At 39.9% G+C, this 71,631-nt stretch overlaps 4 protein-coding genes across 4 annotated transcripts in view; all 4 read left to right on the forward strand.

Annotated features, from left to right (window-relative positions):
• The first annotated feature begins 9,496 nt into the window (after nt 1-9,496).
• Nucleotides 9,497-13,116, forward strand: LOC104563139 (serine protease inhibitor 2.1-like). Its single transcript, XM_010209496.2, has 4 exons — nt 9,497-10,142; nt 11,082-11,352; nt 11,996-12,143; nt 12,922-13,116. The coding sequence occupies exons 1-4, from the start codon at nt 9,497-9,499 to the stop codon at nt 13,114-13,116; spliced, it is 1,260 nt and encodes a 419-aa protein (XP_010207798.2).
• Nucleotides 13,117-34,081: 20,965 nt separating this feature from the next.
• LOC104555400 (alpha-1-antitrypsin) lies at nt 34,082-38,051 on the forward strand. Its single transcript, XM_010198821.2, has 4 exons — nt 34,082-34,802; nt 35,293-35,563; nt 36,234-36,381; nt 37,845-38,051. The coding sequence occupies exons 1-4, from the start codon at nt 34,082-34,084 to the stop codon at nt 38,049-38,051; spliced, it is 1,347 nt and encodes a 448-aa protein (XP_010197123.2).
• Nucleotides 38,052-50,982: 12,931 nt separating this feature from the next.
• On the forward strand, nt 50,983-58,744 carry LOC104561410 (alpha-1-antitrypsin-like). Its single transcript, XM_061998823.1, has 5 exons — nt 50,983-51,018; nt 54,395-55,043; nt 56,515-56,785; nt 57,421-57,568; nt 58,553-58,744. Exons 1-5 carry the CDS (start codon nt 50,983-50,985, stop codon nt 58,742-58,744), a joined length of 1,296 nt encoding a protein of 431 aa, XP_061854807.1.
• Nucleotides 58,745-69,484: 10,740 nt separating this feature from the next.
• Nucleotides 69,485-71,631, forward strand: part of LOC104559448 (alpha-1-antitrypsin) — a 4,177-nt gene continuing 2,030 nt past the window's right edge. Inside the window, exons 1-3 of the mRNA XM_010204428.2 lie at nt 69,485-70,139; nt 70,831-71,101; nt 71,616-71,631. The exon at nt 71,616-71,631 is cut by the window's right edge and continues 132 nt beyond it. Coding sequence (XP_010202730.1) covers nt 69,491-70,139; nt 70,831-71,101; nt 71,616-71,631 — 936 coding nt within the window. The 5' untranslated portion in view covers nt 69,485-69,490. The remainder of the gene's footprint in view (nt 70,140-70,830; nt 71,102-71,615) is intronic.

Raw genomic sequence — 71,631 nt, forward strand, 5'->3', positions numbered from 1 at the left:
AAAAAAATAAGTTAATTTTTTGGGTTAGTTTACAAAGGGCTTTTTATCACTTTTTCGAATGATGAAAAATCCTTATTTGCAGTTTTGATCATTTTACAACCACTGGTCATTTTTACATGTCATTTTTACAATGACATGATTGCCTTCCTATTTGCTAGTGCACTTTTTCTTCATAAAGACTAACCAGATCTATCATATCTTGTATTTAATGCATCTGTGTCTTGTTCTTTTATTTGTCTATCAAATATATATATTTAAATGGGATATCTCATTATAAGTCTGCTTTTCCCATCAGATTCACAGCAAACTTTTCTGATTATATGTGTTTTTTTAATGGGAATTAGTTCACAGTATATCAGTTCTAAACTACTTTTCCTCTACATCTATGACCTTATGATATATGATAAATCTATTTTTAGTCCATGAAAAAAAGCAAATGAGAATAAAACTTTGAGTGGCAAAATAACAAGTTCTTGTTCAGGTCCCTTACAACTGATGCAGAAATATTTTCCATTCTGACTTGAAGAAATAAGTGCCTGATCTGAACTTTATTGTAAACAATTATTTTCTTTCCAGTCAGTCTTTTTCTACAGTAGCCTTTAGAAAATGTCTATGGTTCCATTTTGGTATTATATTCACATCGAATCTCCCAAGAGAAATGTCAAGATTTTGAATTTCCCAAAGTTATGACACAAAAATTAAAATTTGAGTAATCTTCCTGAAAATGTTTTCAAAATTTACTTCTATTTTATGGATAAATAGTACAAAACTTTGTCACTGGATAGCATCTTAGAAAAGTTAGTGTGGAACATTTTCAAAATTTCTGTTTGAAAATGTTCTAACTTCTCTGACTCTGATTTCTTACTTGTAAATTGCTCCCTCAGACAGATTCCAAGAAGTTTTTCTGAGAAAGTATTTTTAAGGGGGACAGTAAGTTCAATTGTAAGCCTACTACCATCAAAGATGAAGCAAGGATCCCAGTTTAAAGGATATATGGACTTCCTAGTTTTGGTGATGCAGAAAGTGCCCATGGAACAGTAGTAGTTTTATAGTGAACTATGAAGGCCATGTGCTGGTAAACTGTGTTTAAAACATACTGGCAAAAAAATGCCTCTGTTGTAGACAGTGAATCCTCTTCGGGTGAATCCTGGCTTACAGGTTTCTGTTACCTGTGAGGAGATCCTAGCCACTCTGCTTCACAAATTACCTCAGGATGGTTTTCAATAATTCAGAGATCTCCAAAGAGCAGGGGATGCTAAGTGTCATCTGTGCTGTAATATTTGGGTGTTGGGTTTGGAGTTATAGTAATTATGAGTGTGGAGGCGAATTAGAAAAACAAACGTGTTTGTTAAGAGATTAATTCAATCATCATTACTATGAAAGCTGGAGCATTCACAAAGGCCAGAGACCAGTTCAAACTCGTTTTCATAATCCCCACCCACTAAAGTTCTAGCAAAGGCATTAATTTAAAGAAAATTGCATCATCAAGGGAAAAAAAAATACTCTCACTGGCTGATCAATGAACTTGAGAGGAGGACATCATCACCTAGAAGTCCTTGTGACCTGATTAACCTTTTTGCTCTGTACATCTGAGCTATATTCTTGCTGACCTCAGTCCTAGGAGTATCATAATGCTCTGCTGCTCTATGGAAGAACACATACACTTTCTGTAAAAATCAGTCTGGGCTTTCACTGATCCCCAAAGGTTGAATTCTGATAACGGATCTTGTTATGACAACTTTGGAATTGTCTTCCTCCATGATTCTTGAACAGGCTCTGTTGGCCATTGTGAGCCAGGCTGATGGAGGGAACAAGACATACAGACATGGCATGCCCCAGAGGCAAGAGTGCTTTACATGTGACTCTGGCTAATGCAAAGAAAGGCAGGCAAAGAAAGTCAGAGCAGATATCAATATGTAGGAGACTACTAGACAGGATATTGACCACCTTGTTGTAGAGAAGTTTAGATCTGTACTGAAATAGCCACAATTCTAACAGTTTTCATTTAAAACTAATAAATTTTATATGCTTGTCTCATTGCTGATTACTTAGAAAGAGGCCTTTTTTTTTGTCTGAGTGTTAATCTAGAGTAAGATTTTTAAATGCTATGTTGTGTTGACCTAAATTTTCTTCCAATATAGTTAAAGCAGTGGCCAGAACAAAGCTTAATCTACTCTATATCTGTTCAAAATAAAATTGTAATCTACCTCTCTTCTGCTTTTTTTCCCTGGTGTGCTTTTGTATTTGTAGCCTCATTTTTAAAAGAGCTATTCTGAATGAGTAGAGAGACTGACAAAGAGTAATAAACAAGGTAAATTGCTTCTGTGGCTTGCAATAACACTTTCTGGGTTCTTTTTTTGAGCATGCCAAAATCCACACTGTGTACTTGGGCAGCTGAGCTTCTGAGTCACAGAGTAATGTCATTACTGTTTACTTCAGTTCACTTTGATCAGCCTTGCTTGACCAGCTACATGATTAAAGGTATTAAAGGTACTCGATTTGGTATCACTCAGGAGTACAGAGGAGGTAAAGGAAGCGATTCAGATGAGATGGTCCCAGATAGTAGAGTCAGTGGATCAAATGGAAAGGTGAAGAAAAACTTTTTAATGAAGGCTTTCAAAATAAAGTTAGTTGCTTAAGTCTTGAATTACTCATTGGGATGGTTCTTGTTAAGTATATTTTCATGTTGTATAGACATACATTTATTACAATTTTAAGTACTATATTGCTGTTGGAAACCCATAATTAATTGATTAATTTATTTCTTTCTTTAACGCAAGAACATTATTGGGAAAGAAGGATGGGCCAGTAGTTACAAAGCATTGGGCTGGGACTTGGGAGTTTCTGCTTCCCTTCCCAGCTCAGTCACAGGTTCACTTTGTATAAATTTAACTCCCTATCTGCTTACAGATATCAGATGAGGATGATCATCATTCCTTTCTTTGTTTAACCATCAGAGCAGGATTCAGGTGCCTTACAAAAGTAAATATCACGATTTTAAAAGCACAACATTGGACTAGTAGTAGAGGCAGAACTTCAGGTGAAACAATCCCTGTTGGCATGATGTTTGGGTCAAACTGGAATGTGAAAAACTAATCTTTTTAGTGAGCATAGTGATCTTATCCTTTATTTTCCTGTACAAGATTCTTGTGCTGTAGGTATTGGCAACAAATAGTTGCATTTTCTTGTCATGAAAAGAAAAATTTTGATAAAAGGCTTGGCTTGGATAGTGTTTTCGGGTGCATATAGATTACTAATGCTTGTGTGCTTAATCACCTCTCCATGTGCTGTAAGGTACACAGGTGGCTCTTGGATGTACGTGCTAAGCACATCAAAGAATAGATGCTTTCTATGAAGTCCAGAGAAGTTTTTATGGAAGCTTGCAAATTAGGAAAATTTCCAATTTAACTTTGCAACTGTATAAAGCTACATCCTGCAGGCTGCAGACTTTCAAATTGTGTATCACTGTTACCACAAAACCTCTGTTGGAAATCATTCTGACTTTAAAATCTCATAAGGTTATTGTGTTACTACTATGAGTATTACAGAAACTCAAGTCTCAAAATAAACTCTATGGTGAAGCTGTTATATGCAGAAATAGATCTTCTTTTGAAAGATTTTAGAGTCTAAACGAAAATGTGTAATGTTAGAGCAGCCTGCCTACTCTCCTGCCTGTTTCTCAGGAAGGGTCAAGTCTGCTATAGATTCTGTGTCACATCTGCCAACCTGCACACTTCAGAAACAGCAGTAGAAGGTTTAGTTGATATTAATGCACCATATATTTAAGACACTTGCTACATTTTAGTAGGTAATTTGTAACTGGCAGTGGCTTTTCAACCAAAAAATGGTGAGGAGTGTTAGTTATTGGTCGTTGTCATTGGTATAGCATATTTTCAAAAAAAATTCTAGTCTCTGCTCTCTACTCAGTTCATACATATTAGTGATGCTAATCCAAATGAAAACCAGTTCTGTGAGCAGAACTTCCCCCTCACGAATGTTCTCGTCACTATATACAGGCTGTATTTCATTCCCATTTCATAAAATCACAGAATGGTAGGAGTTGGAAGGGTTCTCTAGAGATCATCCGGTCCAGTTCCCTGCTAAAGCAGGTTCACCTAGATCAGGTCACACAGGAATACTTCCAGGTGGGTTCGGAAACCTCCAGAGAAGGAGATTCAACACCCTCCCTGCGCAGCCTGTGCCAGGGCTCCCTCGCCCTCACAGAAAGAAGTTTCTTCTTATATTTACATTGCCTTTCTAAACTAATGGGTTTTTCCTTCCTGACAGAACAATGGAGGAGACTTTCTAAGAAGTATGGAAAGCATGACATGACCACTGTGTGTAAATTCAGCCTTTTTTCTTCATTGTGTACCTCATCCAGACTAGAACAACTGTGGTTCAGTAGACATCTACACATCTTCAATCTTAAAGATGTCTGCCTGATCCTTCCCAAAGACTATTAAATAACTTGAAACTATCAGCGGGGAAGGGACAGTAAGACAATGTCAATTTCCTTCCACACAGTTTCCTTCATATTGCTGCTATGTCAATATACTTGTGGTCTATGTACTTTAAGTTCACACATCTTAATGTTACTTATAGTAGATTTGTAGGGATGAAGATTTTGATATTTTAGGTGACCTATGTGTCTGTGAGCCATAATTCCAGAACAGCTATTATTATTGATAATAATTCCTGACCTAAGGTATAGAAGCATCAGAAAAACACTGGACAAGTTAAATGATTCCGTTGTCATCAAATATATCAGTCATTGGTTAATTAATATATCTTTAAACCTGCTTGTGCATGATTTGTTCAAGTAAAAAAAAGACTAACAGGAAGCTGTTTGAATGATATTACATGGATCTTTTTCTCCTGAAGAAGTCAAAAAGTGAGTTGGAGTGTGGTATAGATAGTGACCTGCATGAAGTTCACACCAATAACATTCACTTGAGTAATATACACTTTGTTGTGGTTTCAATTATCAGAGGAAAAAACTCCACATCTGTTTGGTTATTTCAGTATTCTGGACTTTTATTCCTATTAAAAATAAGTATTAGAGAAGCAAGATACAGTACAGTAGATGAATGATCAGTATTAATATGGTTAACGTGGTTTCATGACAAAGTTTTAGAGTTGAAATTGTAGTCTACGGAGAGGTGAGACTGTAAATGGCTCATGGCAGTGCATAGTACAGCTGGCACACGTGCTCTGTTCATCATTTTAGGTTAAAGCTAGTGCAGCACCTTATTGCTGCTGCTGTAATGAAATGCTAGGGAAATGCCTTGTTAAAGTGTAGTTTAACACTACCGAAAAAACACCAGTAATTACAAGGCCTCAAATGAAAAAGAAAACAAGAGGCTTATAAAAATTTTGTAACTTGTTTCATCCTTGACCACCATGGCCTGTCATTCACCTAGGATCTGATGAGTAAAATAATCTCTGTGTTTGTGACCTTTTAGACACAGAATTAGAAGGATAAAGAGAGATGAGAAGAGAAATGAAGAAAAAAAACCCCACAGAGCATAGCAAAGCTTAGTTAAGCAAAGTGAAGCAAACCAGGCAAGGCAAGGCAAGGCAGGGCAGTGCTTTCCCCGAGAGGCTTGGCTGATGTGGCCGAATGAGGACCCCATGGAGTCTCCCATCATGACACGGCCCAGGTGGCCAAAGACAATGCCAGCTAGATGAGAAGACTGAAATGAACCCTGGGGTGCTTGGCCAGTGAGGGAGGATCTGGGGTCTGAAGGAACAAATCAAAAGGAAAAGAGAAAAGGAAACCAACAGGAAAAGAAAGAAGGGGAGTGTCAAGACAAGATTGATCTGTATTCTATCTGTATGTTTACTTATGTTTGTAATGACAAAATTACACATGAGTAAACAAGTACAAAGTAGAAAATGTCATCACAAATGGGGAAACATATTGCATGTCAGTACTCTAACCATAGTCTTTGTTACCTGGAAAAATTCAGTCAGCTTGACCCACTAGCATTTTAGCCTTATTAGAAAAGCTTAATAGAAACAAGAAGTACTTTTTTTAATTCCAAAAATTTAAATTTGTGGGAGAGGGACAGTGTGAAGGAGAAATGGGTGTGCACATGCAATGTATGCATGTGTGGGAGTAGTGAAAAAGGCTTGCTATTTGTATTCCCACCACCTGGCAGTAACCCAGATGCACACAGAACTGAGATATATGAAGGGATTAAATCTGTCAAAGTAGGAAACCCATCAGGAAAATACATCTATCACTTTTCCTTGCAATGGTATGCAACTACAGTCAGATGGAGAAGGTACAGGCAATGAGTTCAGAATCTGTTTTCAGGCTGAGGATCAGGAGGAAGATTTGGCTCTGATCAGGCTTTGGAAGAGTGCCGAGCTGCTGTGATGTGTGACTGCTAGCTCCTTATGTGCTTCATCATTGCACAGAAAGTCTGACTTCTGTCACCAAGACTTAGTATCTGTTTCCAGTGGTTTCAGATAAAACCTTCTGGCCCTCAGGAGCGTCCTAACTACACAGGCCTTGTGCTAAACTACTACACATGGCCAGAGGCAACAGACAGAATGTCACAACTAGTATTCAAATGGTTGAAAATCAACAGCTCCATTGGCTAAATTGCAGAGATGATCCTTGGAAATGCTACTGCATCAATATTTGCACTGTTTCCTCCTGTTTTTGATTGGTTCTAATTTTTACCAGGTCTGTTTAACATTTAACAGTGAAAATTAAACAGAAGATGATATGGCAGTATAAATAAAGTGTGGAAAACAGCATGGTCAGCTGAATGCAGCAGAGCTTCTGATTGTGTAAGTACTACACATACTTTTTTCTTAGAGACTTGCAAACGATGCTTTCTGCAGTCAAGGGAATTTTCATGTTATGTTAATTTCATTTATCTGCTTGTGACTTGGTTGCATGCAGGTGTTGCAATGAAAAATTAATCAAGCAAGGGACCAATGAGACCTGATGTTCTGGAGTAATATGCTTAGCTAGAAATTAGAATAAAATAACCTTTGAAGTCATAGGGACTTATTAAATAGTTTTTAAAGGAAAATATGGGTGGAATAACCTTTTAGGTTGGAAATAGCTTTCACAGTAACTCAAATTCAACATCATGCCACTAGTGACTGAATGACCAGGTCCAATCTACAACTTCTTCTGTTAACAATGTATAAAACAATCACTGAATTGCGAAGGTGAGACTCTCTAATTAGGACGGTGGTGAGTGTAGGGGGTCGGTGGAAGGCCACAATTTAAATTTAATTTTCCCTTTTATTCTCATAGACAAGCTCATTTGTGGTTTGGCAGAGAATTATTTTCTGAATGTCAAATTTGCAACTAAAAAATACAGCCCAGATTTAATAAAGTCTTTTCAGTTTCTTCCAGTTTGAAATGATAAGAAAAAATATTTTTTGATGAAATTTTCTAGTATCAAAATGTTGAAATGAATGTGATTAACATGTCTAAGGAGAAAAGTATGTTGGGAAAATGTGGTGATAATACTCAGTGTTTTCCATCTTCTGGTAGAAGTACTTATTTGCTATTTCCATAGAGACCTGTGAAACTAAGAGAAGTTTTTTTTAATTGGTCTTTTATAGTATAAGTTTAAAAAACATGCCTAACACAAGTTTGCTGCAGAAAAACCATACTCTGCTTCAAAAATTCTTTGAAGATTAGACTAAACTCTGATGTTTGGACACAGGAAGTGGTCCTTTTCACTTGAGTGTGCAATAAGTCAATAACTAGAGAAAAACAGCCTACAAAATGTTAAATATCAAGTACTTTTCAAGTACTTTTGAAATGCTCTCTGTACTACGTTTGTCTGCAGTACATAAGGGTGATTATTTTGGTAGGAAGAGAGAGTTCTGCTTAAAAAAGATTAAAATAGTTGAAGTATAATACCATTTAGGGTGATATTCCATCTTTTGATATAAAGAAATTGGTATTTCTTATTGCAGGTCACTGCAGTGATCATTTTCTGCTCTCATACATACTTGGATCCTAGTAAATATGAAAACACACAGCTAGTGTGTACTTTTGCTATAAAATCAAAGACCACTGTACCAATAAAAAAAATAAAGCAACTCATTAATCACCAAGAATTCTGGAATTTGGACTACCGTCAGAAATTTTGTCTAAATCTCTTTTAGATAGTAGATAATGTCATCTTTCATGTCTGGAAATAAACGTGGGACCAAGAGGACTTCATCTTGGTAGAACACAGGAAAATGTATTCCTGGCAGAGAAGGATACAAGCAGGTTGAGTTGTCTGGAAACCAGAAGAAGACAAGTCATAACAGTAGAAAAGTTCTGGAAATGTTTTCATGTAGAAGCTGCAAGGGCAAAAAGCTTATTTTCATTGATATCTTGTTATGTTTCTGAAGAGGGTTTATATGATATGTCTTCCCAGAACACCAGAGAACTGAAATCAGTAAACTAGAGACTTGTTCCAGCTCCAGAGGGCAGGAGGCTCATGTGAAGCACATCATTAGGAGAGCAAGTATAACAGCATAACAGAGAAACTTGTCATCTTCAAGGGTATTAATCTGAGTGTCCTTTGATTCTCCAATGGATTTGTGCTCCTCTTTTCCTCTTGGCCCCAGGTCCTTCCTCTGTCTCTAGAGGGAGCCACACATCCCCTACTGATGAACTCATGGTGAAGGGCAAACCACCATCTAACGAACTAACAACACTTGGTGCAGTTCCCCTGAAAAGAGAATCTTCATCCCAAACATACACCTCATTATCTGGTGCAAACCTACTGCTTCCTGTGTGTCTTAATGCACACTTCTAAGTGCCCTGCTGCCATGGCATAGGACGCTCCAAGTTTTTGCCTTGAATTTTGTGTAGATGACTTTTGTCTTATCCCTTAGCTGTGTCCAATGGCTGACCATAGGAGTAAGTAACCATGAAGTAAATAGGTGAATTTAACAAGCACCTGGTAGTCCATGATAGCTGTCTGTCCTTGTGCTGCTGCCCTGATGAAGGTGAAAGAATTTTTATCACTTCCAGTGAGACATGAGCTGCCTCACATTGCCTTACATTTACTGTACTGAATTTGGGCAGGGACTGTGGAGTATGTGGTGTCTTTGAGATGCACACCCTGTCTTACCTCATAGGTAACCCATTTGTTTAGATATACGCTATAGGAGAAAGTGATCCAGGGAAGTTAATGTCATTGTTAATAGAGATTCTTATGGACTTGACTCTATACTTTCATTGACAAGGAAGAAGGGAATTGTCTTTTCAGGACAGTTAGCATGGAGTATTATGATTTTTTTATGCCTGGCATTTTAGTTTAGATTTTGGTTGATTTATTAATGAATTTTAATGTTGTGTCCATGGACACTTTAAATATCGTATGTACAGTAAATCTCTACAGTTGCACTATATAATATTTATGCTAACAAACTGTTCATTATTTCTTACTACTAAGTTTAACATTACCAACTGCTCATCTAATGACTGTTTATTTTGTAAACAGAATAATTTGAAAAGAAGATGAAGTATCTCCTGTACCCGTGTTTACTCCTTGCTGTTCTTTGTGCTGTAACCCATTGCCACCATGAAGAAACTTGCCATGAAGTTGATAATACTAATTTACATGATCCAACAGAAAATTTATTAACATATAACTGTGACAACCAAGCCTCTAACTACACAGATTTTGTATTTAGATTTTATAAGCATGCTGTATCAAAAGAAGCTGATAAAAATGTCTTCTTTTCTCCCCTGAGCATTTCCACTGCCTTTGCAATACTGGCTGTTGGTGCTAAGTCAACCACCCTGTCTCAAATTTTTGAAGGACTGGGCTTTGATGGTCTGACTGAGACTCACATACATGATATACATGAAAGTTTTCATAAAGTTTTAGCAGTATTGAACTGCACTGATGTTAATATCACGTTAAATATAGGGAATGCCTTTTTTACAGCTATTGGGCATAAACCACAGGAGACATTTTTACAAAACACCAAACAATTTTATGATGTAGATTTTTTTTCTAGTGATTTCCATAAACCAGAAGAAGCTAAGAAGCATATCAATAAATATGTAGGGGAGAAAACCAAGGGGAAAATTCCTGAATTAATTACTCATCTTGATCCAAGTACTATATTGGTTCTTGTTAACTACATTTATTTTAAAGGTAAGATACTTAAAGAGAATTTTCCAATAAATGATTTTGTTGAAAATCAAAAATTCCAGGAAACTCTTGATCATTTATCAGCAGAGTGATTATTTTTGAAAGAACTAAACTGTGCAAGACCTTCAAAGATAAGATTAGATCGGGCCAAAAGCAGGGTATCTGATTGTTGAGAAATATTGTTTGCTTGATTTTGGGCAGTTTTCCTGAGAGCTGTGGACAGACAAGTTCCATTGACAAAAGTTTCTTCACTGGCAGAAGTTCCACTGACAATCCCTAGTGGATTGCCTCATAGACAGAAAACTACTGCATGCAGTCTTGTTGGTTTGAGGGCATAATAACTAAAGATAATTACAAGATCTCTATGCTAGTTGTATGTGCCAGTCAAACTTAGTGGACTGACATCCATAACCTTCCAGTGTCCTCAGTATTATAGTAGATCTACTAGGTACACTGCATGAGAACTGGAGACAAAGTAATTTGAGGACCTGTGCTTCTGGAGCCCTGCTTGAATGTTGGATCCTATATTTTGCTGATGAATTCCTTATCAGACTGAGTGCAGTCAGTTTGAATCAGGTATGCCTAACAGGAAAGGCATAACATGATCCTGTGGCTGAATGTTGAAGTGCTTGAATTTAAATGGCATAAAAAGCACAAGTGATGGGAACATATGGCTATAATAGAAGCAGAATTCTGTCAAATACCTCTTATCAACATTTGTTGTTTTTCAGCAAGACAGGACTTATAATAACTATGCTGAGCTTACTGCACAGCTAAAATGCTTTATTTTGTGTTATGTAGGAGGTTGAAATGATTTAGCGATCCTCTTCTCCCACAAAGAGCCCTCCAGCATCCTAACATTTAAGTTGGTCTGATTTACATCCATCATTTTTTATGATATTCACATGTTTGACTGTAACATCTTCTCTTTTCCCCCATTAGCTGCCTGGGAAAAGTCTTTTGATCCTTTGAATACATACGAGGATGACTTTTTTGTTAACACAAATACATCTGTTAGAGTCAACATGATGCAACGTGTCAGTAACTATGACAGTTACTACGATGAGGATCTCTCTTGTGAGGTAGTTGAGCTGCCTTACAAGGGCACTGCACGAGCATTGCTCATTCTGCCTGACGATGGGAAGATGAAGCAAGTGGAAGATGCTCTCTCAAAGGAAACTGTTTGCAGTTGGGATAGCAAACTTGAGACCAGGTAACTCCAGGTAGATAGATTACTATGTTTGAGGACACATCAATATTTTTGAGAGAAATCATTAATTTCAGATTGCCTCCTCCTGGATATAATGTCCTTACTTCATAAAGTGGGGCTTTAAGTGATTCCCAAGATAAATCAGAGTAGAGCATAATCAACAAGAAATTGCAAGCTCTCTGATCTGCAAAGTGGGACACAACATTTAACAACTGCCTCAACTTGCTTGGCTGCCTTTTGCCTACTAGAAGTCTCCTTTCATGGTGTTAACATGATTCATTTTCTTCCTGTGTCTTACATTTTATCATTCTTTTCCCTTCTTTCAGCCTTTTCACAGCTGGTCTGCTTACTCTCTGCTTACTCTCTGTAGTCTTCTAGACACAAAACTCTGCCAGATGTGTATGTGACTCTGGGATGAACAAGTCTCAATGAAGAAATTAGATTCTTTATCCAAAATCAAAGACCAGTAGGTACAAAATAATGGCACATCTCTCTGTCAAAAGTGCCCAGGGAATACAAATGCTACTGCCAAGCAAATTAGCAAACGAGATTGCCTTCAAGTGATACTGAATAGCATACTATGCTACCTGTTACCTGAAACAAGGCTGAAATGCTTCACTGCTGTTTTGTTTTCTTTGTTCAACAGGAGATTAGATCTGAAGTTACCAAAGTTTTCTATTAGTGGTGTTTATGATGTTAAAGATATCTTCAAGGAAATGGGCATTACTGAAGTATTCTCTGGAAATGCTGATCTCTCTGGAATTAGTGGCAGTCGTAATCTTCAAGTTTCACAAGTAAGTGGACAGAGCTGGTGATGGGGCAGTGATGGGTTGCTCTGATCAATTATATCTGGATTTTTAAAGATTTGCTTTCCCTCTGTCCTACTGAAGTTATAAGTAAAACTCCCAATGCCACATAGGGGCTTGCCTAGTAATTGTGGTTTTCTACAGACAGCATCTGCTGTCCCACCTTTCTATTCTTTTAACATCACTATTACAGGGCTGCATTTTAAGTACATGGAAACATTGGACAAAATTTTAAATGAATATGATGGTTCACATGAGATAGTATCAAGTAAATTATAAATTAGGAGTATATTATGAAATTTGTGGTGATTTTTTAATATTCTTGACGTTTCCAGTAAACTTCCAGTTTGCAGTAGCAGAATTCCACCATGACAATTTAAGCCATGATTTAATGTGGCAAAGATGCCAAGTGCTGCCCCTGTATTATCATTTAAATAAGTCTCTCACTAACATTGGAAAAACAGAAAAATTGTTGCTAGAGAAAATAAACCAGATAGTGTATGGTCTGTTACTATCCCCCTCTACTCAGCACTGGTGTGGCTCCATGTACAGTTTGTCCATTATTACTTTTGGTTCTCCCTATCCAGCCCTGATATGGAAAACTCTCATATTGCTGGCTGTTGGAGATTTTCCATATAAACAAATTTGGTCCACTGGATTTTATCATTCCTTTCTTCTCCTAAATATTTAATAAGAAGAGAGTTTATCTTCCTCTCTTGCTTGCTGTCCCATATATAAACCACAGTATTTTCTCCTTTTCCCTCAGGCAATTCACAAGGCCCTCCTGGAGGTTGATGAGGCTGGAACTGTGGCTGCAGGAGCCACAGCAATAATCTTTACCAGAGTTCACCATCCTCCCGTTCCCATCAAATTCAACAGGCCCTTCATTATCCTCATTGCTGACAAAGCAACCAGGACTGCACTTTTCATGGGGAAAATCGTTGATCCTGCTAAGAAGTGATCACCAAGTTATCAGGCATACTTGGCATTCAACATGAGTTGTAACCCTTACAATATTCACACATCTGGGCTAGTTAGTGCTGATAACATTCAGAAGTAAATGATGAATTTCCTTATCAAATTAAAAAGAAAAAGATTGAAAAAAAGAGAAACAGCCCAACCGAACAACTGACAGCTTTTACATGTAATGTTTTCCTCAATTGAGTAATTCAAATTATTTGGAAGATAGTTTTTTTCTAAAGTCTGCTGTTATTTTTACAAGTGAATTCACTCTGCTAAGCAGTTTTGTCTAGATTGCTTTTAGTTCTGGGTTACTCACCAAAAGCTTCATCCCAACAAGCCCTTGTAATTTTGTTACATCTTCTCCAGGTCTTGCTGATGAGTATTCAACTGAGCGGATTCCCACAAAGTCTCTTCTTCCTTAGTCAGCTCTTTGCTGCCTAGGCCATTGTTGTTTACCCTCAAACATCCTATTCTTTCTCACGTGTTCTAACTCTTTGCTTAGAGCGTATTTAAAATAAAACATTGACACACACAGAAAATCCCTGAGACAACAGACTTATTCTGCTGTAGCACTCACTGTGTCTTTTTGCAGTCCACAGGGTCAGCAAAATACTTTGAGGGGCATTAGGTAGCCATAAACTGTCAAAGAATTGTCCTATGACAATATAATTTATGAATTACTGCTATGGCTGATAAGAATTGTCATTTAAATCCACCAGGACCGATCCACTCTCTTACTATCATTCTATACATCTTTTAAAATCAGTAAAAACTTTGAGTCACTTCTATTAACATAGCAGGGTGTTTGTAAAACATGTTTTAAAGGCTGTTCAACATTTATCACATGGAAATGGTGATTCTTTGCATTCTCTCGTTATGTGCCTACTTGGGTAAAACCTGTTTTCAAGGAATACAAAAATGCTGTCTTGCTGTTTTGAGTCTTCAGATCACCAGCTTTTGCTGCAGTATAGCACTGGGGTCCAGTGCTCAGACTTGCTAAATGGTAAGCAGCTGCTGCCACAAGGACTGACTCCTGCTTTGAAATCTGCTCTCTCATGGCACTGCATTGACTCCTGCCATTACATATTGACTCCTGCCATTACATATTGACCCTCTCCTTTTCAAGAAGAGTCTAGTCCCTGTCTCTAAGAAGATAATGCTCCTGAATGGACATTGCTCATTTCCACAGAGGTCGTGGCAATGTACTGTGAGCACTGCAAAGGTAATACAAGCTGCAAATCAACCAACAAGCATCTCTCTTGGTATCTCTGATATCTCTCTGTCCTTCTTACCTCTTATCACAAACTTGGTACACCCTGCACAGGAGTGTTTTATTGAGACCCATCAGTGCTTGTAGCATGGCTTTGGCAAATGGGGTATGCTTCTAACTCAGAGGGACTTGGAGACTGCTGACTTGTATGAGTCCCTTTGCTCCAAGCATCAAAAACTCAGTGGAAGCCCTGAGCTATTGCTTCTGCTGGGGTGAGATACCATCACTCAGTGAACTGGGTGATACCATGCCTCTGTGCAATGCAGAGGCTTTTACAGAATTGAGATCAATGATAGCTTGCTGTGGTGTGAGGCAGCCTGCTCTGCAGTAGCTGTACAAACTTAACAAGAGCTGGGAGCAGCTCCAATGAGATCACACTCTGATAAATCTGTACACCCAAACTGATTAGAAGATAGGATGGTGAGATTTTTATCGGAGTGGAGTGGTAGAAAAACAGGTTCTTGGCTTATTGCTAGAAGGAAAGAGGTTAAGGAAAATATCATGGTTGTGAGGAAAGAGAATAAGCTTTGGGAAATAACACATGGAATAAAATTCTGCCCCATCTATGTCTGAGGCCTTTGCTTTTGCAAGGCAAGGAGCAGCAGGAGGAGAGCTGCACTGGGAGTTTACACTCTGGAGTGTGAGAGGTGGCTGTTCCTGGAAAAAGTATCAAACAGGATACATGGAGTGTTGAATGCATTTGAGAGGTATCTCCCAAGATACTGAAACCAGGAGAAGTGGGAAAAAAGATTGTCTCAAATCTCTCTGGAAGGGGATGATGTGAGTAGGGCAGAAAACAGGTTAGTCTTTTGCTGTAAATAAGTGGAATACACAAAGGTGCCTTGCAGGGTTTCTTTTCCTTTGTGCAGGGGTTCTTCTTCTTCTTTGTTGCATGAAAGGGGAGTGACCAGATACCAATATGATGTGCATCAGCTCCAATTTATTGTCACATAATCATCACTTATATACCTTTTTCAAATGCTGTGTACGTGCTACAGTTCATGGCAAAAAGTTAATACTAAGCATCACGCGCTATGCATAAAGCCTCAAAGTTTCATTTTTGTAACAACTTAAACATCAACCTCATTGTGTAAAAACGCCATCCCTATTGTGCTTAAAACATCAGCCTTATTGTGTCTAAAATATCACCCCATCTGTTCAGCCTTCAGTTAGTTTTCTCTCACACTATGGTTATGCTTACCTTACATTTAGTTAACTTTATATTATTGTAAGTTACATATGTTACAATTTATTAGTCAAGTACAATCAATCACATAATGCTAAATTGAATGCTCTATTCAGTCTTCTAACAATGCTTAGTTTAATGTCCTGTCCTATCTTCTTGCTTTGACCTTGTTTCTGTCACAATCTGCTGTTTCGGTTTTCCCCTTGCTCAAGCTTGCTATCACATAAGCAATCCCTTCTGTCTTTTTTTCTGTAGAAGGCAATTCAAAGACAAACTGCAGACTTTCTCCGTTTCTGACTGACTCCATAACATTCATTATAGCTCAGGCCCCAACAGTGCCTGCAGTTCACAGTATGGAGCTCCACAAGGTACGGGGACTGAAGACACCTGGCTAATATTGCTCTCAGCATAGTCATAGAATCATAGAATCATAGAATCACAGAATCATAGAATCATAGAATGGTAGGGGTTGGAAGGGAACTTTAGGGACCATCTAGTCCAACCTCCCTGCAGAAGCAGGTTCACCCAGAACAGGTCGCGTAGGAACATGTCCAGGTGGGTCTTGAAGACCTCCAAGGAAGGAGACTCCACAACCCCTCTGGGCAGCCTGTGCCAGGGCTCCCTCACCTGAACAGTGAAATAGTTTTTTTCTTATATTTAAGTGGAACTTCTTGTGTTCCAGCTTCATCCCACTGCTAGCTACTATAGAAAAAGAGGATGTGCCAGCATCCTGACACCCACCATTTAGATATTAGTAAATGTTAATAAGATCTCCTCTCAGTCTCCTCTTCTCCAGACTAAACAGTCCCAGTTCCCGCAGCCTTTCCTCATATGAAAGATGTTCCATTCCCCTGATCATCTTGGTGGCCCTGCGCTGGACTCTCTCCAGTAGTTCACTGTCCCTCTTGAGCAGAGGAGCCAAGAACTGGACACAGTGCTGCAGATGAGACATCACAAGGGCAGAGTAGAGGGGGAGAAGAACTTCCCTTGACCTGATGGCCACACACTTTCTTGATCCATCCCAGGATGCCATTGGCCTTCTTGGCCACAAGGACACATTACTGGCTCATATTTAGTTTATTATCAATCAGGACTCCCAGGTCTCTCTGCAGAGCTGCTCTTCAGCAGTTCAACCCCCAGCCTGTCCTGGTGCATGGGATTGTTCCTTGTGAGATGCAGGACTCTGCACTTGTCCTTGTTGAACCTCATGAGGTTCCTCTCTGCCCAACTCTCAAGCCAGTTGAGATCCCGCTGAATGGCAGCACAGCCTTCTGGGGAATCAGCCAGTCCTCCCAGTTTGGTGTCATCAGGGAACTTGCTGAGGGTACACTCTGTCCCCTCATCAAGGTTGTTGATGAAGATGTTGAACCATACTGGCCTCAGAACCGATCCCTGTGGAATTCCACTGGCCACAGGCCTCCAACTCGATTCTGTGCCATTGATCACCACTCTCTGGGCTCTGTCATTCAGCCAGCTCTCGATCCACCTCACGATCCACTCATCCAAGCCACACTGCCTGAGCTTTCTGATGAGGATGTTATGGGAGACAGTGTCAAAAGCCTTGCTGAAGTCAAAGTAGATGACATCCACTGCTCTCCCCTCACCTAGCCAGCTGGTTATACATTCATAGAAGGATATCAGGTTGGTTAAACAGGATTTCCCCTTGGTGAAGCCATGTTGACTCCCCCTGATAACCATCTTCTTCCTTCATATGTCTAGTGACAACATTCAAGGTGAGTTGTTCCACCACCTTTCTGGGGATGGAGGTGAGGTTGACCAGCCTGTAGTTTCCTGGGTTCTTCTTCCTGCCCTTTTTGAAGACTGGCGTGACATTGGCCTTTCTCCAGTCCTCAGGTACCTTGCCTATCCTCCATGATTGTTCAAAAATGATGGAGAGAGGCTTAGCAATCACATCAGCCAGCTCTCTCAGCACTCTAGGGTGCATCCCATCACGACCCATTGACTTATGAGCCTTAAGCTTGGTCAACAAGTCTTTAATCTCTTCCTCTTCCACCCAGGGCAAGTCCTCTGCTGTCCTGGCCATCCTGTTATCCTTGCCGGACTGGGCTTCCCGAGGGTCAGCCTTGGCCGTAAAGACTGAAGCAAAGGCGGCATTCAGTACTTCAGCCTTCTCTGCATCCTCAGACACCAGGGCACCCTCAGCGTCTAGCAGGGGGCCCACATTACTCCTCACCATCCTTCTGCTGCTGATGTACTTGAATAATGCCTTACTGCTGTCCTTAACATCCCTGGCTACATTTAATTCTCAAAGGGCTCTAGCCTTCCTAGTTGCACCCCTGCATGCCCTGGCAATGTTCCTATACTCTTCCCAAGAAGCCATCCTGTTTCCACCTTTCATAGGTAGCTGCTTTCTGCCTGAGTTGTCCCAGCAGATCCTTACTCATCCATGGAGGTATCCTACCTCCTTTTCCTCATTTCTTACATTTTGGGACACACTGATCCTGGGCTTGGAGGAAGTGGTGCTTGAAGATTGACCAGCTCTCATTGGCACTTCTTTCTTCTAGAATCATATCCCATGAGATCTGTTCAAGTAAATCTTTGAAGAGGCCAAAGTCAGCTCGCCTGAAATCCAGGGTCATGCTCCTGCTTTGTGTTCTGCCTCTTCCACACAGGATCTTGAACTCTTATGGTTGCTGCAGCCGAGGTTGCCTCCAACCTTCACATTCCCAACCAGTCCTGATATTCTTCTGGAGCTGGACAATTCTACAAAGCTTTTGTGAAGAGAGAGAGATTTTTGTTCTAACTCCAATAAAATCTACTTGTTTTGATCTCCCACCGTTTGTCCTTGTTGCTTTTGTAGTGTGTGTTAGGGAAAGTTCCTTTTCATGTTATCTAGTTGTATTAATGGTAGAGAAAGAAAGGAAGGATTCTGATAGACATAACCTAGAATTTTCATTTAGAGACTATTTATTCATTCTATCTGTGATAAATACATTTATTTTATGGTGTTGTTCATTTATTTGTAGGTGATTTTATTAATATCTTTTCATCTTCCACTATAACAAAACAACTCCTGATTAGGACACCTTAATCCCACACATGGATTCTCTCATTCCATGAGATCCCTTGGTTGAAACTGAGCCCTGAAAGAGAACTAAAGCTTCTTTATAATCCTACTAATTTGTCATTGGGCTGACTTCAGTGACAGAAGAAGAGGATAATACAGCTTACAGTGGCATATGCAACTCCCTATCTTAAACATCCAAGATAAATGATCTATTGTGGGTCTGCTAGTCCTGGCTTGACACGCTTACAGGAAGCTCTGAGTAAAAAGACTTACCTAAAGAGAGTGTATCTATCTCAGCTGATAACCTGTGTGAGGGAAGGTGAACCCACTCAGCTGGGTCCCTGAGAGGTAGCCTAGCTGCGGCCCAACAGACCAGAGTGCCAGACTTCTCCTGGTAGCCTCTAAGCCATGTAGGAGAAAGTAAATTTGTTCTTTCTGACCTTGGTAATGGTTTACTGAGACTCTGTTTGCTGATGCAATAGCTTCTGTCAGTAAAGCTCTGTTTGCTTTGCCCCATGGCAGAGTCCATGTAGTTCAGTGTCACAAATCATGAAGCAGTGGGATTGCAGGGGTAATGTGGTATGTGTCCAGTGCATTTTACCTTTCATCAGTAAGGAAAGGACCTGACTCAATGCCAAAGGGCACAAAAGATTCAGATAATTAATAATAGAAGCACCAGCTGTTCACATAAACCCTACTATTCAGATGCTACTGATACTTTGGACTTTCTTTTCTTATTCCCAGATGTGAACCTCAACCCTGGTGTCTGGAGAACTTGCCCTTGAATGGGCACACCAGCCCTCTCCCCACAGCTATGTCACCTGTTCAGACCTTGATCACTGCTACTATTTCATGGAAATGTGAATTCACCCTTATGTAAGCCAACCCTATTATATTTGTTTCAGCAAATTCTTTACAACAAAGGCAGTAGGCTTTTGCTTTGTATTTACAAATCTTTCAGAGAATTGCTAAGCTCTTAAATAAAACCCCAGATTATTATGATAATTCCTGTGGATTCTGAGAAACATGGGTACCTGTATGGCAGCTACAAGGCAGTCTCAGTGCCTCACAACTCAGCTCATCCTTGACACAAAGAGGCAGATTCTATAAGCAGCTGAGAGGACTCACAGTTGTTAGCCCTTGTTATCCTGGGCAACTTCAACTCACCAGATGTCTACAGAAATACAATACAGCAGAGAGGAAACAGTAATAGGAGGTCCCTGGAGTGTGTGGAAGAGAGCTTGTTCACACAGCTGGTGAAGGATCCAACCAGGGAAGGTGCTACACCAGAGCTGTGTCCATGAACAGGGAAGGGCTTATTGGTAATGTGATGGTTGGAGGCTGTCTTGAGCATCATGATCATGAGATGATAGTTTTTGACTCTTGTAGAAGTCGGGAGGAGGGTCAGCAGAACAGCTACCTTAGAATTCCACAGGGCAGACTTTAGACTATTTAGGATCCTGGGTGTTAGGAGGATGGAGCCAGGTTGTTCTCAATGATGTCCAATGATAGGACAAGGGGCAATGTGTACAAACTAGAACATAAGATGTTCCAAAGAGGCATAAGGAAAAAATTTCTTCATTGTGAGGGTGATGGAGCACTGGAACAGGCTGCCCAGATGGATTGTGGAGTCTGCTTCTCTGGAGACATTCAAAACTCGGACAGGTTCCTGTGTGACCTACTCTAGGTGTTCCTGCTCTGGCAGGGGAGTTGGACTAGATGATCTTTCGAGGTGCCTTCCAGCCCTTGAGATTCTATGATTCTGTGATGAGCAAAGGAATCCAGGAAGAATGGACATTCTTTAAGAAGGAAATCTTAGAGGTGCAGAAGTAGGTTGTCCCTATGTGCTGAAAGACAAAGTGGCAGTGAAAAAGATTGACATGGCTCAACATGGAGCTTTGGCTTGAACTCAGGAAAAAACAAGAGGATTTATGACCTTTGGCAGAATGGGCAGACAAGTAAGTAGGGCTACAAGGAGGTTGTGACATTATACAGGGAGAAAATTAGAAGGAACAAAGCTCAGCTAGAACTTATCTGGCCATTGCCCTAAAAGACAATGAAAAAGTTTCTATAAATACCACAGTAACAAAAGAGAGTCAAGGAGAAACTCCATACTTTATTGGTTGCATGGGGGAACATAATAACAAAGGATGAAGAAAGGGCTGATGAACTTAATGAATCCTTTGCCTCAGTCTTTAACGGGAAGACTGGTTGTTCTGTGGGTACCCAGCCCTTTGAGCTGGAAGACAGGGATGGGGGTCAGAATGAAGCCTCCATAATCCAAGGGGAAATGGTATGTGACCCGCTGCTCTACTTAGACAGACATAAGTCTATGGGACCAGATGGGATCCATCAAAGGGTACTGAGAGAGCTGGTAGAAATGCTCTCCAAGACACTTACCATCATTTATCGTCTCTCCTGGCTAACTGGGAAGGCCTCAGTTGACTGCAGCTTAGCAAATGTTGACACCGATCTACAAGAAGGGCTGAAAGGAGGATCTTAGGAGCTAGACCTGTCAGTCTCACCTTGATGACAAGGAAGGTCATGGACTAGATCATCTCGAGTTCCATCACATGGCATGTACAGGACAACCAGGTGACCAGGCCCAGTCAACATGGGTTTATGAGAGGCAGGTCCTACTTGACTAACCTGATCTCCTTCTATGACAAGGTGACCTGCTTAGGGGATGAGGGAAAGGCTGTGAATGTTGTCTACCTGGACACCATCAAGGTAAAGTCTTTGACACCATTTCCCACAGCATCCTCTTGAGAAACTGGCTGCCCATGGCTTGGATGGATGTACACTTTGCTGGGTAGAAAGCTGTCTAGATGGCTGGGCCTAGGGAGTGGTGGGGAATGGAGTTATATCCAGTTTGTAGCCAGAAACCAGTAGTGTTCTCTAGGGCTCTATGTCAGGGCTAGTTTTAATATCAGTGGTCTGGATGAGAGGATCCAGTGGATCCTCAGTAAGTTTGCAGAAAACATAAAAGTTGAGTGAGAGTGTTGATCTTCTTGAAGGCAGGAAGGTTTTTCACAGAGACCTGGACAGGTTGGTCAATGGGCTGAGGTCAGTTATATGTGATTCAACAAGGCCAAGTGTCAGGTCCTGCACTTGGGCCACAGCAAGCCCAGGCAACACTACAGGCTTGGAGCAGAGTGGCTGGAAAGATTCCTGGTGTAAAAGGACCTGGGGATGTTGATAGACAGCCAGGTGAACATGAGCCAACAGTGTGCCCAGGTGGCCAAGAAGGCCAATGGCATCCTGGTTTGTATCAGAAAGAGTGTGACCAGCAGGACCAGGGAAGTGATTATGCCACTGTACTTGGCGCTGGTGAGACTGTGCTTCAAATACTGTGTTCAGTTTTGGGCCCCTCACTACAAGAGGGACATTGAGGTTCTGGAGTGTGTCCAAATGTGAACAACAAAGCTGTTGAAGGGCCTGGAGCACAAGTCTTATGAGGAGTGGCTGAGGGAACTGTCATTGTTTAGCCTGGAGAAAAGGAGACTCAGAGTTCTTATTGCTTTCTACAGCTACCTGAAAGGAGGTTGTAGCCAGGTGGGTGTCTATCTCTTATCCCAAATAACAAGGGATAGGGTGGGAGGAAATGGCCTCAAGTTGCATTAGGGGAGTTTTAGGTTGGATATTGAGAAAAATTTCTTCCCTGGAAGGGCTGTGAAGCATTGGAACAGGCTGCCCAGGGCAGTGGTTGAGTCACCATACCTCGAGGTATTTCAAAGATGTGCAGATGTGATGCTTAGGGACATGGTTCAATGGTGGATGTGGCAGTGCTGAGTTAAGAGTTGGAAATGATGATTTTAAAGGTCTTTTCTATGATTCCATGACATGAGTCTAGATAGCTTTTGGAGGTATAAACAAGTGTTACTCCCTTATCCAGAATCCAAGTCTGATCTAAGCACAGAGGTACTAGTGTTTCAGAAGAAAAAAAAGTGCAGGAGAAACACAAACATTTGAAAATGCAAGTTTTACTGAAACCTCTAGATGTTCACTGCAGTGGGAGTTAGACTGAGTACAATATATACTTTTGAGTCCTGTGGTACACCTCCAAATCTTACCCATTCATCCAACATTCTGCATTGGATCCTGCACCTCCTGCCCACATGGGGATGCTGTCAATAGATTTAATCTGAACATATATATGTTGTCATTCATTCACTGTAAACCGTTAGTCAGCAAAGACTGATCTGGCAACATCCTTTAAGTTCCCAATTCCAAGTATAATAGATAATCCGTTTCAGAAGAACTTGGTAATTGTGTTTTTGTCAGAAAATTATATTTCATTCATTTCATGTAGTTGTCCTTGAGTATCATGAGTACCTTGGTTCTGTAAATTGTGCTCAGCACTGAATGTTCTGCAAATGACTCTGCTGGCCTCTTGCAAAAGAGAATTTCCATGATAGAAGTAGTTTTTCAGTTCAATCCTACCACTGGAGATGAAGTCATTAGAAGTGAATTAGCCTGTTTTATACAAATGAGTCTTTATTTCTCTTATTTTTTATTGCATTGAGTTTCTTTTCTATAAGCCACCTGGAAAAAAGTATTTATGATTTATTACTTTACAAAGCAGGAATGTTCCCTTTGTGGCTGGAAAACTTCTGTTAACAGCTACGTGATGCTATGGAAGGTCTGAAGAAGGCTTTGCCTCACCTACATAGGAAATGGTGCTATATTGTTTAATGTGTATCTTTCAAGACACACAGACTACATGGAAGACGCTCTGCTGAAGGAAAATGTTTAAAAGGAAAAAAGTCAACATAGAATAAGATAACTCATTAAGTGTTGTAGTTGTCATAAGAACTTTGGTTGCAGCCAGGAAAGAATCTCAGAGCAAGAGAAAACATCTGTGGTCAAAGGAGATCAAAGATATCATGAAAAGTGGGTCCTAAAATGCCGATGAATGCAATAGGGAGTAAATGCCTAGACCTCCTTAAAGTATGCTGCTTACACAGATGCAGGTGCATTAGCTATCAGAAAAGCCATACCATATTTTTCATATTCAAAGAATTGATACTGGAATGTACAATTTGAATTTATTTTCTGTTCTTGTATCTTCTATCTTTCAAGCCTGAGCTTTATCTCTCTAGTAAATCTTATGGATGAAATTTTAAGACATTTTGGGCCTCACTTGCCTCATCCAGAGATTATTTTCTTGTCCATGCCTGTCATTGTGCTGTGTGGTCTTGATGTATTCACAGTTGCATCAAGCATGACAGAAAAGAGGCATCGTATAGAGGCAAATACGCTTCAGTCACTTCTAAGTTGGCAGAATGGGAAAGATGGTGCATCAGTCATGATAGAAAGCCTGTGTAGTTACAGCCTAGATACCAAAGTGTTCTGTGGAGGCACATTAATGTAAACCAGTGATGGAAATGAGATTGTGCTGACCTGCCAGAATGTGAGCTGTAGAGGCTAAATGCAATCAATGAAAGAGGGAAGAGAATTGTTGCATGGAACCATCTTGGTGATCTGTCATGATCCTCAACATCTCAAAAGCTTATAGTGTCAAAGACTTGTTCAAGGAAAGGGACATCAGCAATGGAAATATATATTTCACTTTATTGAATATATTAATTCAGCTAGCTATCTGCCTTCTGCTTCCTCACTGTGGCCAACAGTACTAATTTGTTAAATAATAACAAATGAAAATGTTTTGCAAAGTTTAGCCCTAATACTTTGCATCTGGCTTTGAGAGAAAAAAAAAATCTCAAGTGTAATTCAAAAATATACACATGATCTATTGTATTAGTGCTTTTTAAGGCCATATCTGCATGTAAGGCATCAACTTAAATTTAAATAGTTATGGCAAAACATTTCTTTGTGTAGAAAACTTCATTCCAAAATGAGAACTTTTATTCTTTGGTGAATTTGTCACTCCAAAAGTTGTTTGAAAGGGTACCTTTGCACCAAGGAAAAAGCTCTTTAGTGCAAATTCTGCTATTAAAACATTATTGTTTCAGTAAAGCAGCTATGAGTAGCAAGAGCCTTGCAAGAAAACAGGCTTTTAGTGGGAGTCTGCTACATCACTTTGTTCAGGTAGAACTACAAGTATGGAGCCTGGGCTTTGGGCATTATAGCAAAGGGAACCCTGTGCCACCATCTTCTGGTAAAGAAAAGGAATGGACATGACAAACTGTCACATTTTGAAACCAGAAAGAACAGTAGCTTTCTGGCTTGCTGTTACTGTGTTAGTCAGCATTTTTATTTTATTTTTAAGTTTTATCTGTAGAATTAGTGAAATGCTGTACCTGAACTGACTGCTGAGGCTCAGGAGTTAGGGTTTGGTTTTGTGATAGGATCAGTTCAGTAGTGGGGAAGGAGGTAAATTAAGTATTAGAAATTACTGAGAAAGAAAAAGGAGCAAATCAGATAGGAACATTGTGCCACTGTCTAAATCTTCGGCTGATCAACACATGGATTAGATCATGCAATTATGGTTCTATAATGGATCAATGAGAACTGGAAAATCTTTATAAAAAGGTGGCGAAGTTAAAGTTCTGGAGCAGCATCTGTTTGAAGCGACAGATTTTCAGCTTGGAAAAGGGACAACTTAGAGGGCATAAAGAAGGCAAAAATTGTTTGTGATACAAATTAGGTGAATGAAGACCATGTTTACCATTACCAAAGCTAGAGACCATCACACAAAGCAGGCAGGAACCAGGTTCAAAGCCAGTATGAAAAGGTGGTTCTGCACACAGCAGACATTATATATGGAATGGCACATTGCAGCATGGTCTTGCCACTACAAAGTTGTATGAGACCACAACCTGTTCCTCATGTGCTCCTGACAGAGGCAAATTCCAGATGATCATTATGGCATTTTTTTTTTTTTAACAGTTGCTAAGGAACCCTTCTTTCTGAGAGCCAGGACTGCTGGTGGAGAGAGGAAGGGTAGAATCTGAGTGCAAAGACAGGGTATTTTGGGTAGGGGCAGACAGGCCCTAGGAATGGGAACTTAGAGCTGAGAGTAAGGGGCTTCCTTCACCCTATCTGGAGCATCTGGAGCGTAGATGCTTTTTTTGACACAGGGAAGAGGGGATTGATTTTTCTGTTTAAAAACCTGTGAGGATGATAGAGGATGAAGGAACTTGTCCTTGTTCCCCAGGTATCTCTTCCTAGTGCTCCCCTGCACAACAGACCTAGGTAGAGAACATTTTCTGAGGAAAGTGTTCAGCCTCAGCTCAAGGAGACTGATTAAAAGCTCTCAACCATCTCTTGCACTGCCAACCTCAGGCTTTTCTTATTGAGGGAAGATGTGAGCTAGTATAATAGGAAACGTTGGAAAAGGCTTGTGTTTACCCAGGTGCAATGGACAGGCTCTCTATTATGGGCTACATAAAGCAGTGTGTTGTGTTCTTCTTCCATTACATAGGCATCAGCTCGAGATAAATTTGACCTATAAAAAGTAGTCCTCTATCTTAGAAACATATTTCTACATGGACAAAGTGAATGCTTAGTGCTATCTATCCCATAACTATAGCTTTTGCATTGAGTGTGTAGCTGTGAAAACTTAAGTCAGCTGCATTTCTTTGGTAAGCAAACTACTTTCAGTTCAAAGCATACAATGAACAATAGGTCAAAGGTGAATATTTTAATAATTTTCCAGTTCTGTAATTCACTGTCCACACTTGGAAAAACCTTTTCAAAGTGCTTCTGCAGGACTCTAGTTAGAAGCTCAAAGTCTGTCAGAATCAATAATTTAAGTCTGAAGGACTGTTGGGCTGCTCTGCTCTAAATGGACTACACATGGAAGAATAACTTGTTCCCTTTACCAAGGTGAGTTGTAGATCCTGATGCTTCCCAGTCACTATTAGTTCATCTAAGCAAACATCTTTTATACCCCATGCTTTTACATAGACTTACTGGATTTGGCAACTCAATATTTACTCAAAATTATTTGAATTAATAAAATAGCTCTAAAGTAGGTTTTATCGGGTAAAAAGAGTAAAGCTTAGATTGAGGAGCTTTGTGCCTTTAGAAACTGATTTTTAAAGTTCTCTACTCTGATTGTACCTATTAATGAATAACATAGAATCTCAGTTGAAATACATGGTGATCTAAAACATCCAGTCTGATTATAGAATGTTACTTTAGCATTTACCAAACCTACTCTTCATCCATCTTATACTGCTAAATCACTCCAAGTGTTGGACTGTCTACAAACTCTTCTTGGAGAGGACATAAAAGAAAACCTAATGATGATACAAATAGAGATACATCTTTATTAAAAAGGTAATGTAAGGATGATGAAATCATTCATGATAGCTAGTGAGAAAAGGAGTCATATGAACTTTGGGAAATGAGAAAGTGTGACTCATGTAACCTGAAACACAAAGAAAAAACCCAATCAATTTGGTTTCCAAAAGAAACAGCATAAAATTTTCATGCTTGTAACAACTTGCTGTCTTTTAGCCACCCTTCATAATATTAGAGTTTGTTGGCAAATTTCAGTCAGGCTTAACAGAAAAGTGGAAAAGTGAAAAACCATTATGCTACTCTTTGAAAATTAGTGAAATCTAAGTTTGTGCCTGCTATAGGAAAGGCAGGCAGGTCCTGGCTGCCTTAAATCCTGCTGGTCATAGGCAGGAAACTGGGAGACTAAGCCCCAGCCTCAACCCTAGTCTTAGCCCTGCTCTCTTGTCTAGTAGGAGTCAGAAGCTATGGGGTAAAGCTGTGATTATTGTGACAAGGAAAGCCATAAATTCTTTAGTAAACTAGGCTTCATTATCTCTGCTGTTTATAGAACAAGTCTGTTAAGTATTCTGCTATGACTTGTCAGTATCAGTGTAGTGTGTGCCATTGGGTTTCCTCAGAGACAGTTTTAGTTTGTTGGCCTTTTTTTTTCTAGGAGTATAGTTTGAGATAAAAAAAAGTTAATGAATGTTTGTACGACGAAAATTTCATTTGTGTATTGATTCAGATGATCAGGCAGTGAAGTGGATTGTTAACTGGTTGAAGGAAAGAAGTCAAAGACTTGTGACCAAGGGAGCAGGGTCCAGTTGGAGGTCTGTATCTAGTGGAGTCCTTCAGAGTTTGGTGCTGGGACCAGTAATGTTCAATATATTTATTAATGACCTTGGTGAGGGAAGAGAGGCAAGTTTGCTGATGATACTGAACTGGGGGGAGTGGCTGACACAACAGAAGACTGTGCTGCCATTCAACAAGACCTGGACAGACTGGAGGGTTGAGCAGAGAGAAATCTAGTGAAATTCAACAAGGGCAAGTGTAGAGTCTTGCATCTGGGAAAGAAGAACCCCATGTACCAGTACAGGCTGGGGAATGAACTGTTAGAGAGGAGTGTAGGGGAAAGGGACCTAGGGGTTCTGATGGGCAGCAGGATGAGCATGACCCAGCAATGTGCCCTTGTGGCCAAAAAGGCCAATGGCATCCTGGGGTGTATTAGAAGGGATTCTCCTCCCCCTCTACTATGCCCTTGTGGGAACACATCTGGAATATTTGGTCCAGTTCTGGGCCCCTCAATTCAAGGACAGGGAGCTGCTGGAGAGAGTTCAGTGTAGGGCCACACAGATGATGAAGTGGAGCATCTCCCTTATGATGAAAGGCTGAGGGAGTTGAGGCTCTTTAGCTTGGAGAAGAGAAGAGAAGAGAAGACTGAGGGGTGACCTCATTAATGTTTACAAATACTTAAAGAGTGAGTGTCAGGAGGATGGAGCCAGGCTGTTCTCAATGATGTCTAACAACAGGACAAGGGGCAACGGGTACAAACTGGAATGTAAAAGGTTCCAAAGAAACATAAGGAAAAAATTCTTCACTGTGAGGGTGACAGGGCACTGGAACAGGCTGCCCGGATTGGCTGTGGAGTCTTCTTCTCTGGGGACATTCAAAACCCACCCGTCTGAGTTCCTGTGTGACCTACTTTAGGTGGTCCTGCTCTGAGATGGGAGTTGGACTAGATGATCTTTTGAGGTCTCTTCCAACCCTTAAGAGTCTGTGATTCTGTGATTAGATCTGAACAGAGGGACAGACTCAAATTTTTATTTTCATTCATTTCTTCAGGCCAGTTTATTAGTTGAAGTTGACTTAGGGTAGTTTGCCTACAGAGGAAAAAGGCACTAAACTATCATAATGCTTCAAGATCAAGTAAAGACAAGAATTTCTGCGCACTGTAGATTGCTAGAAGGAGTCTACATCTAATCAAAAAAAAAAACCAAAACCAAAAAACATTTTGATAGCTAATGCAATATTCTGTTCTGGTGGGAGATTGTCTGAAAGAGTTAATGTCTCAGCCTGGGTATTTACAGCCTAAACAACTTATTTCATTGCCTCACTTTTAACATAGTATTTTTTTTCCCCTTTAATTTAGACTTGACATTGAGCTTCATTTTTTTCAATAAAATCTTGATAAATAAACAAAATATTTTTATATCACTGTAAAAAAGTCTCACTTTTACTAGCTTTTAGTAAAAATTGTTTTAAACCAATTGCAACTGAAATCTACTAAATATACAACTCTTTAAAACTCTTAAAAAGTGCTTTGAAATTACTGTTATCAAAACATCATCATTAATTTGAAATTGCATTTTTTCAGTTCAAATCATAACACATTAATTATTGCTATGGATTTTGATTTAGTGAAGATAGTAATTCAATCTCTAGCTGAACTACTTGCACACTACTCACATGACTAGAATTAGTAACACTTGCATGTCTTGTGCAATCAGGTATGATATTCAAAATGATATTCCTAGGGCCTTTGCTTCTTCTACTTGAATTGTCCTTCAGTGTCCTTCCCTTTCAGAGGGAAAGTTTCCTATCCTCCAGGCTTGTACTTGCATTATTAGGTTAACACATCATACTAGTTGATCTTTCTCCAGCACTATGAATACCTATGGATGTGCGTGTATTTACATACATAGATATTTATTCTTTGACAAGCAGATGAAAACACACACAGATATTCACAACTGTCTACACATCTCACATAAGTAGTTTTTATATTTTATTCAATTTTTAAGCAAAAGATGTTCAGTGGGAAGGCTGGGAATTGTCTTTCCCTTCACACTCTCGTCAACCTCTTGCAACTTGAAGATGAGTTTTTCCCCTGCCAACTTGGTGATTTGAGTCTGACTATCTCAGGTACTCAGGCTTTACTGCCCAGTAATGCCATGCAACACATCATCCCTCTTGTCCTGAGTGACCACCATAACAGATGGAGCATTTTGTGGACTTTTGTGGACATTTTAGAGACATTTTACAGAAGTGTTCTACAGGAAACTATACCTGTGTATCAACAGAAGGCAAGGGAGATGGTGGTTAACGAGCATGTATTGGATAGAGAGGGACCTGAGTATGGTGTAAATGATATGGAAGAAGAGGTCGAGAAAGTGCTGGTTTTGGTTAGAATAGAGTTAATTTTCTTCACAGTAACTGTGAAGAAAAGGCTACAAGTCTATGAAGTGCAAGGCCATGGTCTGGATTTGTGCTGAGAACAATGTTGGTAAAACAGAGATGTTTGTGTTATTGCGGTACAATACTTACACAGTCAAGGCCTTTTCTGCCTCTTCTGCTTCTCATCTATCCCACCAGCAATTGGGCTGAGGATGCATAAAAAGGTTGGGAGGAGATGTGACTGAGATAACTGACCAAAACTGACCAAAAGGATAATCTAGACCATATGGCATTGTGCTCAGCACATAAAGATGGGGGAAGAAGGAAGGGGGGACAATCAAATTGATGGTCTTGTCTTCCCAAGTCACCATTATGTGTGATGGACTCTGGCTGTCCTGCAGATAGCTGTACACCTACCTGCCCATGGGAAATGAGGAATGAATTCTTTATTTTACTTTGCTTGTGTGGACTGGTTTTGCTTTACTTATTAAATGGTTTGTATCTCAACCCAGGTGCTTTCACACTTTTACCCTTCCAGTTCTCTCCTACATCCCATTGTAAGGGAAGAGCTGAACAAGTGGCTGTGTGGCGTTTAATTCTTAATTGGGATTATGCTACGACAGTCTTTAGGAGAAGTTATTGTCAACATGACCAATTAGTGTCATTCTAGGTAAATGTATAAAAGTTGGCAGTATTAAAAGCTGAAAGTTTAACATTGTTGAGAAAGTGTACTCCGTTTTTCCAGCACACTGCCATTTTTATTTAGTGGAGGTTTTTACATTTTATTCTCTGTCTCTAATATCTTGACAAGATAGAAAATTATATAAGCAAATAAAATATAAAGGTATAAAAGCAATAAACCCAGAAAACAGAAAAGAATAAGAGTTAACTGTCTTGAGGGGTAAGGAGGGGATTGTGTGCACTGTCTCCTGTGCATTTAGGAGAAATCTTATTTACTGTTTTATAACCTCTAGCAAGCCAAGGACCACACGTGTTGCTGGCTACTTTCTGATAGTTTGCAATCCACTTCTAGTTACTGGGCAGGGGTTCAGTGATTTATGGATTATAGATATTACCCTTGCTTCAAAATCTGACATTTACCATCAATCTCTTGGGGTGCTCTGGTAGTGTGAAATCAATGGGACAATGTGATGGGTTTGTGTGGACCCACTTTCACTTGGTAACAAGGGGAGGGGGCTGCAGTGCTGCCCCTGTAAACAGTTCACAAAACTTCCCCTGTCTCTGAGTTCTGGACCCATCTCTGGCCTGGCCAGGCCAATCTGGTGCCTCTCTGCCATCACTGTTTAAGAAAGGAAATTTGCATTGCGTTGAGGAAAGTGTAAGAGTAAGGCAAGATGGAGGAGAACACACAGACCCTACAGTCTCTGTACACTGTGGAGGAAGGGAAGGTGAGCAGCACCGGACCAGAGACCACCCTGCAGCCCAGGATGAGAGACCAGGCTGTCCCCCTGTGACCCATGGAGGGCAACAGTGGGACTAATAGTTGCCAGCAGCTCTGGGAAAACTCCATGCTAGAGGGGGTGAGTGTAGTGGGCCCTATGCCAGAGGGGGTGAATTTTGGAGATTCCATGCCAGAGAGGATGAGTGCTTTGATCTCTCACCCAGAGGAAGTGGAGAGGAGCTGCAGCCCTCAGAATGAATGCATATCCAACCGTGCCTGCGCAGGGCTGCGCGATGTGTCTCCACCCTTGATCAGGGAGAAACAGCTAGGAGTCCCCTTCCTCAGAGGTGGGATAAGCAGCAGAAGCTATTGGGGAAGGACTGACTTGAAGCCCCCATTCCCTGCTGCCCTGAACTGTTCAGGGAGAGGAGAGGTAAAGACACTGGGATCAGGTGCCTGAGCCCAGGAAGAGGGGAGGGGTGGGGGGAAGGGGATCTTAAAAAAAATGTGCTGGTTGCATTTTTCATCCTTCATTCTACTCTGTCTTGTTTTCAGTTGGGTATTTCTGTTTATTACGTTTTTGGTTGGTGATAGATTAAAATAATGTTTGTTTTTTTCCCCCCAAGTTGAGTAGTCTTGTTTGTTTTGCCCAGGACCATAAGGGGCAATTGAGTTCTCCCTGTCCTTAGGGGATTCCAAAGGCTTATGGCTGATCATGGTCCTTTGTTCCTAGATGAGCCTAAACCAGGACAGAAGTAGATTGCATTTATCACATCTACATTATGGGAATGATAGTATAACTGCTGAGTGGAATGAGAAAACCATCTTGCACAATGAAGAGGAGTACCATAGCAGCAACAAAGTATGTTAAAAAGATTCCTTTACTGCCTTAGTTTGTTGTTGAGTGATCTGTTAGTATATGATATTCAACCCTGAACGTCATCCAGGGATGCCAGCATGACTTCTTTAGAGCTGGCTGAAAGGTGAATTGTCAGCCTGTTTTGTGTGCCTCTGGGGTTCATTTCAGCTGCATGTGATACAGAAGACTAACCTGATGAAACAAGGTATTCACTGACAGCATCTCTTTTTGCAGTGGAACTGTCCAACGTAAGTGTTGTTTCTTTGCAGTGATGTTCTTATGTATTTTCTAAAAAGCTAGAGGAAAACTCTACCACTCCCAAATACTCAGTCACGGATGATGGCCAACAGCAATGATTGGTCGCTGGAAATGTCCCACTGGAGTGGTAATGTCCCATGTTACTGTCTAAAGACACCTTGAGAGCATTCCCCAATCACATACAGTCTGCTCCCCTTAAGAAAAGCCCCAAATGCATCACATATGGTGTCAAAAGTCGTGATTGAGGTATACAATAAGGCAGAAGGCCTTTATTAGTCCAAACCCTGTTTTGAAATCCTGACAGAGAGGTTATGACTCTAGCAGTGTCCTCATCCCATTTAGTGATCCAAGAGAAGGTCCAAGGGAATAGGACGGTCTGGCAGGGAAGCTGTACTCCCTGGTGAGCTGTGCTGGCAGCTTTTACTCCTGCGTGTAGACCGAGGCAAGAGGTGGCCTTCACAATGAAGTAACAGCTTTTCAATCCAGCCATGAAATGTATGGCTATGGCTCTCCTATCAGGCACCTATGGCAGCAGGTTTCTGTATTTCTCCTGTCAATTTACAAGCCTGCAAGCAGCAAGAGATACAGTCGCTGATCTCCTCACTCTTAACCATGTCCCCACCATGTAGCATTGTTAGCTTGTGCCTGGGTTGGTCAAACTATCCTTACTGCTTGCTCTGTATCCTCACTGGCAATTTTTATTTAAAATAATTAATAATTAACAGGAGTGCTCTGCTTACTCCTGTTCAATGGTACTGAAGAGAAGAAGGAGCACACAAGACCAGATGGACACAGCAAGATCCTTTTTGTAGCACTGTAAGTACCCTTTTAGATTTCCCTTAGGTCATTTGACATTTCATTTTGGGAGGTTCTGTTGTTGCCTGGGTCATTCATTAGGTGTAATATCAGTGCATGTTACTGATTCACATGATAAATTAAATTTTCATAGTACAAACATTCATTATTTTTTTTTCCAAACAGCACCCTGAGAAGGGTGCTTTTTCACATGTAAACAAAGGCATATACCTGTTACGTAAAAAATCAAAGAATGATAAAAGGCAACAAGAACTGGATGCTAGTGAAGAATATGCTTCACATAATTAAATTAAAAATTGGTTTTGGAAACAATAGAGATGTCTATAGACTTTGCTACCACAGTATCCAGTATTGTATCTTTGAAGAAACTGTAAAAGTATTTAATAATTTTGGTCGCAGACAGTATGATCTCTATTTATACTACGTTTTTGTTTAACATAGACGTATTCTCTAACTATTTGATTAACTGAGGAAAACTAACAGGACTACAGTAGCCATCTTGCAGTACTGAATACAAAAAACCTGCTACTGGCCAGTTAGTCATGTATTTAAAAAAATTCAGCTCTACCTTATTTTTTAAAAGCTAGTATGATGAAAAGGGCCTCTTTTGAGATAATACTTATTGATACAAATAGTATATCAGGAGGCATATTCTTTCTGGGAATCACTGGCATGCAGCAATAATGTGAAATATAAAAGCAGGGCATTCTGGATAACAGGTGTGTTCTGGAAACCTCATTTTACTTGGTTGAGGCACACAGATTCAAGAAATTATTTTCCATGTCATGTTATGTATATCTCTCTTTTCCAGCAACATTTAAACAGAGCATGAAGCCCATCTTCTTCTTGTGTTTATTGCTGGCTGGTCTGTATACTGTTGCCCAGTGTAATCAGCTTCCTCGCTACCGCAATAAGCAAAATGACCCTAAAGAGACCTATTACTCAGGACACAGTTCTCATGGGGAAGGAGTTTATCCAGTTAAGAACAAAACCTTTGTCAAGCTACTTCCCAGCAATGCTGACTTTGCATTTTCATTTTACAAACTGATAACATCTGAGACAACCGATCAAAACATTTTCTTTTCACCCATAAGCATCTCTGTTTCCTTTGCAATGCTGGCACTTGGTGCCAAGTCAGAGACACTGATGCAGATTCTAGAAGGGCTTGCCTTTAACCTGAAAAAGACTCAGGAGCAGGAAATACATGAAGGTTTCTGCCAACTCCTCCACCTACTGAACCGTTCAGACAGTGAACTCCAGTTGAGCTTGGGCAATGCCCTTTTTATAGGAAAGACGCTAAAACCACTACAAAAGTTCTTGGATGACGTCAAAAACTTTTATGAATCTGAAGTCTTTTCCACTGACTTTAACAACTCCTCTGGTGCTGAGATTCAGATCAACCGTTACATTGAGAAAAAGACAAATGGGAAAATTGTTAAACTAGTGGAAAGACTTGATCCTCTCACTGCAATGATTCTCGTTAACTACGTCTTCTTTAAAGGTAAGAAATATCAAAAGATGTGAAGGTTGTAACTTGGATGATTACTGCTTATTACAGGAAATGAGAACTTAAGAGAAGGAAACCGTGGTTTAGATATTTTAAATGTTGGAACTCATGTTCAGTATCTGGAAAATATTGCTATAAAGCCATGTGTATTTGTTGTCGGTATAAATATATCCTCATCTGGTTGAGTGAAAGACTTGTTTTTTTAAAAAATGTCTTTTTTCAGTTTGGTAAATTCTTTGAGGTAATTATAGACTCATGCTCTGGTAAAAGATGGTGTTTTCGACGTTATCTGTCTGTAATTGTCTTGAAGCACCTGAAATGGTAATAATTAAAAAAAGCTGCAATGTTGTAGCCCCTGAGAGTGTGATAACTTGAAAAAGATAGTTGTTCTAATCAAAGGCATGATGTGGGACTAGATCATGTTTTATTCACCAAGGCTGTTCTACCTTATATTTTACTGAATTAATTTTCTTTTTGTCATAAGCCCATTGGGAGAAACCCTTCAGTACTTCATATACAAAACAGGAGGATTTTTTTGTGGATCAGGAAACATCTGTAAAAGTTGACATGATGTATCGAAAGGGTTACTACAAAACTTACTTTGATGAAGAGCTGTCCTGTTGGCTGGTTCAGATACCTTACAATGGAAATGCTGCAGCATTATTTGTTTTGCCTGATGAAGGGAAGATGAAGCAGGTGGAAGATGCTCTCTTGAAAAGGACTGTATCTAAATGGGAAAAGTTCCTCCAAGATAGGTAAGTGTTTTTGCTAAAGTGAAAAAATACCATCTTACAGATCAATAGTGTTAATCTCACCATTAACCACTAGATTATTTTACTGAATTCTATTTATTTGACAGTCCTTCTGTGCAGGACTTCCTTTAGCTGGAAAATGAAAAAGAAATATAGGTAGTGAAAGAATAGGACATTGAACCTGGGATCAGCAACAAGTTGCTTAGCACCACAAGGAAGTTAACAAACCCTTGTTTCACATGGGCATTGTGAAACTACAATGGAGCGTTAGGGTGATGAGGGCACTAAACGTAAAAGTGGAAATTTTATTAATTCACCATTACTGCAGCTATTTCCGTGGTGGCCCAGGCACTGTCATGTATTCATACAGCCTTAGGACATCTATGATCTTTTGAAAAAAAAAGCTACATGGCAGTAGTTGCACTGTTCTCCACAGAGCTGGTATAATTGTGTCTTCCACCTGTATCTTGAAACTCACTGTAGAGGCAGAGGGAACCATGGGCTCATTCTGCTCCAACCCCCCATGTTAGATAAGTAACCTGTCCACAAGTGCTATCTAAATACTGAGTGCTGACTTTTAGCATTTAGAAAAACAGATGTGAAGTGTCAGTACACTGAAACCACTGAGTAGTGCCACCTCAATGACAATTTTTCCCTCTTTGTGTTGTTACAGAAAAATACATCTGCACATTCCAAAATTTTCTATTTCTGGTACCTATGATGTGAAGAGGATAGTCAAACAAGTGGGTATGATTGATCTGTTCACTGAACAAGCTGATCTGTCAGGGATTACTGAGGAGCCTGGACTGATGGTTTCAAAAGTAAGTCAGCATGTGAAATACAGCAATCACAGGAATTGTATCTTCACAGAATCACAGAATCTTAAGGCTTGGAAGGGAACTCGAAAGATCATCTATTCCAACCCTCCTCCCAGAGCAGGACGACCTAGAGTAGGTCACCCAGAAACTCAGACAGATGGGTTTTGAATGTCCCTAGAGAAGGAGACTCCACAGCCCATCTGGGCAGCCTGTTCCAGTGCTCCCTCACCCTCTCAGGGAAGAAATTCTTCCTTGTACTTCTTTGTACCCATTGCCCCTCGTCCTGTCATTGGCCATCATTGAGAAGTGCCTGGCTCCATCCTCCTGACACCCATCTTTTATATATTTGTAAACATTAATGAGGCCATCCCTCAGTCTCCTCCAAGCTGAAGAGCCCCAGCTCCCTCAGCCTTTCATCATAAGGGAGATGTTACACTCCATCACCTATGTGGCCCTGCACTGAACTCTCTCCAGCAGCTCCCTGTCCTTCTGGAACTGAGGGGCCCAGAACTGGACACAATGTTCCAGATGTGGTCTCATGAGGGCAGAGTAGAGGGAGAGGAGAACCTTTCTTGACCTATTGCCCAAACACCTTCTAATACAGGATGTCATTTGCCTTCTTGGCCATGAGGGCACATTGCTGGCTCATGACCATCCTTCTGTCCACCAAGACCCCCAGGTCCTTTTCCCCTACATCACTCCCTAAGAGTTCATTCCCTAACCTGTACTGGTACATGGGGTTATTCTTTCCCAGATGCAAGACTCTATGCTTGCCCTTGTTGAATTTCATCACCTGTCATTAATATCTCATGAAAACCTTATCCCAGTCCCTCTGAAGCCTAACTGAATCATCACCTGCCACAGCCTGGATGCAAAGCAAGTGCTATCTTTCCTAAAAACTGAAGCCAAATGTGCTTGCAAGGGGTTATACATTCATGACTGGAGGATGAGGAAGAAGATATACATATAATTCAGTGTTCTTTTGGCTACTAAACAAAATTATCTAAAGGTGACACATTAGCTTTGGTAAAATTTCCTCTAATTCTACCTCCAGAAGGCAGACGACTGTTATTCCTGCCCTTCTAGTGCTCCCAGAAAGTTATTTTTTTCAGCTAGATGATAGGGTAAATTCACAATAACATATCAAACTGCCAAGGACAAAACTAAGTCTAGGCTAAATTACCAGGTTTCTTTGCTTCCAGAGTTTCTTGCCATCAGTCATCTTGAGTGCTCTTTGGCTGCTTTCTATCTGAAGGCTACTCTCTGCACACACAGTGCAGGAGGCTAGCAGGGGTGGTTCAATGGTCGACTGTGCTGTGGTGGGAAGGTGATGGCCTTCCCAGAGATTGGTGCTGCTGGATCTCATCCCAGGCAGAGTTCCCCTTGGCAAGAGCAAGGAAGGTGGCACGCTGCTCTCTTCTTGCCACGCTGTCAACTGGAGGCCCTTTTGCTTTGTGTTCTTGCAGGTGATCCACAGAGCTGTGCTGAATGTTCATGAGAATGGCACTGAAGCAGCAGGGGCCACACTGGTGGAGATAATCAGGAAATCTGGTGACATTCCTCGTCCCCATCGAGTTAGATTCAACAGGCCCTTTCTCCTGGTGATTCTGGATAAATACACCCGCACTGTCCTCTTCATAGGGAAGATTGTAAACCCTCTGAAAAAGCACTGATTGACCAGAGGACTTGCACTTGTGCACATGGCTGGCTAAATTCCTGTGATCCAGCAAAATATTTATATGTTCATACCACTATAAACTACTGCTCACCTTTCAACTGTAATCCTTATATACATTACTGATCCCTTGAAATGAAACAAAAAGTGTTTTTTCTTTTCCAAAAGTCACTGGTATTTCCCCCAGTCTACAGCTGGTTATAGCTTCTAATGTTAATTAGAAGATATATAGCTATATATAGAGAGATATATATACACACATACATACATATATATATATAGCTTATATAAGCTATATAGCTTATATAGCTATAAGTTAAAAGTCACTTTTGACTGTCCCTGACTTCTCCAATGGGGTATTTGAGAAGGTTCAGATACTCTGCATGCTGTAGCTGTTGCTGTACACTCACAGTGTGTGTACAGGAGAGCAGGAGAAGGGAAACTGGGAAAAGGAGGTGTAGAGCATATGTCTTGTCTGTTTAATCCATTAATCTTTGATGACTAGACTTACATGAAGATTCTCTTAGTATTGAAGTGAATTTCTGTGAATTTCCATTAATTTCTTTGGGTTTTAACCAAAAATGGTGTGAAGCTGCAGGATCAATGACTGGGACACCGAAGGACACACAAACATAAAAGGTTGATGAGTGCAACTGTCTTAGCTTGCCTCCCTCTGTCTCCCTCTCAGTAGAAGCCCTCCTCATGAAGACAAGAAGGTTGTTCTTGCTTTACGAATAAAGTTGATTCTACCAAGGAAGGAATCCATACTAGCAAAAAGACTCTGTTTTATCTTACTAATCTAACTATTATTGTCAATGTCCTAGGATAAAAGCATGGTGGAGTAGTCCATGACCAGTTTCTTTTTTATAGATTTGTTACCATCATCATTTCTTTTTTCCACTGCTAACACTGCTTTCCCTATCACACTTTCCAGCTACAGCTGTGAGATTGTTGTAAAAAATGCAACTGTTAAAACCTGCTTTAAACTATCACAGACACACATACAAGAAGCAGCTAATACTTGAGAAGTCACCTTTCTAAATGTTAACAGTGGATTATTGTCATAGAGCAAAAACGTACTGTGAACTGACATTTGTACCTTTTCACTTAAGGTTTCTATAGAGTCTAACTACTATTGTGTTGTTTTGTAGTGATTCTTGATAGGATTTTAATAAAGCAGCTACAGTAGATAGTTGTGAGGTTATGAAAGCACAGATTCATAAATATTTAAAGTATATTTAAAGTATTTTAATATTTTCTCTTTATGTTTTAAAATCAAGACACTAGCATGTCTTATTAAAATACATAAAGTCAATAAAAGTGCTTAAATAACAGATTGATTCATTTGTTCTGCTATAGAATATCTTAAACTGGTAGAAAAAGGTAAAATATAAATTTCAACTTTCTAGACTTTAGTTATCTTCTGTGGTTCTGTGATCCTGTAAATATCAGTGAAAAATATAATTATCTTGATTGAATTAGGGATATTTATTTTCTTTGCCATTAATGTTATCATATTAGTAAATTGTAGCTGTAAGTGTAGCAGTAAGGAATATATAAACCTTTCCAAGTCTATCTGCCAGCCATGTAACACTTGACATTCACTCTCAAAGCCCACCTCAAAATTGTGCAAACCGGCCACAACGGTTTCTTACTCATAACTATATCTAGTCTGTTCAATATTTAGTAACAATAAGGCATCTTCATACCTCTATACATACAAGGACTTGGTGTAATACAGATAAACTCATTCTATAGAAGAGCATTTAAAAGTTCTTGGCAAATCTCAGGGCTAATTTAGGAGAGCAGGCCAAAGTTCAGCCTTGCAATAGCAAAGTACTCTGTAGGCAAATACCAAAAGATTTTATATTTGTTCTTCATGGTCCCCAGATCAATGATCTCTCTTTGTTAGTAGGAAAAAAAATATCTAAACAATATTTTTCCAGTCAGATCTCATTTGGAGAAATAACTTTGTTGCTTAACTCCTTTGAAAGTGGGTGGAGAAAATCAAGCTGAATTAAGAACTAGACAATAAAAAAATCATGTTGGTAAGCAATAATTTTCAAATAGCAGTAGGAACCGTATATATGGGTCTTGCCTTATTTTTCTCTCTAATTTGACAACAAATCAGGGAATGCTGTTCACTGGAAATGTGCAGCAGATGGTAAACTTGTGCAGTAAATAAGGACTGCACAGCTTCCCTGAAACTATCAGCCTTAGGATTGTCATAAGTTCAGTGCAGTAATGGTTTGTGCAGGACAATGTTTCTTCTTTCCATCTGCTAGAGTTTTTTCACTCCTTCTTTCCTGAATTTTTCTTTCTTGGTTTGCTCACTGACTGTGAATTTTGTGACCTCAGTGCAACAGAGGAGGGACCTTCCTCTTAGCTAGTCAGGAGTTTCTGCTGCTCTGTGCAAGTACTGTGGTGTGCCACTTCATTGCAGTGCCACTACTGAGGAGGGATGGAGCTAGTCTGAGGAATCACCTGGGGAACAAAGTGCAAACCCAGCCCGCAAAGAAGCCTACACACACACCTGATATAGGAGTCCATGTAACCATGAGTGTGCTTGAACTGCAGACTCAGCATTGCCTGGGTGGAGGAATCTGTGTTGATATGGCTGAACGTAGTCTTCTGTAAAGACTGCTTGAGGTTAATAGTTATAGAAGAAGAATTGCCAGCACAGCAGAAGTACACGCCGAGCAGCTCTCTGAAATGAGGAGAAAAGGAAGACAGGAATGGTACATAGTAAATTGTGTATTTGTTGTCATAACTAGGAAGGAGTAATCTACAGAAGTGAAACAAACTTCAAAAGCATAAAGAAAGAGCTCAGAAGCCATAATGAATCCACAGTGAAGACTGATTTAACTGTTATCTTCAAACAAATGATGCTAAAGATGGTAGAAGAAGGAACAAGCAAAAAGAAGCAAAGTGTATATGGGTGTAGGGGAAGAGAGGGAAATAGTATGCTTCAAGTAAATAAAAGAAAATAACATATTTCAAACAGCAGTGGTGAGCAGCAAGATGCAGGTCTGTCATTGTTCCCAATGCTCTGCAGCTTGTGCTAGGAAGAAATTTAAGGCATGTGAAATAAGAAACAGCCTTAAATATCATGGATTGAAGAGGAATTTGCATATTCTGTGACCAACTAATGCTCTGTTGAATATGTAGACATATAAGACACCATATTTTGGCAATAGTAGAAGTCACAGGCTGCTTAATGAGAAAAATTCACGATAAAGCAGAGGTACACAGTTCTGATGTCAGTGTATCCTCATCAAATAGGTGATATCCTAGAATCATAGCATAATTTAGGTCCTTTGCAAAATTATTACCTTTAATTTGTTTTCTAATACATAGCAACTAGACAGTCACATCTTCACAGAATCACAGAATGGTAGGGGTTGGAAGGGTCCTCTAAAGATCCAATCCCTCTGCTAAAGCAAGTCCACCTAGATCAGGAAGGTCTCCAGGACAGTTCTGAAAAACTCCAGAGAAGGAGATTCCACAACTTTCCTGGGCAGCCTGTGCCAGGGTTCCATCACCCTTATAGTAAAGAAGATTTTCCTTATGTTGAAGTGGAACTTTTGTGTTCCAGCTTCATCCCATTATCCTTTTTCCTGTCACTTGAGACAACAGAAAAAAATGCTGCCCCATCTTCTTGGCATACACTTTTTAAACACTTGTAAATGTTAATGAGATCCCTCCTCAGTCTCCTCTTCTCCAGGCTAAACAGCCCTAGATCTCACAGCCTTTCCTCATAAGGAAGATGCTCCAGTCTCCTGATCATCTTGGTGGCCCTGAGCTGGACTGTCTCAAGCAGTTCCCTGCCACTGTTGAGCTGGGGAGCCCCGAACTGGACACAGGACTCCAGATGAGGCCTCAACAGGGCAGAAATCTTGTTAACATTATCATAATATTGAATAACCTGTTATGTTCTTGTATTTTATGATATTGTCTTCATGTTACTCTTAGGACACAAAGAGAGAAAAATTTTAGCAAGGTTTACAAATTTTCTATGGGAATTAAGCCCATTGTACTGCAGGGATGGTGAGGTAAGAGTCTCACCTTAATGACAGCATGCCTTTCATGGTGCTCACTATTAATCAGCACATCCACATCATTATCTTAATGGAAAAGTAGTTATGTCTGCAGGAAAACAGTGCCATTGCCATCACAGACCCATCACTTGGTGGTGTCCAATTCATCAAAATTAGAGGTCATGTATTTCTTTGTGTATTCAGACAGTCCAGTAATTGTCACACAGTAATTAGCAGATATTCCTGGGTAATATTTTGGGAATGTCTCAGCTCTTGAAGAGTTTGATGATTATTCAGGGGTGAAAATCTGGCCTCTATTGCCACCAGGAACATGGCAGCTATGAAGGTGCTGTTGCCATGGTCCACATAGCCAGCAACTATCACTGGCTAATCACACTAACATCTAGGCTCAGGAAGCCCTTGTGATGTATTGCTCAAGACAGTGTTCTCCTGCAGCCTTCACAGAGCCTTGGTAACCCCAAATAACTCATGTATACCCCTAGTGTATGTCAAGTAGAGTTACCAGAAGCATAATCACCTGTGACAGGTATGGTTGGGCTCAGAATGGAGATTCTGAAGGCATCAATAGTTTCATTGTTTTAATGGATCTAGAAAATGTTTTCTCGAATTGAGTGTATCTAATTGTATCTCTGTCTACTAAGACACTGCAAAATCCAGACCAAAACAAATGAACACATTTCACACAAATGTTTCCAAGACTTTTTAATGGAGAATCACAATGTTAACTCAGAAATTCTGCTCTATAGTAGATTCCTGGTTTGTGCTCTGTTGTTTGGACAGGAGAAAAAATATCTGTGGGGAAGAGTGGAAGGTCTGTACTTATTTGACTACTGAAAAGGCTTGGCGATCAGTTGTATTTCTCTTCTTCAAACGCAGCATGATTTGGTCATTTTTGTCTTACATATAGCATAATAATTTTTTCCCATTAGGAAAACACACATGAAGACAGTACAATATTATGATATTTAGATGTCAATGCATACATGTAAGTCAATCACTAGAAGTATTGTTGCCTTTTACTGCTTTTCTTTCTTTGAAACTTCACTCTTGTCCATGCTGAAGTTTACCTGGTTTCAGGCTTTGGCTGCAGCTTTCTTCCAGAAAAAGATTCACAGGATGCTTTTCCTGAGAACCAGTTTGATTTCTGAGAACTACTTCCAGATGATGTCCTCAGAGGTTAAAATGACAAAGCTGTTGGAATATCTCACTAGCTCTTCCTGTTTCATCTTTCCAGTAATAGCCACAGGCTTCAATGTCCAGAACTCTAAGATTGTCATAAACCAGAAATAATTTCATAAGTTGGAAACAATTTTGTTCATAAACCATTTCAGTTGGGGAAAAAAGGCTCAAAAAGAAGTGGGTTTACACTGTCCATGAGAAATGGATGGCTCCATAAGGAAATCATGCTCTAGCTGAGTCTGTTGGCTTTCTATCCCATTCTTTACATCTCTTATAGCTGTCTTTGACATTTCTTATAAGATTTCTCCAGTTTAAATTTAAACACATCTGCAAGTGTTTGTTATGAGTTAATTGAATAATAAATCTCAGACTTTTATCACAATCCCTTTAAAAGCACCTAAACTATTAGATTTTTGCATTCAAAAAAGACAAAAATAAAGATACCTTCCTCAAAAACTGATTTACATCATCCAGGATTGGTTTTTGTTCTCTTAATTAGTTGTGTTATGCTGTGAGGAGTGGAAAAAATAGAACAAAGAGCAGAAGAGGACATACTGGCTAAAGGAGAATCCGGCAAATTGTGTGAACATGAGATAATACTTGTATTAGAGCCTATGTTACTTATAGTACAGTCTCTGTTTCACCTGTGTAAAGAGTGGGTTTGGCCAAAAGATGATGCCAACATGAAGATCATAAAAGGAAATGGTTATAAGGGAAAGATTTAACACTGAACTTTTCAGTGACATTGTTTAGTCAATAGGCACAGGCTTGGATCCTTGCAAGTGCAACTGCACTGCTATTTCTCTGTTGCTTGGAGTACAAAGCTTGGCTGCTGTTTGTTCCTCACATGCTAGCCACATAAGGTCCTTAAAGATTTAAAACTTGGAAACACTCAGAATAATGACTATGCCCTTTTGTTAATTCTCCACTCCATTTTTACACAATACTTTCACTTGAATTATTTTGTACTTATGTACTGTATGGCGTATATAAGGTTTCATAGAATTATAGACTGGTAGGGGTTGGAAGGGACCCTCCTTCCCCCAAGGAAGGAGACTCCACAACCCCTCTGGGCAGCCTGTGCCAGGGCTCCCTCACCTGAACAGTGAAACAGTTTTTTCTTATGTTTAAATGGAATTTTTTGTGTTCCAACTTCATCCCATTACCCCTTGTCCTGTTGCTAGCTACTATAGAAAAAAAAGGGATGTCCCAACCTCCGGATACCCACCCTTTAGTTATTTATAAATATTAAAAATATTCCCCCTCAGTCTCCTCTTTTTCCAGACTAAACAGCCCCAGTTCCTGCAGCCTTTCCTCGTATGAAAGATGTTGCAGTCCCTTGATCATCTTGGTGGCCCTGTGCTGGACTCTCTCCAGCACTTCCCTGTCCCCCTTGAGCTGAGGAGCCCAGAACTGGACACAGGACTCCAGATGAGGCCTCACGAAGGCAGAGTAGAGAGGGAGCAGAACCTCCCTTGACCTGCTGGCTACACTCCTCTTGATGCATCCCAGGATGCCATTGGCCTTCTTGACCATGAGGGCACATTGCTGGCTCATGTTTAGTATATTTTGGTTTAAGCTTTTGACTCCAGTTTTTTAATATCCTTGAGTCTTAGGGCTTCCTGAACCTCCTTCTCCAAGGTAAGCTCATGTGTGGGAGCTATGTGACACAATCACTTCTTGGTCCTTCCTCCTTATTTGGGAGGTACGTGGGACTCTCTGCCATCAGCAATTGCCACCTCAATATCTGTGCAAAGACTGCTCCCTGCCAAGCTCAATGAAGTGATGGTTACCTCTCTGATTTTGTAGATGTAGTACTGTGGAGTTAAACCCAGTGTTTAGTTTAGATCTGTTTTCATCCAACTTCTTCAAAAAAGTTCTGTGAATCATAAATGAAACTCAGAACTTTTCCAATCGTAACTGGCTCACATTTTGGCCACTTTTTGGGTAGTGTAACATCTGGTGGCTCCTTAAAGAAGGTATTCTTTTTCTGCAATAAAAAGAAATCAAGACAAAGGGGATGACAACAAAGCTGTTAAACACTTGTAGTTTTAATTGTTGCGTCTTTAGAAAAACACCTTCCTCGAGTTGCATTGCATGTACAATGAAGGCATCGTAGATATATCTCTATGTTTAATTCAGTACAGCAAAACTTAAAGAGCAAATTTGTTCAGAGGCAGTGAGAGGAGTCTGATATGTTCCATCTTTCATTTTATTAACAAAGACTACTGTTTATCTAGTTTCTTTTTTACTGACATTGTCCCCTAAAATGTCCTTCCCGTGGTTCTCCCAAGAAATCCAGCTCTGTTTTGTTTCCAAAGCATCCAGGTTGGATGTGACATGTGTGGTTTGGATGGAGGTAGAATTTAGGTGGGGGAAGATGATGAAAGGTCAAGAGAAGTTTAAGAGGAAAACAACTTCTCCAAACACTTCAGTATTCATGGAGTTTGGCAACACTGACCTAACCACTGAGACCTAAGCCTTGTATCTCATTTCTGTGGGCTAAAACAAGGAATTATATTTGGCACACTGTGGATTTAATGGGTGTTCCAGTCTTTCCTTAGAAACCACTTCAAAGATATTAATTAAAATCCCTTTTCCCCTCACTTTGTGTACTGGTTTTTGAGTTCAGTCATAGATCTGAACTAGCACAAAATTAACTTCTGTAACAAATACTGATGGCATTCTATGGAGAAGGCTAATTTTCATGATGCTTTCTTACTCAGATGTCAATTCCATTCCTCACTATCTCATAAATGACAACCAGGAAACAAGTCCACTGTGTGATCAGGTTTTGATCCCACATAACAATCGGTTGTCCCATTGGACAGTACACCCTGAGAGCTGTAAACTACCTAAACACTCATGGAAGGCAGCAATGCAGTTGAAACAGGGTTCATTTCAAGGTAGCCACCAGCGATGTTGAGTTCACATTTAGGCTCTACAAACTGGTCATGGCAGAGGAAAGTGACAAGAACATTTTCTTCTCTTTCAAACCATTCTATTACCTTTATTATGCTCTCCAGAGAGGAAAATGCATCCATGTGGTATAGGCTGACCAATAAGAGACAGAGAAGCAGGAGATTCATGGAGATTTTCTTTCAATTACTGCTAATCAAGGTCCAGCTGAGCAAATGCAATGTGCTGTCTGTAAATGACAGCCCAGAAGCTTCTGGATGATGACAGAGATGCATGATGCTGAACAGTTTGAGTATATAAAATTCTAATTAGGAACATATTTTTACCATGTGGTCATACTGGAAGAGTTTCCCCAGGAGGTTTATAAAATTCCTATCTTGAAGAAATGTCCTTGAGGAACCTGATGTAAGTAGGCATGTTTTGAGCCCAGCATTGGACTAATTTACCTCTGGAAGTTCTTTCCAACTGTGGTTTTGATTTTAGGAGTCTCTTGAATGGGGCAAAAGCCTATAGGGAAAACACACTGGTGTACTTGTGGACTACGCTTTCTTTAAGGGTGAAACATGTACAAAGGGACAGTCTCAGAAGTATAATGCTTTAATGTCTGACTGTGATCCCTGAGTTTTATTATTTCTCTGCCATAGTGATTGATTATAAGGTTGCTTATAGAACTTTATAATTAATCTGTTCAGAACTTGAACAAGATTTTATTATTGAGTGAATGCATATGTTTTGTTAGAGGAGTAAGGCACACCTCCCTGTTTTTTGCTCTTCACTAAGTCTCCTTCCAGGCGCTGGGCTGGGCTTCCTCAGGGAGTCACTGCATCAGGGACCTCCCTTCACATTTCTGCTCACCAATCCCTGTTCCTCTTCTTGCCTCCTTCACAGGATATTCACAAAGCACTGGCGAATTTTACTGGGAAGCATAAGGAGACTGCACTAGCGAAGGCTGCTGAAGTGACTGTAGGTAAACTGTCTGTAGCAAACAAAAACGAGGAAACCTTGGCCTTGAGTTTTGGGTTTGGAAATCCATGTAAGGCATTTTCTAGATTTTTTGCTTGTACCATGAATATCAACATGTGAACAAAAGAAAAAGTCTCATTTCTAAAGTGTAAATTAAGGTATTGTAAACTTAATCCTGTGACTACCTCTGTGCAGGCCCAAGAAGAAGCTGCCTTGAGAAGCCTGGCTCTGTGCTGTACTCAAGGCTTTTGCACCCTGACATATGTTGAAGATATTATGGGCTTGATCACACAGTTTGTGGTTTCTTGGGTGATCCAAACCTTTGACATACCAAACAACTAGAATATGAATTTTGTATAGACATTGCCAATGTTTAGCTTGAAAACAGTCTCTATCAAAACTCATAATGAAAAACATGTTTCTCTTATTAACTGAGACCTGTTTTTAAATTAGACAGGAGAAAGCAAAGTTGGTATGAGAAGGAAACTTGAGCTTGTAAGAATTCAACCACAATTCTTGAAAAGTAAAGAAAACTTGCAAGAAGTGATCTTTATTTCCCATGCATCACTAGCCAGCTGTACTAACAGATAGTGTGCCAGCAGCCAATTGTCAGATTAGGTTGGGCTAATTAAAACTTATTACTTTGTTTAGACACAGTTCATTGAACAGGCACTGTGTAACATGTTTTTTTCCCGTATAAGTATAAACACAATACACCAGCGCAATGTTACACATGAACTGTTTATATTAGAGCTAAAAATAAAGCTATGATTCTTTAGAAAATGTGCTAAATAGAAAAATGAAGCAAGTCAGTGAGAGACATTTTAGTGTATTCACAACCTGTGTTTGCATGCCTAGTGCAAGACTTTAGGTTGCTGTTTTTAGAAAGTCTCTTTCAAGCCAATCATTACTATTCAGAAGAAAGGTTAAATAACAGCTACTTAGGACCAGTAAGACTCTTCTATAGACAAATCTTCCCCTAACATTACTAGAGTTTTCAAAGTTGATATCTTCAAATTACACTCTTTAAGTCACAACAGGACTCCTGGATAAAAACGTGCCTTGACCAACAGATATCAAGCCCTTTAACATTTGTTTCAAGCATCTACCAAATGTAAGTATGAAGTACGGACTATTCATTTTAGTTTTGGTTCATAAACAAAGATTTAGAAAATCTGTTTCCAGTTGTTTCAATGTAAGTAGTTTATTTTCCAAATAACATAGAAAACTCTATGAAATACATGAATTCTACAGTTTTCTCTGAATCATTAGATACTATATACATGGACAAGAAAACTTGAGGGTTTGATGAATTAAATAAGATGGGATCATATTCTTTCTTTGCCAAGTTTTTAGAGATGAAGTATTATCTTCAAAGCTTTGTAGTCTGAAAATGGTACCATAACTATTTTACACATCTTTACATATCTGTGTTTCTCACTATGCTTCTCTATTCAGAATGCTTTTATATCGGTAACTATTACAACTAAAGAAAATCTTTAATAGATTTTAAAACAATGAAATATGAAATACGAAATTTGCTATCCTAAAGTCATGATTTTAATGGTAGTCACAAATTGAACTCCTGCTGTATGACGCTTGACTGACACATGAATCCACGTTCTATCCAGATTCAACAAGCATCATACATCTAATGTTCCTCCTGGATAATTCGACAATATGATTCAGAATCTGTAACTTCCATGGTCATTGTTTGAAACAGATATGTTGAACTCAAATTATGCAAGTTACTATACGAAAGACTTAAAGGTCTTATTAATCTTCATCTACAGAACAAATGAGCATTCAGGGTATATCAAATGGTATATAACGATGTGGCCAGTTCTGGGCTCCTCAGCTGAAGAGGGACGGGGAAGTGCTGGAGAGAGTCCAGCACAGGGCCACCAAGATGAACTGGAACATCTTTCATACAAGGAAAGGCTGCGGGAACTGGGGCTGTTTAGTCTGGAGACGAGGAGATTGAGGGGAGATCTTATTAACATTTATAAATATCTAAAGGGTGGGTGTCAGGACGTTGGGACATCCCTTTTTTTCTATAGTAGCTAGCAACAGGACAAGGGGTAATGGGATGAAGCTGGAACACAAAAATTCCATTTAAACATAAGAAAAAACTATTTCACTGTGAGGGTGATGGAGCAGTGGCACAGGCTGCCCAGAGGGGTTGAGTCTCCTTCCTTAGATGTCTTCAAGACCCACCTGGACATGTTCTTATGCGACCTGATCTAGGTGAACCTGCTTCTGCAGAAGGGTTGGACTAGATGATCTCTAAAGGCCCCTTCCAACCCCCACCGTTCTATGATTCTATGATAACAAATCTAAGACAAACACTTTTTGGAAAAAGAAATACAGGGAAGATTTTTATGTGAACCACCATCAGGCTGAGCATGACTTGTCTTCTATGTATTCTCCTTCCCTGCTAACTTGAAGGCCATAGGCAAGCAGATCCTTTAGTCCTGTTTTAAGAATAGAAATTCATGGGAAAAAAAATCTCACTGCAATCACGTATGTCCTCAAGAGATACTCTAGGTAAGTTCTTCAACCTAACATTGACTGCTGCACCAGAGCTCCTTTCTGGCTACCACAGAATGACTGCATCCTTTCAGCTATAGTTTGGTCTGGGGTGAATGGTGAATTTTGGCAATACACTTATCATCTTTGTGAATGGGACATGGAGACTTGTCTATACCAAATATTTGATATATAATATTGATGTTACAGATCTTCTGGAGTGAGGTAGCTGAGTCTATTCTGCAAGCACTTGGTCCAAGGCTTCCCTCAGCCAAGGCTCACATTCTGCTGCCTTGAGACATTGCCATTTTTTATTTTGCTTTTCTTTCAGAGCACCCAAAATAACAGGAAAGTTATGTAATGACCAGAAAAAATATTTCTAGAGCGTGAGGCCTCAGGTGGGCATCACATTCAACAGAGCATAGCAAAGGCTACCTGAGGTTCCAAGGCTTGCTGAGCATTTGCTGATGAAAAAATTTAAGCAGATCATCCCACAGATACTTGAAGTAAAATAGAATTAGTACAGTCAGGTGGTTAGGGATGAACTAAGGTGTAAATCAGAGCAGCAGTGCAGGCACATTTTTCAGGTTACTCACTCCAGAAGCACATCTTGAGGTGGACTTGCTGTTGGCTTATAGAACCTCTGCTGATTTCCCTGGTAGGACAATGGACCTCTTTTTCAAGCCATGACCTCATGAGAACTCTGATATTTAAGCAAAGGGGCAGATTTTGCAAGAGTTTCAAAATCAATCCATGTTGATTTTTAACAAGAGAATAATACAAATGAATGTCTGAATGTCAAAAATATTTACATTTATGTCTCTGCCATTTTTTTCACTGTACTTGAGTATGGGTTCAGCCCAGAGTCATTCAGAGAATCCAGAATTATCCCTAGTCCTTGCATACAATTCTTTACAGCATTGGCTCTCTCCTGCTACCTTCCTCTTCAGTCAGCTGTACAGTTGCATAGCAGACTCCACTGCCCAGGCTTCCTCTTCTGATATGACTAAACCAAGGCTCAAAGAAAGCCTCCGAGTGTGGGACTGTTTCTGAACTGATGCTCAGTTCATTTTGGAAGAATAAACAAGTTGCATGTTAATTATCTCTTTTGCTTTGTTTTCCATAGAACAAAAAGTTAGTTTGGTTTAGCATTTTTTGGTAGGTGTCCAAACTGCACAGTCAGGAAATTAAAGCCCCAAGGCAGGCCATAGCACACCTCAGGAGATGTTTTAGCACTTGTGCCATTAGCTGGCAATGAACTAGGAAGGTACATCTGGTAGAATGGCTGCTCATGGCCATGGATCTCTGCTCTCCAAAGTGTGTTTGTCTGCGGCAATTTATGCATGTTTGGAGACAGCAAACATTTAAGCCAGCTGGCTCAGTGATCACAGACTTCTACCTTCTCTGCATGGCTACATCACCTTTATCTGCATCCTCAGATAATCTTGTTCTGATCCATGTAATGTTTAACAGAAGCATAAATGCTTAACCCTGCTCAGCTGTATGACTAAAGGAGCAGAAGAGAGCAGTCAACAATCTGTCTTGGAGCACTGTGAGCATCTTGCTGTTTTTTTGTTGAAAGACCACATTTGTGCAAACATTTTAGCTTAAACATTCATTTATTTTAAATGCAGTGGTTTTGTGGCTGGCAAAAGAGAACAGTCTGCTCTATCAAGCCTCACTTGACCTACACGAGCACTCCAGGCAACAGCAGGAACTGATATTCTAGCAAGAAAAAAAAAAAAGAATTCAAAACCAAAGTACTTAACAGTAAATTTTGTCTCTATCTAAAATGAGCATACAGAGTTTAGCTGTATTCTGAACAAAAAAGTGCTGAGTCTGTAGATACTGTAAAGGGAACCTAGTTGTATGACCAAGACCATGGATCCCAGTAGATAAAGTACCTCTGAAAGGAGCACAGCTGGGGACTGGGAACAACTGTGATTACACTTACACAGTTCCTTGTCTCCCCAGGATCCGGGGACTCGTGGCACACCTTCCTGAGCAAACAGCAAGGAGTCCTGCAAGGCACAGCAGAGACCTAGATGGACTGAGCAGGCATTCTCCTGGCTGCTTGTTCAAACCATGCATCTAAACAGTTCATCCAGCTGTGGATTTGAGTCAGACAGCTTCACAGCTCTTACATTCCTCTGAAAGGATCATAGGAAATAAAAATGTATCATTATAACAAAGATGTATTGGATGAGTTTGCCTTGATTCCTTACTGGTTAATATTAAGAAGTTGCTCTCTTTTTGTTATTTGCTGTTCTTTGGGATTGTGCCTTGGCTTACTGTTTATGTAAGTTATAACAGTCGGATTTGTTCAGTATTGTGGCTAGGCACTAACAGTGATAGCACACATTTTATACAGTTTCTTCAAGTGCTAAAGTCTACATTAAATACTTTTCAGATCTTGATATATTAGATGGTCCTTACCAGATACAAAGAGAATTATTAGGTTGTGAGGAGACATTGTGCCTGAAAGATGACAAGTTACCATTAAAAATACAGCTAAAATTACCCTTTTTACATAAATGAATGAAGTATCTTCTTTATTAATTAAGCCAAGAGAACTCATTGGCTTCTGAAGTGCAACCAATGGCATCTCCTCTGAGTAAAAGATGAGATATTGATACTTTAGTGGAGTCCAGCAGGCTGGGTAGTATGGCTGATAATAAGTAGTATTCCCTGCAGCTTCCTTGCCCTGACCCTGGCAGGAAGATTAGTCCTGGGCAAAAATGTGCCTCCAAATGAAAAGTTGTCTCCATCTCAGCTAGTATACGGGGCAAAACAGCTGCCCTTGGCACAAAAATTCCATTTCAAACAAATATTTGCTTTGGAGTTGCATACCTTTTGGGATGTAACAATACATTCTACTGACCAACTGAGCCCTATGGTCTTTGCTCTCTGGAGTGGTGTGGAAATATGCCTACAGCGTCCAAGAAAACTAGCTTCATCAGCATTCAGCTTTGTCCATCTAGTTAACATGAAGCCATGTAATATTTAACAGCAGTATGAGTAAAGCAGCAAGGAGCAGTAGAACTCATAATAGAGGAAGACCTTTCTGAATGAAATGTGAGTACCCAGCTACCTTTACCTTAATGATTTTGATGCAGCTGTATGGCATTTATCTAGTGATTAAACATATCTGCTTTCAAGGGTGAAACCTGGTTTCTAAGCACTCAAATGACAGCAGAATTTAATTTCAAGAAATACTGAATAGCAAATTCTGGGCATACACTACAACAATTCTACAGAGTATTACCACTCTGAATCATTATCCCAAACAGCTCTTTCATATCTAAAAGAAATCTGTTTCATTAACAAGGGAGAAATATGACTTCCCAACTACCGATCTTACTTTTTATCATTACTGATATTCCCTAAATCTTGTAACCAGATAATCAACACCAATGTGAGTGGCCTGTCTTGTTCACACCTAGTCCAGACAGGATTCACAAACTAGTTTTGTTATGCCAATCTCCCCTGTAAGTCCTAGTTTACTCAGACTCAGAAGCACAAGGTGGCTCCCTTTCCCCCAGGATATTAGTGGCCAAAGTATTGATACAGAACGAGGGAATTCCCAATAAATATCTTATCTGCTCTGCTGAATCCACTGTGACAATGCGCTTGCCATTGACCAGCAAATGAGCCAGTAACTCATGATCTGCTTCCATGAAGCTGTTCCACTTCAAGACATTAAGTGAAGGCTATTTATTTTTCTAGTCAATAGTACAATTTTTAGTTGAAATAGCTCTTACCTATTTTCTGAGAGGTTAAACATCTTAGACACTACAAATCATCCCAACATGTTCTCTGTCTGACCAGTAAAAAAGAAAGCAATAAAAGAGGCCACAGTCATCAGAAGTGGCCAAGATGCCATGATCTAGGCTCATTGCTGAGTGCTACTTGGTCTTTAAGCCTTTTTACCTTACAGAAGGAGGGTTTCTGGCTGATACAAGGTTTGGAAAGACTGCAGGCGTCAAGCCCACACTGATGACCTCACACTCCCATGATCAGATCAGGGGTACACTCAGAGAGGAATCCATCTGGAAGACATGTGTCACATGAGTGGTCATTTAAAATAGAGCCTCCCATGCTGATCTTATTAGGTATTTTACAAAGTTCTCTTGCTGTTAGTCACTTTGTATGTTAAAATAGGTCAGGAAAGAGAGAAAGAATACTACTTCTGGGTGTTGCAATCTCATATTGTTTTCCATTAATATAACACTGTTGTTTGATGTAAACCTCGTTCTATCACTAAGAGCATCATAATGCTGTGTTCTTACATAAAAGAATGAAGAGTTGTTTCTTATGTGCTGACTCACTATTGAACAGATTTACACAGAGACAAAAAAAAAAAAATCAGCCAAATAGACTTTTCTTTTTTTTTTTTGCTCTCCTGACTTATTTTTCTATAATACTCACATATTTCTTCACATTTCTTTCTCCAGTAACAAGGGATTTTTGTAACTGGAGTAAAACAGAAGTGAAGCAGGCAGCAATGGATAGTAACTATAGATAAACACAGAAGCAGAAGGATTTAAAAACCACTTTTATAGAATAAAGAAGCAGGTCAGGAGATAACAGTAATTACCAGGCAACTGTTGAAGGCAATAGCAGATAGAAATGAGATGTTGACACAGGTGATCTCCATCACTCAAGACCATTTCATTCTTTGTCCACACAGTAGCTGCAAAGGATGATGAAGGCTACCCTCCTGCTCTGCTTACTGGTGTCTATGCTTCACCCCCCCATCCACAGCCTGACTGATGAGCTCAAGGCAACAGATCCCCAGGAGCCACATCCCCATGAGGGAGATCCTCTTGAGTCCTGCCAACGGATAGTCCCCAGCAACACAGACTTTGCTTTCCAGTTTTACAGGCAGGTGACCACCCAAGAACCTGACAAGAATGTTTTCTTTTCACCAGTCAGCATCTCCACTGCCTTTGCCCTGTTAGCCCTGGGCTCTAGAGGTACTAGCAAGGCTCAGGTACTGCAAGGGCTTGCTTTCAACCTCACCAACACCCAGGAGGAGGAGATACATGATGGCTTTCATCATCTCCTCCTCTTGCTGAACCGCCCTGACAGCCAGGTGCAGTTGAACATGGGGAACACTCTGTTCATGGACAAACACCTGAAGCCACTGAAGACATTTCTGAAGGACATAAAAAAACTGTACAAAGGAAAAGTTGTTTCTAGTAACTTCCAGAATTCCACTGAAGCTAAAAAAGAGATCAATGATCACATAAACAACAAAACTCATGGCAATATAAATCAAATACTTCAAGATCTCAGTCCAAATGCTCTACTGGTAATTGTTAACTACATTTACTTTAAAGGTGAGTCACATAGATGTTCCTGCAGTACCTCAGTTTCATCTGCACTGAAACAAATACCCAGATTATTTCTGAATTACTTTTAAAAGAAAGTCCAGTGTCAGGATTAGGCTATTATGATAAGAATCATTTCAAGCTGTCACACTTTGAAGCCTCTTCCACATGGAAATTTTTCTAGCATATGTTTAGGCTCCTAAGTGTAAATGTTCATTCATTTGCAATCTTCAAATTTTAAGGTATTGCCAGAGCACAACAGATTTACAGATTTTTTAATTTTTCTGTCCCACTTTATCTACTTATTATTTAAAAAATTACAATTTTTTCACACAATATATGAAATAGAAACATAAATTTAAAATATGCAGATTAGCAAAAATTGCCAAAAACTTAATTTACTTAGAGTATGTACCTATTAAATGTATAGGTACATCTGGAGTTGAAGTCTAAGTGTTATACAGCTTATCATCACATTATACATATCTTAAGAGGTATTTGTGAATGTGTTTTGGCAATGATTAACTTCCTCTTAGCTGTTAGATCCATTTGTAGAAGCATGTAGGACATACATGGAATTTACAGCCCCAAAAGGCATCTTTGGAAATAGATGAACTTTCATCAAAACAGATTTTAATTCAAGTACTTTATTAAATTTGGGTGTAGTCTGAGACGTTTATTTATGGTACTGAAGTATATTTTTTTTACTGGGGGCACAGAGAAGAAAGCTCAAATATAAAGTAATCAGAGTACTGCAGAGTTTACATTCCATTATTTATTTTTCCATTTTATTTTATTTCTTTGCAATAGTAAGAAAAAGAGAACATACTAACAGAATGGCAAGCAGGCATCCCTGTATATTTGTGTAGTGAATGATCTAATTCAACACAAAACAAAATGTGACCATTATAAAAATAAAATTATAAAATAAAACCATTTTTAAGATTAAAGCCCTGGAAACCTTATTCCAGTTACTGGAATGCTGTTATGAACAGACTCAAAAGTCCAGGTTGTTCTTGCACGAAAGTTTTTCTTCAGTGCTCTAAGATGAACATCATATGAAAAAGCATGGAAGAAACTTAACATGCTGCATTTTAAAAGGCAGACATCTTCTTGCTTTAAAAGAAGATGCTTCATCACTTGCTTTAAAAACAATATTCTGAAACCAGAAAACTACTTGTTTGATCCTGGTCTGATTTTATTTTCTTCAAATAAAATTTAAGATACTATGGTGAAGCAACTTCATGTAATTTATCTATCTGACTTAGGAAGTTGTTGTACAAGTCCATACAAAATATAACCTGGGATATTTAGTTATTCGTGTACACAGTACAGCAAAAAATTACAGAGAAACAAAGTTTTAATAAACTTGGAATCACTTTGATCTTCAAGTATCAGTGTACATCTTCAGATACGGGTTTATCTGGTGTACATTAGTCTGGAGTATATTAACATACCCTCTTTCTCTTTTCATTTTAAGCCTACTGGGAAAATCCTTTCAATATTAAGGGGACTCACAAGGATTATTTCCACGTGAATGCGAAGACTTCAGTTGAAGTGAAGATGATGACTCGAGATGGATTTTATAAAACATATTCTGACAGAAAGCTGTCTTGCGAGGTGGTGCAGATTCCTTACAAGGGAGATATTGTAGCGTTATTTATCCTGCCCAATGAAGGAAAAATTAAACAGTTGGAAGATGCCCTTACAAAAGACATTGTGTCTACATGGGAAAAATCACTCCAAAGACGGTAAATATAGGAATTTGATGTGATTATTTAAAGTGGTCAGAATCTGAAGTCTGAATATGATATTCAGGTTTTACTGTTACTAGCCTTTGCTGTCAATTGGAGATTTAAGCAATGGAATAGGTATAAAGGGACAGACCAAATGATCTGATGATTTTATACTTTCAACAAAAATTAGAGTCAACATTTGCTTGTGATGAGGGAAGAGGTCTACGACCTGGGAAATTTATTTTTTCCGCCATATATGTTCTAACTGGTGATGTCTCCATTCCCCTTGTCTCAAGCACAATGTGTTAACAGTGGTAATACTGCTACACAGCAATCAGATCCCTCAGAGGGGATGGGATGTGAATTCCAAAAGAAGAATGTTCAAGGATAGAAAGAGAATGCAAACTTAGTCCCAAAAATGCTGGCATCAGCACTGTTTGCTGTCCCTTCAAGTGACTGTATTGCAGAAACATACAAGAAAGCCAAATCCATCCTCCAGACCATCATTTTCCTATCATCTTTTTGTTGGCATCTTTTTTCAGTTGAAGACTAACATTTTAGCTCAGAAGGACCAGCAGCAAGCTGGGAGCCTTCAGTCTAAGGTATACTTTGATTACAATAACTACCATAATTTTCTCTTGAATTAACAGGAGGATGGAAGTGTATCTTCCAAAACTATCCATTTCAGGCATCTATGACTTGAAAAAGATGTTCATGAATCTGGGTGTAACTGACGTGTTTTCTGACCCAGCTGATCTATCTGGAATCACAGGAAAGCCTGATGTGAAGGTCTCTAAAGTAAGTTTGTTAGTAGAAACAATGGTCTGTGGGTCCCTTAATACTCAATTGTCTTGCCCTAAGCTAAATTGTGAAATTTTACTTATTACTAGAGCTGACTGAGACACTAAACTAGAAAAATTAGCTTCCACTTCAAACTCTCTAAGACTTCTCTAAGATCTAGAGATAAGGATACTGTCTTCTATCTGCCAGGTAAATGTTGGGAGAGACGTGGCATATGTCCCAGAAACTAAACACAGCCCAGTTTTTACATATGAAAGAAGTGCCCATGGATATCTGTGTTGGGGATGCCTTGCATCAGCCCATCTAGAAGTAAAAGTAGCCTTCTTCTAACATGTGTATTCTATCATTTGAAAGGTTTTTAAAACTTCTGCTGCCGTTGAAGGCCCTAATGAGAGTTAATGATGTAAAGATAGATCAGACTGGAGGAAAACATCCCATCTAGTAAAAATAACGTAAAGAGAAACAGGTAAAGAGACGAGAGAGGCTAGCATTCTTACAGTCATTAGGAAAGCAGCAATTACAATGTTCTAATATTTATGGGCTTGTGAAACAAAAAGATTAAAAACACCCAACAATTACATATTTTTTAAAAACCGATATCAAGGTTGAGTCTAAGCTATAATGCAGGTGCTATTAAGGATGTATACAGAGTAGTTCAGGAGTACAACTTCCTTTCCCTCTGAAATTGGCATTCCTTGTGAATTTGCTTGAAAATTCTACTTTGAACCAAATCCACAAGGTGTGCAGTCTCTCAGGTCTGCATTAGATACATGTGTGGTGAGAAGCATTGAATGTGGTAATACTTACCTGTTGAGACAACATTGCTAAAAAAATCACAACAGGCTATAGCAGCCCTCTTCCTGGTTCTTGGCCTACCAGCAATTTTTGTGAAAGTCAATAGCTGAATTAATTTAGTGCTAACTTGAATCACTTCACACTCTGAATTCCACATATACTAATTATTGCTGTATTTCATTGTAGGCCACTCACAAGGCCCTGCTGAAGATTCATGAGAATGGCACAGAGGCTGCAGCAGTCACTAGCACAGATTTTCTTCCTCATTCTGTTCCTCCTGTTATTAAGTTCAATCGTCCATTTTTGCTGTGGATTGTTGATCAATATACTCAGAGCATACTCTTCATGGGAAAAGTTGTAAACCCAACTGAGAAATGACTGGTCTTATTGATTTGAATTGCATTATTCATGCAATTATAGTTCAACATGATTAAAATGATATCAAAATAGTTACTAAAAATTTTCTTTTTCCAAAGAAATTAGACAAGCCTGTGGTTATTCTTATAAACACTATTCTTGCCTCCTCCTCCAGTAGAAAGTAACCACTGAGATACACCTATTGCTGAGTTATGAATAATTTTATAAATTAGCCTTTTAATAACCAATGCATAACATCTTTCAAAAACATGGTAAGTATACAGATGGGAAAAATATTGTAAAACATGCTAAGTAAAAAAAAAAAGATTGAAAAAAGAGGCCACTCTCAACTTGAGAGTAGGAAGGAAAGAAAAAGCTGAGGTTTGCTCCAGCTGCTGCCAGCTTGCACTAGGTCCTGCTGCAGGAAGACTATGTGGAAATTTAGAATACAAATCCAGTCCATTCAGGGATATTTTAGTTCTTTTCCACATGGATGTCATTGGTGAAACAAGGTCATGTTGTATTTCCAAGAGAAAAAGATTGCTCACCTCTCTGGGATCTCTGCTACAATTTGACATTTCTCTCTTAATGCAGCTGTAGGGATCCAAGGCAGTGTCAAAATTCAGAGCCAAGGCCTGGTGTTTATCTGGAGCACCAAGAAAACGGATGTGTGCCGACAGAAACACAGCCAATCTGGTGTTGTGTCAGCATGACTCCTTCCCTGCTCCAACCTGTGGGATCAACAGCAGATATTTAACAGTGATAAATGTATTTCACACTGCTCAGGGGCACAGTAGCATAGACTAGGTTAAAAAAACCCAGACCCTTCTCAGTGTGTTGAACCTCATTCAGTTTATTTAAATATCCCAGGTTAGGTGGTCAGAAGTTTCATTTTTTAAGTCTGAAGTGTGAGTCTACAGGGTCATGAGGTCAAATTGATAACAAAGCAATTAGTATCTGAGAAGGATCTACTCTGTGAAGTCCAGCCTCTCCAAGGCAACTGTTACCTGCCACCCGCCACCCCAGCTTGTGCAGTTAGAGCATTTGCCTTGGGTTCAGAATCTTCAGGAATATCCATGTTCAGATCCTTCCCGTTGCTGAAGGCAGACAATCCTATACCTCCAGGTTGGTCAGGCTGACCCCTGTGAAAGAAAAGCTAGCATTGGACCTGGAATGCTGGTAAGGATATTTACTTGGAAGATGGAAATTCAGATCTGCCTTTCCCTGGATGTAGAATGGGTTTGGCAAATAAATCCTAATGAATTCTCTGAAAACTATACTGTTGTATGGGTGGTGGCTGAAGTAATGATGTTTTGTGACATTAGTAAGGCTTCTATGAAAAGGAAGGCATAGCTTTAAATCACATATTGGGGAAGTCAACTTCTTTCAGACCAGGCCTCAGCACTTACTTTGAAGGTCAAGTCTGTTGCCATACCCTCTGTTAAGACACTCACAGCTGATGGCATCCACTCATGCTTTTAGCTCCTTTCAAGGTAACAAACTCTCCACAAGCATCCTATGTGGAATTAGTGGCTTAATCAGAGCTAGAATATTTTGGTGGGCTAAGACACCCACAAGGTACAACTGGCATTGTGTTACACATTTAGTCTTGTGTTTCATCCACAAAGAAAAGTTCAGGACCAATAGGGTATTAAATATCTAGAAGGGGTAAAATAAACATCAAGATTAATTATATACCCGGAGTTTATGCTGGTTATGCTTCTAAATAAAGTGCTCCAAGGTCTGTTCTCTAGTTAAGAGGTCAACTGGCTCATCATGGCTCATTTCCATGTTGCTTCACTGCCCTTGCAAGATATCTGGGCTGCTTACTGGAAATATCCCCTGGCCTGTGCTGACTCTGAAAACACACGTAACACTTGTCTGGAAGAATAGAGATGGTATGAGCAATACTTGTGTCAGAAACTCTGCTAAAAATAAAATAGGAGTGACTGCAGCCTGATGGCCAGGTCTGTGCCCCAGTAGTGCTCAATGTACTAGTACAAATGGAGCCAAAGTGACTGACTGTGAGGCAGGAAACTGTGCCTTTGACATGTAGCCCTATAACCTCCCACTCTTATGGCAATCTGTCTTTTTTGAATTATGCTAAGTTGCAGGTTATACTGATAGACCTTCACCAGCTACTTCCCAAAAATGAGGGAACTGGAAAGCCTTTGCCCTTTTGAGGAATAAGATTAGGCAGTTCAGCAAATGCCCTTCAAAAGTACTGCAAGTCCCTTTCCATACATGTCTTCTCATGATTTCTTCTGATTAGTCCTGTGCATGTGATGTCACAGTAACTGTGTATACTTACTATCCAAAGGCTGCTCCTCATTTAGGATTTGTGCCAGTCCTCAGATGATACAGCGATATTTAGATGGTGTGGATAGCTAAAACTGCATCTAGGCACAGAAAAACTGACATGAAGTATAAAATACGCAAGTTTAGTTCTATTACATTGTAATATAAATTAAGTTAAACACAGCTTAAAATGTGATACAATTTACCTTGGAGGCATTGCCACTGTCCATTGTCCATGTTCCCCCTCCTTCTTAAAAATATTGAAACCTGACATATTTTGACAGTTGTGCAAGCTGTTTGCTAGGTGCTGCCCAGACTCCGCAGACTGCAATGAGCTGCTGAAAAAAGGCCATTGGGCAATCTCCCTTAGTAGCTGGATCCCTGTATTGAGAAAGACTCTGCACCCAAGGTCATATCACATAGCTTTCCTTCCAGTAACTGTACAAAGACAGGCAGAGATGGAAGTAATGAAGTTCACAGCTCCCCACTTCTCAAGTATGACATGTTAAATAAAGCAGATCATGACTGCAGTAATATGAATGCCAAACTAGTGCTAAATCAGAGGTGTAACCAGATCCCTTGTGATCAATTCATTCTCATAGCCAGTGCCAGACCAAAGGGAAATTTGTGTATTTTCATTGCTAAGTTTTTTTTTAAATGGTTTTACTGAAAGATCAGAAAGACAAATGTTGCCATAACCTGATAAAGTAATAACTGTAGAAGTTCTCAAAGGGCCAGATGGATGAATTTAAGAGTTATTTCTGGCACAGTACTCAGATATAAAAGGTACTTACAATTAGATCAAGAAATCTGGCCTTACTTTTTCTTTACCTATGACTGCATGCAATTCTCCTTTGGTGCATTTCAGCCTGTTGTCCCTGACTGTTAACAGTCTACTGGCCACAAGCAGAATAAGAAAACTAAGCTCTGCAGCAGCAGCATGCCTGTGAGAACAATCCTTTCAGATACTACCAGTGGATAGTACCTAGAAACAGTAGCTTTTCCTTCCAGTTTTCTATGCAAGTGACTGCCCAAGAACCTGGCAAGAGTGTTTTCTTCTCCCTGGCCAGCATCTCTGCTGCCTTGTCCTACTGGCCTTGGGCTCCAATGTCACCAGCCAAGTTTAGGTACTGAAAGGACTGGTCTTTACCTTCACTGACTCTCCTGAGGACCCACCACTTTACTGCCATTTATTTTAACTCTGGCACTTATACATATTGTCTCTAAGTCCTTATACCATTATACTTACGTAAGAATTTTGGTTTCTAGTCTTAACTACTTGAGTTCACTGTATCTTTTGGAAAGAGATTTGAGACAAAAATTTTGATCTTGCAGTCTATCCATAAGTACTAACTTTTTCTTCTTTTTTATTCTAGTGATTTTTAAAAAACACAAACAAGTTTTTAAAAGCTTTGTCAGTGTCAAGCAAGTCTACAATTCTAACGTCTTTATCTAGGAACTTTATAGAAAATATATGAGTAAAACTTGAGATGAGCTCTCAGTGAGAGATTACCCATTTTGAACATTAAAATGCTGGTTGGCTGACTCCAATGGAATTCACATCAGGCCTTTAATGCTTACATGCTTTTGGAAACACATTTTCTTTCAGTGCTAGGAGATTAGGTACAAAGAAAGCATAAAACTTGAAATATTGTTTTCTGCTAACTGATGAAAATGATCATCTGAGGTGAAATGTCTGTTATGAGAAATTGAATCATACTCTGGTAATAAAAAACCTTCTTTCCTTTGGAGATATAACTCAGAAGGGAAAATAAAAAAAGATTGTTTGATTCTGTTTATACGGCTTTCATCTAGCAAACCATGAGTCCACAGGAAATTTTAGTTCAGATATTTCTATTGCATTGGTGAAAGAAGCTGAAAATAAAGCAGAAAAGTTCTCAGTTTTATTCCCATTTCAGTCACAGACTTTTTGTTTAGCTTTCAGCTTTTTGCTTTTTGTCAGTCAGGCAGGTTTTTGAAATGGAGCCAGAAGGACTCCCCTTATCTAGGGAGAAAAGGTTGAATATTAGTATAACATGGAGAGTATGTTTGGGATGTGCTTTACAGAAACATAAAAAGACAGAGAGGACACGATTTTTATTCTAGTTACAGCAATTTTGCAATGATGTCAATCTCCTGATTTTAATGGAGTTATTTATGTCAAGATGCTTAAGTATATAAACTTTTTCAGACACACCTTAAGTGATATATCTTTATCATGCAAGAGGAATTGGCTGCATGAGGATTTATCATGCACAGTGAATATTTCTCTTGCTTAATACTTATCATCTTGCTGATGTACTGTTTCCACAGCCAGAAACCCTTTGCCCTCGAAAACCCAGAAATATAACTTTCAAAGCTAGTATATAATAATTTGGAGACCAAGTAGCAACAGGAATAAATTAATGACATGGAATGAAATTGCTCCTGTGAGGAGGAACCAAGACATATTGCATAAATGAACAGAGTCACTGGCAGACAGTAGGAAACGGGATAATTAATTTATTCCTTAATTCTTTCCAAATAGACTATTATCAGGCCAATGAGAAAAGCACGTCTGTCAGTCCTTGATATGACTCTGGCTCCTGAAGTAAGAGCCTCTCTGTCCAGGCTACTGCTTATCTAGAAGCAAGTGTGGTGATTCACCCTCATTTTCCATTCAGCACAAGAGACTCATGTTTTCCAAAAGCCTCTATTTCTGGCACATATGACTTAAGGGAGATTTTCACAGGATTACGTGTGACTGATGTATTAATTTATTATGCTGAGCTACCTAGAATTGCTGAGAAACTGATTGACTTAAAAACAGTCATTTGTGGGTCTGATATAACTTCTGGTCTTAACCTTGCCTAGGAGATACTTGTGTCAGAGTCACAGGAGCTGATGCCTGGGATCAGGGAACAGGGACAGCAGCAACTTTCCACTCTCCCTCTGACATGCTGAGTCATGGGAGTCATGCATGTCATGGGAGAAAACAGAGAAGTTACTGCAGAAGCTTTGCGCTCCCAGTAGTTCCTCCCTGAAAACACCATCCTTCAGATGGTTAGCCAAGCCTTAGGACTGGACTGAAAGGTTCATACTATCTATGTAGGCAGGCCTAGACTTGAGAAAAATAGCTTGTCTTTGCTGGAGTGAAGCAACAGCATACTTGCTCCTCCTAAACCTTTTTAATTTTACATAATACTGCAATAAAATTTCTGTGTAGTTGAATGTATCATGGAAAAAAGCCTCATCTCTGTAGAGGTACATTCTGACTAGCTATGTCTCTGTCTTGTAAGAGATAGTAGTTACATAGCAGTGACAATGATGGGTAGATTTCTATATGTAAATAAATTGTAGATTTACATGGTGTGAAATCATGTACATTCAATGGAAATAATTAGTCATTGCTAATTAAGACGAGTGCCATGCATCTCATCCTTAAGTAACCTTCCAAATAGCTAAATTGTGCCTGTTTTTCTCAGCTCCTTCTGAGATGAATCTCAGTGTAAATATGTATATAAAACATGTCTATCTTATGCATATGTAGCAGGAAGTTAAGAAAATCTCCTCTCTTCTCGCCAGCTAACATTTTCCTGTGGTAAAGACTGTCCACTTTATTCTTCCATTTGTTTTTTTATTTTGGTTATCTTACAAGCCATGCTAATACTCTGCTTTTCCCTTTAAAAGTTTCTAAAATACTCATCAAAGGTCTCTTAAAAAGTTATTCAGTGCCCCTGACTGTCCTTTATCCAATTAGGGCATACCTGCCATGTGAGCTGCAGGGCAACATAGAGACACTAAGTTATTACTGAACAAATTTGCTGCTGGCTGATGGCATCTGTGCATCAGGATATCCCATGCAGAGTCCAGTGACAAACCCCATCCATTATGAACAGGTATTTCTTTGGCCCTGTCTTAGTCTTGCAGTTCTTCTAATGTTCTGTTTTCCAGAGTTTATTTACTGTAGTTATGTCAGACTGCCTTCCAAAGCTCTTTTGTCCACAGTTTAGTTCAAGCCCAAGTGCAGTAAGGTCGCTGTTGTCTCTCTCCCTCAGAGTCCTAGCTGCTGACATCATTATACCTATATGACAGGAAATTAGACTTACAATGTTAGATTTCCAGGAAAAAAAAAAAAAAAGCTTACTCAGTCTTTGCTTTGCAAATAAATCTTATTTACTCTGTTTAATATTTACCAGTGGATGTTAACTTAATAGTACTCATCGAAATGAAGAACAGTGGATGAGCACTCTGAAAGAGAGGTCCAGCTATGTAAGTACCATATCATACCTTCTAAAAAGTTGTTGAATTTATGTTTTCTGTGATCCCTGCAATTTATTGTGCAACACTTATTTCAGATGTTAATTTATTTTGTGCAGTAATTGGAGACTATTTTAGCTTTTGGAAGCATGTTCTATATGTTGGAAGCAAGATTCAGCCACTTGTCGAGCTTCAAGTTATAGTGGCAGGATGACAGTGAGGTCCAAAATTAGTACTCAACAGTCAACACCAAGGTGAAAAATAAAACCTTGTCTCAGCTCTCAGAGGAGTAAATTTGGTTGCATTCTCAATGTCCTGACTACTCCAGGCTGAAGCAGGGCTAGGAAGGCTAGAGTGCTTCTAGAATTAAATGTAGCCGGGGATGTTAAGGACAGCAGTAAGGCATTTTTCAAGTACATCAGCAGCAAAAGGATAGTCAGGGAGAATGTGGGCCAGTTGCTAAATGCTCATGGTGTCCTGGTGTCTGAGGATGAAGAGAAGGTTGAGTACTGAATGCCATCTTTGCTTCAGTCTTTATGGCCAAGGCTGACCCTAGGGAAGCCCAGTCTGGCAAGGATAACAGGATGGCCAAGACAGCAGAGGACTTGCCCTGGGTGGAAGAAGAAGTTAAAGACTTGTTGGCCAAGCTTAAGGCTCATAAGTCAATGGGTCCTGATGGGATGCATCCTAGAGTGCTGAGGGACCTGGCTGATGTGATTGCTAAGCCTCTCTCCATCATTTTTGAACAATCATGGAGGACAGGTGAGGTGCCTGAGGACTGGAGAAAGGCCAGTGTCACTCCAGTCTTCAAAAAGGGCAAGAAGGAGGACCCAGGAAACTACAGGCTGGTTAGTCTCACCTCCAGCCCTGGAAAAATTTTGGAACAACTCATCCTGAATTTTATCACTGAACATATGAAGGAAGAAGATGGTTATCAGGGGGAGTCAACATGGCTTCACCAAGGGGAAACCCTGTTTGACCAACCTAATAGCCTTCTATGAGTGCATAACCAGCTGGCTAGGTGAGGGGAGAGCAGTGGATGTCATCTAGCTTGACTTCAGCAAGGCTTTTGACACTGTCTCCTGTAACATCCTCATCAGAAAGCTCAATCAGTGTGGTTTGGATGAGAGGAGAGTGAGGTGGATCGACAGCTGGCTGAATGACAGAGTCCAGAGAGTGGTGATCAAGGGCACACAATAGAGTTGGAGGCCTGTGGCCAATAGGAGTTCCACAGGGATCGGTTCTGGGGCCAGTCTTGTTCAACATCTTCATCAACAACCTTGATGAGGGGACAGAGTGTACCCTCAGCAAGTTCCCTGATGACACCAAACTGGGAGGACTGGCTGATTCCCCAGAAGGCTGTGCTGCCATTCAGCAGGATCTCGACCAGCTTGAGAGTTGGGCAGAGAGGAATCTCATGAGGTTCAACAAGGACAAGTGCAGAGTCCTGCATCTGGAGAGGAACAACCCCATGCACCAGTACAGGCTGGGGGTTGAACTGCTGGAGAGCAGCTCTGCAGAGAGAGACCTGGGAGTCCTGATTGATAATAAACTAAATATGAGCCAGCAATGTGTCCTTATGGCCAAGAAGGCCAATGGCATCCTGGGATGCATCAAGAAGAGTGTGGCCAGCAGGTCAAGGGAGGTTCTTCTCCCCCTCTACTCTGCCCTCGTGAGGCCTCATCTGCAGTCCTGTGTCCAGTTCTGGGCTCCTCAGCTCAAGAGGGACAGGGAAGTGCTGGAGAGAGTCCAGCGCAGGGCCACCAAGATGATCAGGGGAATGGAACATCTTTCATATAAGGAAAGGCTACAGGAACTGGGGCTGTTTAGTCTGGAGAAGAGGAGACTGAGGGGAGATCTTATTAACATTTACAAATATCTAAAGGGTGGGTGTCAGGAGGTTGGGACATCCCTTTTTTCTATAGTTGCTAGCAACAGGACAAGGGGTAATGGGGTGAAGCTGGAACACAAAAAGTTCCATTTAAATATAAGAAAAAAACCTATTTCACTGTTCAGGTGAGGGAGCCCTGGCACAGGCTGCCCAGGGGGTTTGTGGATTCTCCTTCCTTGGAGGTCTTCAAGACCCACCTGGACATGTTCCTACGCAAGCTGATCTAGGTGAACCTGCTTCTGCAGGGGGGGTTGCACTAGATGATCTCTAAAGGTCCCTTCCAATCCCTACTATTCTATGATTCTGTGATCTTTGTACCTCCAATGTGCTTGAAGCCAAGTGGCCTGAAAGAGAAATCAGTCTCTCTTAAAAGCAGAATTGGAGAACTACACAAAGAGTTTTTACAAGACCAAAATTAATTACTTCCACTTAGAATGCCTTTTTTTTTTCCCAAGGTCAATGTTTTTATCCATCATTTTAGACATGCTGAGCACAGCTCTCACACTCAGCACTTCCACAGCTTATATGTCCAGGGTATCATATAGATCAGCTAGAAAACGTGAAATCTGAAATTAACAACTCTCCATGAAAAATTTGATGACTTAAACCTGTCAAGAGACACACAGCATGAAGTAGCCCCCTGGGCAGAATCCCATTCTCGAGAATAAGTATACAGTTGCCATGACCAACATTCAGATCATCTCTGTTTTCCTGCAGGCCACTGTCTACTTCATGATTTTGAGATTCTGTCATTTGAGATAACTTAGGTGAGACATCCTATGGAAAACGTTCTTCTGCACTGTATTCACAGAATCAGAGAATCTTAAGGGTTGGAAGGGACCTTGAAAGACTGTCTAATCCAACTCCCTGCCAGAGCAGGACCATCTAGAGTAGGTCACACGGGAACTCGTCCAGGTGGGTTTTGAATGTCTTCAGAGGAGACTCCACAACCCATCTGGGCAGCCTGTTCCAGTGCACCATCACCCTCACAGTGAAGAAATTTTTCCTTATGTTTCTTTGGAACCTCTTATGTTCCAGCTTATACCCGCTGTCCCTTGTCCTGTCATTGGCTTCATCCTCCTGACACCCACCCTTTATATATTTGTAAACATTAATGAGATCACTCAACAGTCTCCAGCAGTATAGACAGAGGCAAAGAAGGCATTCAGTAACTCTGCCTTCTCTTTATCCTTTTTCACCTGGGCAGTCATCTCATTCAACAGCCTACATTGCCTCTAGTGTTTTGTCAGCAATGTATAGGAAGAAGTTCTTTCTGTTGTCCTTGACCTCCCTTGCAAGACACAACTCCAACGAGGCTTTAGCTTTCCTAATTGCCTCTCTAAATCCTTTGATGACAGTCAAAATATATATTCATAATATATATTCAAAATATATTATATTCATCCCAGGTGGCCATCCCTTCCTTCCATGAACTATAGACTCTCTTCTTCCACTTGAGTTTGCCCAACAGTTCCCTATTTAATCATATGAGTCTCCTGGCTCCCTTTCTTGATTTCATAATCTCTGGAATGCTCTGATCCTGAGCCTGGAAAAAGTAATCCTTCAAAATAGACCATGGTTCTTCCCCTGAAAAGGCAGGAGACCATGGGATTACGTAGAACTTGCTTATGTCAGTTCAAGGAAAAGTCATCAAATTGTGAATAAAGAGCAAGGCAGATTCTCCTGTAGCTTTTACTAAGCTCTTGAATCTTGGACTTTGACACCTTATGGATAGCTTATGGGCAATAGAGTTAATAAACTCTCTAAATCAATGTCAATTTGCTGAAACACTTAAGGTAGTATTTTGAAATAATACAGTTGAGTTCAGAGCTACTACAAAAGCGGCAGAAAGGTATAAACAGTTTTTATATGAATTTTATTCACAGCTATAAGTGACATTTATCATTGCAATGCTTGAAAACCCAAGCTATAACAAAAACACAAGTACTACAGAAACATATCAGCAAAAGTCAGTTACTCTGCCAAAGCACTTCTCAAATGCAATGGAGGCCAAGAGGTGAACTCTGCCATGTGCCCAAAAGCACTTACAAGTGCAATGAGGCCATGTTGGTCAGAGACAAGGACTATTTCAGGCATAACACCTCACAAAAGCCTAGACAATGTCGACTTTTTCTTATCAATGCTACATTAGTATCTTGCTTTGCTCATTGGCCAGAAACTGAGACAAATTACTAGAAATGGACTATCCAGGAAGCCAAGTAGAATAGTATTTCTAAATAGAGCAGTAATCCAAAAGACTAACATCTGAAAATTGGTATCTAGAATACAAAAACTCATAATTGCTCTGTTCTTTCTTAGCAGGACTGTTCAGAAGGAAAATGAAGTCTGCATTGTACTTTTGTTTGTTGCTTCTTGGACTTCAAGTCCAGGGTAAACAAGGGTCCAACCTCAATGATGAACAGCAGGAACAAAAAATATCCCAATCCCCAGATGACTATTCCCAGGCTGAAGGTGAAAACTTGGCTCATGTCAAGATAGCTCCCAGCAACGCTGACTTTGCATTTAAGTTTTACAAGCAGATCAGAGACGAAGTGGGCAACAACAAGAACATTTTCTTTTCTCCTTTGAGCATCTCCATTGCCTTCGCAACACTGTCCCTGGGGGCCAGATCAAATACTCTCCGAGAGCTGCACAAAGGACTTGCCTTCAACCTGACAGAGAAGGAGATCCATGAGGGATTTCAGCATGCCCTCCAGCTGCTGAATGACCCCAACAGAGAAGTACAGCTGGATATAGGCAATGCCCTGTTCATAGATGACCAAGTGAAACCACTCCAAAAATTTTTAGATGATGTAAGAAATTTTTATTATGCTGAACTTATTTCTAGTAACTTCCAGAATCCTCCAGAGGCTGTAAAGGAAATCAATAAGTACATAGAAACAAAAACCCGTGGCAAAATTGTTGATGTATTAAAAGATCTTGATCGGGACACTGTGATGGTTCTGGCTAACTACATTTTCTTTAAAGGTGAGTGACAAATCTGGATAGCCATTACATACATAAGCTCTGGAAGTCTTATTTAGATCTAAAAAATGTAACTTTTTTCCTGTTGTGAACTTTTGCTATCATCTAATTTAAAATACATCTTTCTATTTTTAAATGACACAAATATTTGAAAGCCAGTTAGAAAGAATAATTTTCTACATGAGTAAAAAAAGAAAAAAAAACCCACAAAAAACCAAAACCCCCAAGAAATGAAAAGGAATACATAGAAGTACTAATCAATGTCACATCAGTTTTAAACCAAGTTCAGAGCTAGAAGGATTCAGAAATGTTAAGCTTGGGAACTTAATGATTATCTGTTGAAAGGCACAGGTTTTTGATTTTGCAGGACAGGGTCAAACATGGATGACATTTACATGAAAATAAGCCTGGACAGTGGGAGTCTATGGAAGTTTGGACCATTGTATTAGCAGATAAAGGCTAAGGGCTTCTCTGCAGTAACTTTCAGCCTATATTTTTCTTGTATGACTTTTATTAAAACTATTGAAATGATGTAAATTTATTTCCATGGCCAGGGAACAAGCATCTTTAAGCCGAGATCAATTCGTTGCCTTTACAGTTGAAATACAGTGTTTTAAGCATCAACTAACGTGACATGCCTTTGTTAGTCCCTCTTTCAGTTTATTCAAGTCTATACTCATTCTTTTTTTAAAAGGCTACTGGGAAAAACCTTTCAGCAATTTGAGGACCAGAGATGACGACTTCCTGGTGGATGCCAAGAACTCTGTTAAGGTCAAAATGATGCAACAAAATGCAAACTTTAATATCCATAGGGATGAGAACTTGTCTTGCTGGGTGGTAGAAATTCCATACAAAGGAAATGTTACTTCATTTTTTATTCTACCTGACGAAGGGACAATGGAGCAAGTGGAAGATAGTCTGCTAAAAGAAACAGTGTCTAAGTGGCTGCATTCACTTGAAAAAAGGTAATCTTTTAACTGTTACTTTGTTTAAATATTGAATAGGCTGTAACTACTCATCTAGGCAAGGCAAAGCTAAGGATGTCACAAGGGGTTGCTGAGCGCAGCTCTGAGGAACAAGGATTGCATAGTTTCCTTAACTCAGCCTAAGAGGAACCCTCTCCTCACCTCCCCCAGTCACAGCAATGGGAGCACTACCAGCTGTGATGATCCTGCATACAGGCACATGTTGCCTTCAGTAGCCTGCCTAGACTAGGAAGAACTCAGTTCAAAATGAAATACAGTTTCTTTTTCTTCAGCCATTTTTCAGCCATTCACTTCTATAAACTTGCACTCTGTACCTGCACGACTGATTGAATCGTGGCTGATGGGGCAGGTACCTCAATTTCTGCTTCTCTAACATGGGATTTATCACTGACTTAGAAAGCCACATTGTAGGTCAATGAGTATACCTGCAACAGCTGTTTCATCCAGGGATCTTGCAATAATAAACTCATATTTTTCACTTGTTTTTGAAAAGAAACATCTACCTGGAC

This window comes from Colius striatus, chromosome 6 (assembly GCF_028858725.1).
Source record: "Colius striatus isolate bColStr4 chromosome 6, bColStr4.1.hap1, whole genome shotgun sequence".
Lineage (NCBI taxonomy): Eukaryota > Metazoa > Chordata > Aves > Coliiformes > Coliidae > Colius > Colius striatus.

What these genes read in the sequence shown, in the direction of transcription:
- LOC104563139 (XM_010209496.2), top strand. Translation starts at nt 9,497, where the DNA reads ATGAAGTATCTCCTGTACCCGTGTTTACTCCTTGCTGTTCTTTGTGCT. An exon ending in GATAGCAAACTTGAGACCAG is followed by an intron (nt 11,353 to 11,995) that starts GTAACTCCAGGT and finishes TTTGTTCAACAG; the next exon opens with GAGATTAGATCTGAAGTTAC. An exon ending in GTAATCTTCAAGTTTCACAA is followed by an intron (nt 12,144 to 12,921) that starts GTAAGTGGACAG and finishes CTTTTCCCTCAG; the next exon opens with GCAATTCACAAGGCCCTCCT.
- LOC104555400 (XM_010198821.2), top strand. Translation starts at nt 34,082, where the DNA reads ATGTCATGTTATGTATATCTCTCTTTTCCAGCAACATTTAAACAGAGC. An exon ending in TAACTACGTCTTCTTTAAAG is followed by an intron (nt 34,803 to 35,292) that starts GTAAGAAATATC and finishes TTTTGTCATAAG; the next exon opens with CCCATTGGGAGAAACCCTTC. An exon ending in CTGGACTGATGGTTTCAAAA is followed by an intron (nt 36,382 to 37,844) that starts GTAAGTCAGCAT and finishes GTGTTCTTGCAG; the next exon opens with GTGATCCACAGAGCTGTGCT.
- LOC104561410 (XM_061998823.1), top strand. Translation starts at nt 50,983, where the DNA reads ATGGCTGCTCATGGCCATGGATCTCTGCTCTCCAAA. An exon ending in ATGGATCTCTGCTCTCCAAA is followed by an intron (nt 51,019 to 54,394) that starts GTGTGTTTGTCT and finishes TCCACACAGTAG; the next exon opens with CTGCAAAGGATGATGAAGGC. An exon ending in TAACTACATTTACTTTAAAG is followed by an intron (nt 55,044 to 56,514) that starts GTGAGTCACATA and finishes TTTCATTTTAAG; the next exon opens with CCTACTGGGAAAATCCTTTC.